Source organism: Megascapheus bottae, chromosome 2 (genome assembly GCF_031878675.1).
Source record: "Megascapheus bottae isolate mThoBot1 chromosome 2, mThoBot2.hap1, whole genome shotgun sequence".
NCBI classification, from domain to species: domain Eukaryota; kingdom Metazoa; phylum Chordata; class Mammalia; order Rodentia; family Geomyidae; genus Megascapheus; species Megascapheus bottae.
Window position 1 is genome coordinate 75,095,199 of NC_143510.1, and position 72,089 is coordinate 75,167,287.

The following is a 72,089-nucleotide window of genomic DNA, read 5'->3' on the forward strand; positions in this document are numbered from 1 at the left end:
TTTGTGAATGTGAACCTTGAAGAAAACAGAGTATCCTTTTACAATTTTAAACTCCTAAGAGAAAATTAAGAGTTGTTAAAAAAAAAAGAAAGAAAAATATAAAATCCTTTCTCAAGGGGTTGTTCATCCAAGCAAAGGAGTGTTTTGGAAATGCTGACAGGATCCTCACAAATGGCTCCAGAGAGAGGCATTTTCTGTGTTTATTTATCTTAGAAACCACAAGAACATTGCAAAAGGCCAGACTTGGCCCTATAAAATGTGTTGCTAACATGTACAGTATGATTGCTTAGTTTGGCAAAATTCAGGTCATTTCTGTGCTGATAAAGAAACACCACATAATTTCTCTTCGGGCATCTCCAGAATTCACATCTATAACCCACGCTTTTCCTCTGAACTCCAAGTCTAGGCCTAAGTTTTCTTTGATAGCTTCACATGGAAAACAGAACATGTATCTCAAAAATGAGCAATTCCCAAAACAAACTCTTGATTTCTACTCAACCTCAGCTTAACCTCCTCAATCTTTTCCATCTCACTACATTGTGATTTCATCTTTCCAGTGTTACAGGCCAAAATGCTTAAAGTCATCTGTGTGTTCTTTTATTCTCATGCCCCTCTGGTAGGCCAGCTAGCCGTATCATCTCTATGTTCCAAACTGACCTATTTCCTGACCCCTTCTTAACACTCCTCTAAGTGGAAGCCACTTGCTTATTTCAATAACGACCTAAATAATCTTCGTTGGCCCATTCCATACCTCTATTAGACTATGAAGCCAGTACATCTTTTCAAAGTTGCATCAAGTCATTCCTCTCTTTTGAAATCCTTTCACTAGCTTCCCATCTTCTTCTGAGTTAAAGTAAACGCTGAAAAGTATCTTAAAAGCCTTATAGGATTTTGTTCCAATTAGGTCTCTCCTCTCCTTCTTATCTTACTCGCTTTCCTGTACTCATATCTCCTCCTCCTCTCCCCTCACCCATTGTTACTGCGTGGAACTCTCCATACATGGTCCATCTTTCCTACATCTGCTCAAATGTTACTTCAGTAGATATGTCCTTCTCTAATTGTTTTGGATCAAGCACCTAGTCCCACCTTCTTCCAACCCTTATTTCTCAGTCCAACTTTACTTCCCTCTGTTTCCCTAGTCCTGCCTTTCACTGTCTCTTCCTGCTGTTCAATGTCTTGCACAAAGGAGAAACACAATCATTGCCATATCTCAGGCACTAGAACAGTTAAGAGGGTCAGTAATGCATTATTTGTTGGAAAATGACACTAATAATGATGTCAGACATATACAAGTAGAGTGAGTAAATTGGATGATTTCCTATTTTTGAGCATATTTTGAAATTGCTTTGGGATTTTATGCCTGAAAGCTTGGCAGTATTAATTCAGCATTCAGCATCTCTGTTGGAAAAAGTGGCCTAACAATAAAGTCTAATCACAAGTAGCTGTCATATACTAAAGATACACCTCATATATTCTGTTTATCTTATGTTTGGGACATTTATCCTTCGTGTTCTTCAAGAGTATTTAGCTTATTTTGCTGGTTATAGGATGTTTATGATTGTGTTTTAATAAGTTGGATGTGTTTTCCCTCTCATTATTTTGCTTTGTTTTCCACAAATAGGCTTTGTAGTTAAACATGGCTGTCCACTAAAGACCCATAAAGTATTTGTGACAAATAGTGTGACCTTATGACTTGTTTTATTGCTAAAGTAAATATTGTGTCAGTAAGGGAGAATTTAGAAATGAGCAACAAAGAGTAAAATGGCTGTTGGCTCAGTTCAGTAACCCACAACCCCTGGTGGTGGAAGATTGGCATCCAGAGGACACTGAGGTCTTATGAAAAGTTTAGTGTGTGAGTGGGAGTGGCCTGAAACCAGGCAGGCCTGGCTGAAACTTTGGGTGAATAAGAAACAGCTGGGAAAAACATTTTTAGTCTCTTTGAGGGATTAGGCGTTTCTTGGTTTACATGAAGATAAGATAATGATATCCTACATCTGCAACAGCAATAAAACTGTGGAATAGTAAGGAATTCCTTGGCACAGTATTATGGAGCACAAAGAAGAGGGAAAAATAAAGATAATGGTGATGACTCAGTGAAAATGAATGCATAAAAAAGACTGTGAAGAAGCAGGTTAGGCCTTATTTATGTGACTAGAAACACAGTCATGATTGATTGCTGCAATTGGTGAAAAATGTATTAAAAGAACATAAATATTTTGTTGGGAAAATGTGGCCATTTGAATCAGCTAGAAATCTGTACAGCATAGTCTAAGTGAACTTACCTAACCACCAAAGTCAGAGGCAAATTCTTAGTCTTCAAACTTTTATTTACACCACATGCAAATCAATAAAAGTAAAAAAAAAAACCTAGAAATTTTATAGAGACAAGGAAAAAAAACCTCATGTATTAATTATTGATTTAAGTTGCCCCTAGAAATTAATTTCACTCTGTACTGCAATAACTGAATATGACTGCCCTGGAAAATAGGGCCTTCAGAGAGGTGATTAAGATGAATTCATGCTGCATTAGAGTGAGGCCTAATTACAGGATCCTTGATAGGAAGCCATGGAGAGAAAAGCAGAGCTGGATTCATACTGTCCAGTAATAGCTGCAGCATCCCAGAAACTAAAAGAGAGGAAGCCAGGTTGGCATTCTACCCAGAGGATTTGGAAAGAAGGGGGACATGGTTGTCAGGCTTCTGTCACTAACAAGATACTCATGATCAGCGGGTATAAAGGGAAAGGGTTGTTCTTTGGGGTTCACAGTTTGGTAAGTCTCCATCTTAGATCAGGCAGATGAATTCCTCAAGGGAGAGGAGGAAAATACATCATCATATATGATGATGAGGCACATCAAACCATGTACCTTGTGGACAGAATGCGAAAGGACAGAAATGGAAGGGGCCAAGGAACCCAAATCTCCTGTGAGGATATACTCTCACAGCCCCATGGCTGACACCTCTCAGTGATCCCTGCCTTTTACCATGCTTATCACTCCCCATTAGTGCCAGGCTAGGAAAAACAAAGCTTTGAATGCATGTGACATTTTGGGACATCCTAGGCTCAAATTAGCTTAAAATGGCTCGGCCAACATTTTTAATATGTAGTCCCCACATTATGAAAGAATTAACATCTATTGTTTGAAACAACTCAATTTGTGTTACTATGTCATAGAAGAACAAGAAAATTAATACAGGTAGAATGACTAACCACCAGGAAACAAAAGAAAGACATGAACAGATCTAGCAAATGATCTTACATTTTGGAGCTGTGGGCTGGAAAAGGAATTTACCAATGCAAGAGAATAGAATACACAAAGACTTATCAGTACAAGGCTAAAGGAGAGACAAGGCAGGATTGAGTGCAGGATTGGATTGGGTTATTTAATTGGCTGTCTTCTTTATGCAGGATTGGTTGATTGGGATCATGATTTAATATTCTTAGAGGACAGGTCTTTGCAGGTAACAATGCAACAAGATCATCCTCTCCTTTATCTCCATTCACCTCAACTTAAAGGTTGGGCTAGTAGTAGGATACCTGCAGCTTTCCCTGCTACAGGAGGCAGGCTACAACACCATGGAGAATGTGTCATGCAGTTATAAGACAGGGGAACAAACTGGAAGTCCAGCTCTAAAATTACAACAGGAATGATAGAAATGGACCGTGAGCCCTGGAAGTTCTAGGCAAAGCTATCTTTTCACTGGTCAACACAGGAAAGCGATATGTCCAAAGATGGCAGAACTAGAAAGAAAATTGTTTACCCATTCCCCCTGGCCATACTCATTCAAAGGAATGAGAATTAATGTTATCATTATTACTCATTCTCTCTGTCAGCTATGGGTTAAAAAGAGGTCTTGTGAACTTTTCTGCCCAGTCTGGCCTTGAATCATAATCCTCCAATTTTCATCCAACCAAGTGTCTAGAATTGATGTGAGCCCCTGGCACTTAGCTTCTCAACTTTCCTCCCTTCCTTTCTTCCCTTTCCTTTCTTCCTTCCTTCCTTCCTTCCTTCCTTCCTTCCTTCCTTCCTTCCTTCCTTCCTTCCTTCCTTCCTTCCTTCCTTCCTTTTCTGTCCATTTTACAACTTGAACTCCAGACTCTTTTGCTCAAGTTTAGCTCTCTAGCACTTTAAGCCACAGCACCAAATCTGGTTTTCTGATGATTAATTGGAGATGCGAGTCTCGCAAACTTTTCTGCCTTGGCTAGTTTTGAACTGCAATACTCAGATCACAGCTTGCTGAGTAGATAGTATTGTAGGTATGAACCACCAGTGCCCAGCTCTTGGCTCTTTTGGTGAGTGTCTTCTCAGGAGGGAAGTGAAGGGACTAGCTGGTTATATAGGTGACAGGGAGTAGACCCTGCTTCAGTATTATACCTGTGGCTGAAGCTGAATCACATAGTGTCTCCTTTGCTTTCAGACATTCAAATTCCTCTGTTTCCATCTAGATATACGGGTATCTCCTCACCATAGTGCATCTCTGGACAATTCAGAGTCCCTGATTTGACTCTGTATATTCTAATCTCAATCTATAGTCATCCTTTTAAGGAATTATTTTCATTTCAATTCTCTAGATTAAGCTAATTTCTAACCTCAATCTACAGCTCTACAAAATGGCACAAATAATAGTTTCCTTATTTAGAGAGCATATATTAAGAGAGGAACGGCTACTGAACATTTTGAGATAATATGATTTTGTATTCAAAGTGGATTAAATTTTAGGTGGAGATCATATTTTGTTATCATTAGGGGAGCTTGCCTGGTAAATCACTGAAGGACTCAAAGCTGAGAAGAACTGCTGATAAATCCAGGTACAGCTCTGATGGAAAAGTACCAGGTGACTTAGAAGGATGCTTTGTGTTCACCTTCTATCTGGCAAATATCATGTAACCCTTTTATTAATTATAATAAAAAATATATTTAAAAAAGAAGGATGCTTTGTGAACATTGCTGGCATAAGGTTGGAAGCAGTGTCTCTTACCTGAAGACCAGCTAGTTAGGAGATGGATATGTGGTGATAAATGACTATAATCCTTACTATGTAGGAAGCACTAAAGGGAGAATTATGTTCTGTGGCTATCTTGAGCCAAAAGCAACTGGCAGTACAGGCCACATGATAGAGCCCTTGTCTAGCAATCATATATCCCTACCTTCATTTTTTTTTGTCAGTCCTGGGGCTTGAACTCAGGGCCTGAGCACTGCCTTTGGGCTTTTTTCCTCAAGGCTAACTCTTTGTCACTTGAGCCACAGCATCACTTCCGGCTTTTCTATGTATGTGGTACTGAACCTGGTCTCCGTACATACTAGGCAAGCATTCTACCACTAGGCCAAACTCCCAGCCCCTTCATCTTCAAATTTCTAAAACAATAAACCGTCAAGAACAAAGATCAAAGCCAAGAAGTTAGTAGCATAAACACATTAGCTCATGGTTAATTAGTCCACATACCAGACTTTTTTCATTAGTCTTTTCTTTTATGGTACTGGGGATTGAACCCAGAATGTTGTGCTAGTTAGGTAAATGCCTTTCCACTAGGCTACATCTCTGCCACCCCAGACTTGTTTAATCATTTGTTTTGATCATTTCTAAAATCCATGATTGCCTAAAGGCCTAAAGAGTTTCCAGTTCCTGTACTCATTGTGGAAATGTGGAGATAGCCTTCTGACTGTGAGTGTCAATGTTTAAAACTATATTATCAGTTAATAAAGAGAAACTTTAGTTCTATAGACCAATCACAACTCTTTACTTCCTGGTTTACAGTAGAATAGATCATTTATATCATAACACTCAAATGTCAAAAACAAGAGGGCAGAATGGCTGAGAACTTGAGAATAGAGAGTATTCACCACCAACTTTCTTCAGAAAATTGATTAGAAGACATATTTAATGATGGGACAGAGAGTGAACATATGTAGCTGTGATACTCACTCAACACTTGAAAATGAACTCTACAACTTGAAGGAGGGAAGAAAAAGCTGAAAGAAGCATGGAAAGAGGTGACACAGTTCACAAAACCAAAACTAAAAACATACTTAGGCCAGGAGTTTGGTAGAGCATGCATGAAGACCCAGGTTTGATTCCTTGGTATCACATACATAGAAAAGCCAGAAGTGGTGCTGTGGCTCAAGTGGTAGAACACTAGCCTTGAGGAAAGCCCCAGGACAGTGCTCAGGCCCTGAGTTCAGTCCCCAGGACTGGCAAAAAAATACTCATTACCTAACTTTAACTCCTCTGTAGATCACATACACAATAACAATAAAAATAAATAATAATAAAGTATATTTACCATTAAGCTTTTATACAATTATAACTATAATAACAGTAAAAAATCTGTCTGCACCATGATGTCACATTTTCAGTAATAATGAAAATGAATAGGATCTTAGCATGTGCCATTTTATTTCATGTTAAAGGAGCCATTTATCCTATGAATCACAGGGGATGTGGTATTCTGTTTTGGTTCCTTGTGAAAATTATAAGAAATGAAAAAAAGAACTTGATTAAATATGCAACATATTGCTTGCTCTCAATTTTTATAGTGTCTTGGTTCACAATCCAGAGAAAACTTCAAAGATGATGCTGAACATGGCAGGCAAAATAGTTTTTATTGTAGGCAATTATTGAAACTGCATATTTAGCTGTATGCATAGTAAAGTCATGTGGGAAAAGTATCCACAATATGGTTAAGTTTCCAGTATTTAGCTTTCATTCTTTTTTTGTAAATTTTATTAATTATATATTTTAGCAATGACATGAACAAGATTTTTGCCAAGTTATAAAAATGAGGGCTTTCTTGGAAGTTACTTGTAGTTTCCAAGCTGAATGGCCGAACGCACATACACACATCGGAAAGTAGATGGCCGGATCTCCCAGTATTTGACAGGGTTGCTGAAAAGGCTCACTCCTGAATAAGAAGCCTTCTTGGTGTTGTATCCGGGAGGACAGAAGTCATTTAGTCCCACGACAGAGATGTTGTTGTTATGCAGATACACAACCTACAACATGAAAGAACGAAGAATGCTTTCCCCCCCCCCCCCGGAATATGCTAAGGCTTTCCTAAAAATGTTTTTAAAAGACTTTCGGCCTCTAGTGTGTATATGTGTTGTGTGTGTGTGTTCCCCTGCCTTACTATTCCCCATCTCAGAAATTTGTATGTGGTTTATTCTAATGTCTCAGGATATCAACATTATCATTCACTTGACCTCTTGTTCTCATGAACACTCTCTACCAGATGGATCCTCAAATCCTTCAAAATGTACACATTCCCCAGTTTGTCTCCTCCTGTCTGCTCCTCAGTCTTGGCCCAAGACACCAATGATTGAAACTGTTCCTTTTTCTTAACTGGCCTCTCAAAGATCTATAGTTTTATTTGACATCGGAAAACAATTCTTTCTAAAGGTAAATCAAATGCAACTTTTGAACGAACAGTGATGTCATTTTACAAAGAAAGTGAACATCTCCTTTGCCCTGCACTCCAATGGGTTTCCTAATTCATGCTGAAAAATCTCAAGTTCTCACAATTGTCTTTTTTGTTGTTGTTGGGGTTTTTTGCCACTCCTAGGCTTGAGCTCAGGGCCTGAGCACTGTCCTTGGACTTTCTCAAGGCTAGCACTCTACCACTTGAGCCTCAGCACCACTTCCAGCTTTTTTGTTATGTATGTGGGGTACTGAGGAATCGAACCTGGGTCTTTGTGCATGTTAGGCAAGCACTCTACCACTAGGCCAAACTCCTGGCCCCCTCACAATTGTCTTTTATTGCCTACTTAGTTTGACATCCTTTTGTCCTAACCACATCTCCTTCTCAAACCAAGCATCTGAAAAACGTGCTGTTCTTTTCATGCCCAAAATGTGGTCCCCATTAGCTTGTCATTCGCAGGCTTCCTCCTGGTGAAACAATCTCTTCTGTCATCTGCAACGTTTACTGCCTCTTGTCCTGAATTTCTTCGCAGATCATCCTAATCTGCCACTCTCTGCCCAAATATATTCCTTTATTTTTATTCATAGAAATGATCACCAGGTGATATATTATACTTTAAGTTGTTTTTAATGTTTTTACTACCATGTTCATTACACAGTTAAGATTTTATTGTTACATTTCTGCATGTTTATAATGTGTTTCAATCCATTTTGTTTCTCTCTCTCTCTCTCTCTCTCTCTCTCTCTCTCTCTCTCTCTCTCTCTCTCTCCCTCCTCCCCCCTCCCTTCCTCCTCCCTCCCTTTCTCCCCCCTTCCCGCCTTACTCCTCCTCCTTGCTTTCCTAGAACAAGTTGTTGATATGGAGCACGGCCCTACTTTAATTTGTTCATACCTATATTTTCCCTGATTACTAAAATATAAACTACCCTGCTCTGAAAAAGATATTTTAGCTTCAAGGATTATAGTACATTCAAAAATACAATGCCAATTTTAAAAATTAAGAGACTAAACAAGACCAAAGTAAATACCTATATGGACATATTAAAAGTATGTCTTTGATGGGCTGGGAGTCTGGCCTAGTGGTACAGTGCTTGCCTAGCATGAACGAAGACCTGGGTTCGATTCCTCAGTACCCCACATATATAGCAAAAAGCTGGAAGTGGTGCTGAGGCTCAAGTGGTAGAGTGCTAGCCTTGAGAAAGTCCAAGGACAGTGCTCAAGCCCTGAGTCCAAGCCCAGGACTGGCAAAATAAATAAATAAATAAATAAATGCATGTATGTATGTATGTCTTTGAGCAATATATAAAGTATTGTATTATATCATATCCATTCTTGTATTGAAACTCCAATCCTAGTATGTTTGGGCTCTTTGGATGGTGACTGGGCTATGAGAGAAGGGGTTTATTATGTGTAGGGGATTATTTATTTCCTTTACAGGAAGCCAGAGAAATAGCTAGTTTTTTTTTTCCAATCTGAGAATAAAGCATGATGTTGACATTCAGGATTTTGGAATCGTGCTTTCACTAGCACCCAGTCATGGCTACCCTGGTCTCAGACTTCTCATCTCCAGAGAACTATGGGAGATAAACATTAGTACTTTTAGCCACCCAGTTTATAGTATTGTATTATGACAGCCTGGCTGGCTATGACACTGCACAAATAATCACTAGCATCCCAGAAAGGAGTGTAACTGGATATTTCTCTCAATGCACAGTGGGATTGTGTTACCTGAATGTACTTATGCTCTGCAAGGCCACCAGGGACTCTGATGAGCTTGTTGTTGTCCAAGTGGAGCTCCCTCAGGTGAGGAGTGTGGGCCAGAGAACCATTGTCCACAGTGGAGATGCTGTTAAAACTCAGCCCCAACCTGCAACCAAAAGCAGAAGGCTCAGGTGTGTGTGATTAAGCAAGTACATAGAAAAGACATTCTGCGGCATGGCACCCCTGGTTTCCTGTGCTTAAAATGCATTTACAACCTCCCTGAACTTAGGCACAGGCTGTTTTTCAATAATCTTAGGTTAGATGGGTGTATTTCCAATGCTCTGTTCTCTGACTTCTTGAAAAATCTCAGTCTTTCCATTAGAATAGTGACTGCCATTTAGTTTACTCACTTCTACCAGAGCTTCTCATGATGAGTGTCTAGCTGCATGTAATGAATATAATAACTCTTCTGAGAGGTGACTAAAGGAAATGATTGCTTTGGAAATGAATGAATTGTGCATTTATCATATAAGCAAATACATAGAAAACTAAAGATACAATGTTCCAGAAAGAAGGGTTAAACAGAATGAGCATGTTCTATCATTTTGAAAGTGTTCTGGGAGGGGTAACAATATCCAACAAGAAATGTACAGTTACATGTGTAACTGTAACCCCTCTGCACATCACCATGACAAAATTAAATAAAAAAGAAAGAAAAGTGTTCCTGGGTGCTATTCACAGTTATTCTCAAAATCTTTCTGGTGCCTACTGCTCTGGCCTCTAGCTTAGCGCTATGATTCAGATTCCTTTGACAAAGACTTGGGCTCATCCTTTTAAATAAAATAACATGAGGTTTCTGAGGCTGTGATATCCAGGAATGGAAATGGGCTTAGAAATGATTAACATGACTACATTTGTTCATCATCAAACCATAAGCAGTCAAGATGTCATGCCAAAAAGGCAGAAGAGACTGGAAATGGGAAATGCTACATTACATATCTTTTTGGTCTTCCCTTTTTCCTCACATATACAAGGATATACTTTATCTTCATTTCTCTATGATGACATTCACAGACAAACATGGATCAGTCAATTCAGCAGTAATACCTTAGCAGGAGGATTCTCTGTGAAATCGTTGAGAAATGTGCACATATTAAGAACAGAATATTCCTTGAATATTCTGTCTCTTCCCTTTATTACTTCACCAAATTGCAAATATAATGAGATCTAAATGAAGTGCTAAAGCAGATACTACTGACTGATCAGTTATAAAGTTAAGAAGGCCCACAAAGCCAGGTGCAGGAATCTGAAATCTTAGTGTTTCAGTTCAAAGCCAGCCAGGGCAGGAAAGTCCATGAGACTCTTATCTCCAATTAATCACTAGAAAACCAGTGCTGTGGCTCAAATTGGTAGAGCACTAGCTTTGAGCTGAAGAGCTCAGGGACAGCACCCAGAGTCCTATGATTGACAAAATAAAAGGGGGGGGCACAAAAGTAACTTTGCTCTACATTAAATTTCAGAGATTTATTTTAAATATTTCAAGAATAGGAGGTAGATAATTTCATTGTAATCACTGTAATAGTAGCCTGATAGAATAGCCGATATTTCTATACCCTAATATCCTCTGTTTTAATATGTATGCAAATTTAGGATACTATAGAATAATTTCTTAATTTTCTGTTTTGTGCTATTAACTTAGAATATGCTGAGAGAACATATTCAGTTAAAATTTGGTTTCACTAAACAGCTCCTTACATAAGATCTAAAAAATACAATTTTTGCAAACATGGAAGCTGATCTTGTACATACGGTGTATTATTTATTTGTTTATTAATTTTGCGAGTCCTGGGGCTTGAACTCAGGTCCCGGGCACTGTCCTTGATCTTTCTCAAGGCTAGAACTCTACTACTTGAGCAACAGCACCACTTCTGACTATTTTTGTGTATGTAATACCCAGGAGTCAAAAACAGGGCTTTGTGCATGCTAGGCAAGCACTCTACTACTAGGCCACATTCCAGGCCCCTAGTATGGACATTATTCACGATCTGTTTAAGAAATAATTAGATAATCTGAAATTTGTCCCAAGGAAATAGATGTTATAAAATTAAATCAAATCAATCATTGTGTTTCTAACTCCAAGCATGTACACACTAGTTATATGTAGTCATTGTCCTCACAAAAAGTACTAAAAGAATTCTATTACTTAGCCAGATTATTCAGTCCTTTCAAACTAGACGCATCAACTTTGTTGATTATGTTGCCATCCAGATGTAATTCAGTAAGGGAAGGAGGAAGACCTAAAATTTAGAAATACAAAATGCAAAATTATCCAAGAAACATCATAAGCAAAAGACATAGAGTTAGTTACTTGAGTCTTTGAATGAGTTTCAAAGACTTTCATTAACTTTTAAAATCACATAAATTTTTTAAAAAAATTTCAGTTTGTCATGTTCCTCATTCCTTTTTTAATTAAAGAATTTATTAACATTGATTTTTACATCATATTTCAAATGACGTATTTAACAAACAAGTATTCAAGAAGGGAATCTCTATATACAATCATTGGCACTTAGCTTTTAGAACTTAATTAAAATTAGGCTGAGGGTTTGTATGTCATAAAACATGTCTATAGAATCATAAATTTTTATGTCTATGTAGTCATGTTTATATTTCCAATATCATGTCCATAGCATTGGGTAACCAAATATTGAGTCCTCACTCTTCCACTGTTTAGATCTAATAGCCACATATTAAGTATACCATGCACATTTTGTTCTGTACTTATTTGAACGTATTCTTTCCTACTTATCTCCTTGATGGAATTAAGAAAAATCATGGACTGTTTATCATTTCAATAAGCTTTTGTCATGGCAATTATACAACTGAAGTAAAATCCTGAAGTTCATAATCTTTGGATAAAATATATAATATAAAACAAAGAGATGAGCATTGGAACTCATATTGAGTGAATTACATATAAATTAAACCTATGTAGAAAAAAATTATCCAGGTATTTCATTTATATCACTAATCACTGACACTGATATACTGTCCTGGTATTTAGACTTCATCACTTTTTCCACAAAAAAACATCAGCAATGTGGAAGAGCTAAAATTTACTTGAATCTATTCTGTCAGGACCATGTCTTAATCAAGAAGTGCATGTGATCTAGAGCTGCCATCTGCAGAGCACCTGGGAGAATCATTTCAAATCCAGAGTACCTACTAAACCTCTCAATAATACTGTCTGAATGTCTGAGATTTCCAGAGATTTAATAATATCAATCTAAAAGTTAAAACATTTTCATTTCCTTTGCACATCTGAGAATGTATTGTGTTTTTCTGGGGTTTTAAAGCAACATGCTGTTTCACTTAAAAAAAAATACCCAGAACTACAAAGAACATGTAAGAAATTGTTTCCACATAAAACGAACATCTGACTAGCAGAAAGTTTTGGTTCTTTGTAATAGTTGGTAAGAAATTTTCAGTCTGGTTCACTATATGATGTCAATATTTTTATTTAGTGAAATAATTTTGTATATATTGAGTGTGAAAACTATTATACATCTTCCTGGGAGAATGTTGTAAAATCAAGATTCTCTAGCAATAAACTTTTACTTTATGCTCCAAAAGCGTGGCCTAGTGGTAGAGTGTTGTCTAGCATGCACAAAACTTTGGGTTCGATTCTTTGTTACCACATACACACACAAAAAAGTAAAGCTGGAAGTGGTGCTATGGCTCGTGATAGAGTGCTAACCTTGAAAAAGTCCAAGGACAGTGTCCAGGCCCTGAATTCAAGCCCCAGAATTGGCAAAGCAAAACAAATCAAAGCTTGCATATTTAGTATGTCTCAAGCAATTAATTATCATTAATCAACCATTAATTAGGACAATTACTGATAGCTTAGACTCAAGCAAACAGATTCCAAAATCTATATTCTACAGAGATCAGAGATAAGAAAGTGTGATAGGGCCCTTATTCCAGATAATAACAGTTGGAAACAACTCACCAAGGCTTTGGATGTTCAAAGTAAGATTTGGTTCAAGTTCATACATATTTCATGTTCTTTCTTTTCCCCCCTAAATTACCAAGGAACTAATATTGTTATTTTAATCTAGCAATACTAAGAGCTGCTCCTATACATGCTAGCTAAGGGCCTGTTGTATAAATAGCTATGACTTTTTATGATATCATAATTAATAATTTAAACTCCTTTTTCCATTAGGCTACATCCTAGAAGAGGCTTTATAAAAAAAAAAAGTCCATCAATTTTTTGGCCAGGCACACTGTGGCTCAAATGGTAGAGTACTATCCTTGAGCAAAGGAAGCTCAGGGACAGTGCCTGGGCCCCAGAGTTCAAGCTACAGGATGAGCAAAAAAATAAATAATAGCTTATTGATCAATTTTTACCACATGTCTGGATGGCCCAGTAATCAGACAGTCTCTGAAGAACCAGTTCTAAAACTAGAGAATTCATTGGACATAACGTTGTCCACATTGATTTCAATTTAAATTTCCATAACAAACAAAAAACTTTCCATGACAAAACAAAACATTAAGCAAAACTTGTTTAGTGCTTAATATTTGGGTTTAGATTTTCTGCAAAATTTTGGATAAGTTTTTGTTACCTTGAGGGATGGTGGTTATGTTGGTATCGGCAATACGGATATAAGACAGCTTCTTCATTCCCTGGAATGCTCCATTTTCAATTCCTGAACTCTTCAGTGGGTTGGTGCCCAGTTCTACAAATGAAATGAATGCAAGGCATTTAGACAGATTCTAGGGCATTATAAGAAAGAGTAGTGTCTATGTCATCAGAGATTCTGGAATGCAATTCGATTAAACAACATCTAGACTGACACACTCATGAGAAGAAAAGTGCATACTCTTCAGAAGAATCACAAAATGGAATAAAAATTTGCTTCCTAAAATAAACAAAACCAGTTGTGGTGCTACATGCTTGGAAACCTAGCTTCTAATTCTAGCAGCAGCTGGAAGCAGATGGATCACACACATTCAGGTGGACCCTGTCTCCAAATGTAAATAATGAACAGATAAAATGATTTATGAAAAGATAGCCTCATCATGTCTTCATTTGCCTGGGAAATAAGTCAGGTTAAAATAAGTGCCATTACTTTTCTAACATACTTTAAACACGTGGTCAGAGAAAGCACAGCTAGCATTTTATTATCCAATTATAGAAGTATTTTAAACTACATGTTCAGCAACTATAAAGCATTACAACACATTATTTAAAGCAAATAATATATGGTTGCTAAGAACACAAATCTCCACTAAATAAAGTATCCCCCAAATACTTCTCATAAGACTACTGAAGTCCATTCTACCTTCTGCATTTAGCACAGAGTGACTTCAGTCATGGAGTTTTCTCTGTGTTCTCAGATCCTCAAGGTCAAGGAGATAATCAGCATTGTAAGGAATAGAATCCCATTTCTCCTGGTCTTAATCTCTATAGCCCTTAGGCACACTGGCTCCAGGTCATTCACCTTCTTGCAGCTAACGCTTACTTGAAATCTCTCAAGGTGAACCTTCAATCCTGGTCTTCAAGTTATAAGAATATCTGTACCTATGACAATCATCTGGTTCAATCCATTGAACACAGATTTTCGCACTTTGGTGATCTCGTTCTCATGGGCACGAAGCTCCTGAAGAGTTTTGGGCATTTTTTCTGGCAATTCCTTCAGACGATTCTTGGACAGATAAAGTCGCTCAAGTTTCACCAGAGGAGTAAAGGCTCCAGGACTGATTTTACTAATTTTGTTGTTGACAAGAATCAATGTCTGTAGGCAGCAAAAAGAAAAATGTTTCTGAGACTGAAAACATTCTACCTGTCTAGAAGTATTCTTATAAACATACATACATATATACATATATACTTATATGCAGTACATTCATTCTATTCATAGAACAAACAGTAACTTGGTAAATTACAGGAAATTATAGAAACCAACAGAAATGTGGTTTATTTTTGTGTATGTATATATAAAACTATGCATATGTATATTATAAATAGATAAATATAGAACACAATAAACAATCCTAAATGCTGGAATTAATATAAAATAACCCACGAAACCTATAACCAGAATCACAAAATTTCATCTCCCCTTTTGTTTTCAGGCACCAAGATTCCTCTTCATTGATGGTTATCACAATTTGTCATGAAAAAGTAGTGACAACTTATACTATGCCAGACAGGCAAGAAATTAAAATTTTACTACTATGGCCTAAAAGAAAAAAATAGTATCTTTTCCCAAAACTTTTATCCAGACTACTACTACTTACAATTTTAGTTGTTGTTTTCTTTGCATTTATGACTTTAAATATTAAATAATTTAAATTTTGTTATATTTATTACTTTTTTAATGAAAGACATTACATATTCCTAAATGCTTTATATTTGTTTAAATTTTTATAATTCTTAACACTTGGCTTAGATGTAGTCACGCTGACATGAAAATATTAATAGATTTTTATGTCTTGGAATTTTTCCCTTTGTATAACAAATATATTAATGGTTTTGATAATTTTCTGATTTGTATCTGAGTTCTCCTAATGTAAGAAATTTCTTCTAACCAGGTGTGGGTGGCTCATGCCTGTAACCCTAGCTACTCAGGAGGCTGGGGTCTGGGGATTGCAGTTCAAAGCCAGGCCAAGGAGAAAAGTCCCATGAGACTCTCTCTTATCTCTAACCACTAGAAAACTGGGAGTGGCACTGTGGCTCCAAGTGGTAGAGCACTAGCCTTGGCAAAAGAGGTCAGGTACAGCATCCATGCCCAGAGTTCAAGCTCTATGACCACCCAAAAATATTACTTCTAGTTTATTATTACTAGGACAACAGATATTGATAAGTGTATTTGTGGACTACTTTATTCCTTTATTCTGTCTCTACATATTTTTTTTTCCAGAATGGGGCCTTGAACTCTAGACCTGAGCACTGTTCATGGGCTTTCTCAAGGCTAGAGCTCTATCACTTGAGCAAAGCACCACTTCCAGCTTTTTCTACATATGTGATGCCAAGGAATCAAACCTGGGTCTTCGTGCATGCTAGGCATTCTACCACTAGGCCAAACTCCCGGCCTGTTTCTACATATTTTAACAGATTTATATCCAGTTTATTATTTTAGTTTAACTTTATCAACTTTTCTAAAGGGATTTACAATCATTTATTAAGGTTTAAGGATTTTGGTTTTTTGAGCCAGGCGCAGTGGCTCTCTCCTATAATCCTCGCTACTCAGGAGGCTGAGATTTGAGGATCAAGGTTCAAAGCCATCCTGGGCACAAAAAGTCTTGAGACTCTTATCTCCAATTAACCTCTAGAAAATGGGAAGTGGGGCTTGGCCTAAGGGTAGGGCAGTAGCCTTGAGTTGAAGAGCTCAGGGACAGCTCCCAGGCCTAGTTCAAGCCCCATGATCCACAAAAAAAAAAAAAAAAAAAAAAAAAAAAAAAGAATTTTGTTTTGATTTTTGGGGTTTTGTTTGTTTGTTTGTTTTTGGCCAATCATGAGGCTTGAGCTATAGGCCTGGATGCTGTCCCTGTCCTTTTGTTCAAGGCTAGTGCTCTACCACATGAGCCACAGCACCATTTCCAGCTTTTTATGTGATTAAATAGATATGAGCCTAACAGACTTTCCTGTGCAGACTGGGTACCACCCTCCTGAGTATCTAGGAGTAGAGGTGTCAGCCACCAGTACCTGGCAGAATTTTTTTTGTGTATGTGTGGGTCGTGGGGCTTGAACTGGGCCTGGAGCTTGGGTGCTGTCTCTGAGCTCTTCAGCTCAAAGCTACTGCCCTACCCCTGGGCCTGGGCATTGTCCCTGAGCTCTTCAGTTCAAGGCTACCACCCTACCCTTGAGCCTTCCCATTTTCTAGAGGTTAATTGTAGATAAGAGTCTCTGGGCCTTTGGTGCCCAGGCTGGCTTTGAAATTTGATCCTCAGATCTCAGCCTCCTGAGTAGCTAAGATTACAGGTGAAAGCCACTGTGCCCAGAAGAGGAAATTTGTATTTTAACTTAGACATATTTTTGTAGGTATGTCAATGAAGAAAGGCAAGGTAGGAATTAGGATAGTCAGCCTTTGATAATTTTCTATCTCAGAAATGAAATGTTTTCTGAATAACTAGTCCATGTAGATTCTCATGTAGTTCACATTATTTGATGTGATTATTTGATAGATTATTATCAAGTGTAGTATCTTGCATCTACTCATTGCTTCTTTAGTATAAATTTCAGAGTGATTCTAATGAATACTAACAGAAAATTTGAATGCTTCTGCTGGTGAAGATACTACATAGGAAATTAATAGTAGCAAAGAGGAAAATCAGTGAAAGCCAGGACCAGGAAGCAAAGAGTAAGCCAGTGCACGGCAGTTGCAGAAGTTTCATGATACATTCAAAAGAAATCTCCCTGGAGGAAAGTGCTGAACAACTGATATAGTTGCTTGGAATGTGGTTTGAAACTCCTGCTTGATTATCTGTTAAATGCTGGAATCTGACTTTTCACATCAGGTACATTTTCCCCAAAGTCTCTGTCAGGCCAGTTCTGAGGGACTTCTTAGTTACTCTTATATTTACAGGAACTTCTTATGGCACATGGTTCAAGCTGACTGCTCCCAACTAAGCATGTCTTCGTTGTGTGACTTTGAGAAAACAACTAAACCCTCTATTTCCTGTGTTTCCTCATCAGTGAAAAGGAGTTATGAACAAGAATAAGAATGGTTGTGAGGATTAAAAAACATAATGTATCTAAGGTATTAAGAGTCATTCTCAACTCATCATTCTTACTAATACTGGTTGTTCAACAAATATTTATTTCTGTTCAGTTATTGGGAATGTTTTAATTTTTAACTTAAAAATCATTTCTTTATTATGTCTACTTACTTGTAATTCAAAAGAAATGTGTTACACATTGGCATTTACCCCATTATATTTTCTTTCTTAGTTTTTAAAAATAGTTTTAATTTCTTTAAGCAGTTGTACAAAGAAGTTGCCATGAACGGAACAGGTTATGAATACTATACCTCTTGATCATTTTCTATTATTTTATAGATCAAGTTCATACGTTTTCTACTCCTTCTAAAAAACTACTGAGGCAGTAAGTTACAGATTTGTAAATAAATTGTTTTTGGAGAAGATTCTATGTTTTGTTTTAGTTTTTGTTTTCTGTGTATGTAGTACCAAGGGGTCAAACTCAGGGCTTCGTGCATGCTAAGTGAACCCTCTGCCGCTAGGACTCTCTCTCAGCCCCTTTGTTTTCTGTTTTATCTTTCCTCTTGTAATTCCTAGATGAAGTTATGATTCTTGTTTAATAAGAAGGATGAAAAGGATCACAAATGAAAGTCTAAGCTTAAGCAACCCCCATTGCTTCTTCCTATGTATGCTTGAAGTAGAGAGAAAAATAACCAAGATGGCAGCTGCTTAGAAACACACAAGGAGAAAGGAAATGAAAGAACACCTTATCACCAATATTAGATTTAGAGAGAATGCACTGAAAGACACGAAGAGCTTTATAAATTATTCAGATTATACTCAAATATCTGTAAAGTTGAGATAGGAGTGCAAAAAGTTCACTTATTACACAATAGCATTAAAGTACACTTATGCAACTGGAATGGAGCTTTTAACATGCATTATTTTTGTGAAATTGATGGCACTTGCGTCACTAGTGTCTTTTTACACTTATTTTAATGATAGTTTAAGAGTGCATGAAAATGCTTCTTGCCTTAAGCCCCAGCCCACTACCACACAAACCGTAAGCTGAAGGTGGATTAGGACAAATCAATATGCTAATTGTCGCATTTACTTATACTCATTTGTGTTTTAAACTACTTCATTTAGAATGTTTAATCTTTACTTGTGATGTGAACTTGATTTTTTTTTATGTCCAATGTAGAACAGACACTCCATTTAATTTTATAGAAGGTTGCCTTAGAAGTTTTAACTGTATTAGATTGGATGGGATCATTCTCTCTTTATTGTACGACCCTTTGCATTCTACCATTACAAGCACCCTTTGTCCTATCTGGATCTCCCATGTGTTTTGGGATGCCGATCTCCACAACCTACTCTCAAGAATGTTTCCCCTTAAGAGATATTCGTAGGAAATTTGGAGGAAGAATAACGTCTCCTCAGATCTCCAGTGACAATAACTCTTAACACCTTCAGGTTCTTGGGCCTTGTGAATCTGGATGCCTGGATGCTTTACAGTGATTTGTTGGTTCCCATAGTCCTTGACAAAAAAAAATGTCCTGCTCTAAAGTCTTTTTCTGGGTGTTCCATGTTTTTTTCTGATGTACTGCTGTCCAGTGGACTGGACATTATTGTCAGGCAGAGATGAGTGGAAACATTGCTAATGTATGCACCCATGTGTTTGTATGTATAGGTGTGCCTAGAATTATACTTACTAAACAGTATGTGGATGGTTAATCCTTTTTTTCTTGGTACCCAGAGAATTGGGGAAATAATTATTTGTGAATTTAGATCATTCATACCCTCCTTAGGGAATGAATGAAAGAAAACAAGTGAAATGAAATAATACTATGATTATTGTATTTTGTAATTCATGCCAGTATTAAAGTTCAATCTGATTGAGAATTACATCTATTCTTCAATGGGTAAAACCATGGAAGGGGATTAAAACTATGGAGATTTTTTTTGAAGTAGATAATGAAGACGTGCGGGAGAGGAGCAAGAATATTGGACAGATATTTCATGGCCAATTAAGATGACGTTCTGCTCACTCATCCTCACTAAGAAGAGAATTTAACACTTGGAGGCTCATTGACAAACAAGTACTTTTGGGTTTACATCAGCTATGAGTTGAAAAATGTTTGTTATAAATAAATGAATAAGCTAATCGTTCTTACGTGAAGGTTCTTGAGGTTCTTAAAGTCCCCATCTTTGATTTCAGTTATTTGGTTGTTTTGCAGATCCAGTAGTGTTGTATCTGGGGGAAGGTCTTTGGGCACTGAATTCAAACCTAGCATAAGCACAAATGAAATGGAGATTCAGTTAAAAAGAATACAGGACTTCAGAATCACAAAGGGCTTTTGTTGATGTTCTGGGGTCTGAAGTTTTAGAGATGAACTCTCTTCATCAATTAGTGGGCTACTGGGAATAAATAGATAATAAATGTGGGTACCCAGATTTGTCTCTTGTATATTAATATATTCTCCTCCAGCTATTTCCCCAAGAATGGTATACTAGGGTCACAAAATAAGACTGGTTTGGAGATCCTTCTTTTATTCCTTCCACTATCCCACTCCACCAACCCCCCATTCCTCCATACAGTGTTGTTTTTTTTTTTTTCTATAAAGCAACTAAGTAGTTTCTCCAAACATTATTCACTTCATTCCTAGATGATGGGAATATAATAGTAACAAGTATAGTTTTCTCCTGAATATAACTCATAGAAATTATAATTTAATCTGTAGTTTTCAATGAGAAGTAAAATTATGACAAAGCATAATAATTTCCCTGTTCAAAAAGTACTAGTCCACATTTTTTCCAGTAAGCATCTATCAATGAACTAAATGGTTATCATATTTCAACTATCTTTCACTAAAAGTAGAAAAAATGTAAAATTTCTTATTTCTGTTGTTTCTGTTCACAAATTATTACTCTAATGACAATGGAGAAAGTATTATTTCTTTAATGGTTACTATCTCAAAAAATTTCCGTATTAGAAAGCAGGTGATTCTGAATCCATAGCTATATGCTACAGAAATGTCAAGCTCATCACAGGAATGGCTTCCCTAGAAATAGCAAGAGTGAAGTGTTGTCAGCAATAAACAGCAAACCACCAGAACAGCTAGTTTGTAGGAGGATATTTAATGGCACTATGCAATCATAATTACTGCCATTTTCAGAAATGTCAATTTACTAATTGCATGCAATTAGAAGGAACAGACTTCTGCCAAATCTTTGAAAATTCATGTTATCCAACCAAGTAAAGATATAATTTCCTTTCATTTGGAATAGTTACCACCCACATCTCATTATTACATCTTTTTCTTTATATGTTAGTCTTAATTTCCATTTATGCTTACTTAAAAACTGAAATTCTAGGTATGTACATTCTTATTTTCAATGTCATGTGGCAATGAATATATCAGCTATGGAAGGAAAGAATGATGTGTCTGCATAGCTGACAATTTTGATCATATTGTCATCCTATAATTTTATAATAATAAAAATTACTTAAGGTGAATTATACGCTTTCATTCTGAAGACTTAACATAAAAAATACCATCTTCAGATTTGTGATTTTTGTAGTTGAATTCTTGGAGAACTCTTTCAATGATTAAAATAATAATCCTATCACATGTTCTGAATCAATGAGAAATACGCCTTTGAACAACTTCATCTCATTATTGATAGTATACATTATAGCTTTAAAGATTATCTGCAAAATTTAAAATGATATCATATATTTCTCAAAACCCTGATATGACAAGTAGTACAATAATTTATTGCAACCAATTAATTTTTAGAAAATGTTTCCTGATAAATCCTTCTGGCTATGAATATGATTTCCTTTGCTGCCTTACCTTTTGTATCCCCCAAAAGGATATTATGACAACATACCCCTAAAATGTTACATATTTTAATACTTAGACAGGGCATCTGGCTATTAATTAACATCTTAAAAGATAAAGATGGCCTGACACTGGTGATTCCCCAGGAGGCCACTTAGGAGGCTAAGATCTGAGGCTCATGGTTCAAAGCCAACCTGGATAGGAAAGTGAGATTCTTATCTACAAAAACTCAGAAGTGGAGCTGTGGCTCAAGTGACAGCCATAAGTGAAAAGTGTTCAGGGACAGCATCTAGGCCCTAAGTTCAAGCCCTAGGACTGGCAACAAAGAATAAATGAATGAACAGATATTTAAATGAATAAATAGATGCAAATTATAATGGCAAATTCCCTCATTAATGTCACAGTTAAAAGGATCCATAAATATCCTGTGGTTCCATGAAGACTCTATAATGAGATGTATCAGTTTCTATCAACAGGTAAACTGGTTAGATTTGATTTTAAAAAGTATACACCACACATACACACTTTTGTATGTTATTTATGACACCATTCCTCCCTGTTCCCACATCTTTTCCTGCTTTTAAATGCATCTTCTGTTAAAACTGATTTTGTAGCAGGTAGCAGATTGCTGTCAGTTTGGGGTTTGTTTTTTTTTTTAAGGTTTGGATTTTAGGCTTTTTAAGAAATGAACTTGTTCAACATTCTAATATAGTTACATGCCCCAGAAATCAGGGAATTCTTTAGCTAATTACAATCCCGTTTTGTATAAATAAACGTAAAAGTACACAGAAGTCACATGGCTTACCAAGTTGTCTTATGGCTAACAAAGTTATCCCTTGCATAATACTGAGTTTTGGTCCTAGCTATTTATTTTTGTTCACACAATGTATGTTTTATGGAAAACCCCACCCAGTGATTTCTTCCTACTTTTGTTCTAACAATACTTTGACGCTTACAAGTTATCCTTTGTCCTCTATAAATAACCATCCCTGCACCTTAGATAACAGTGATCTCCTACCTCCCAACCCTTTAGAGAATATACACTTGCGAGCTTGTGATAAACCACCCTATATTTTCAGTGGTTTGTTTGTTTGTTCCTGCAAGTCCAGGGTAAGCACAGACCCCTGCTTTCCATACAAGTATTTCTCTGCTTTGCACACTGATATCTTTCTGGTTGATTCATTGGGAAAAGAATCACACAGCCTTGTGGTCCTATGTTAAAAAGTTTAGGAGATTTGTGTTAAAATCTCTCCAGCTTCTGCTTTTATTGGAGATGCTTTCCTCAAAAATATTTTATTTGAGACCAAGAGTTTGGCCTAGGGGTAAAGTGCTTGCATAGCATGCACAAAGACCCTGGTTGGATTCCTTGGTACCACATACATAGAAAAAGTCAGAAGTAGTGTTGTGGCTCAAGTAGAAGAGCTCTATCCTTGAGGAAAGCCCAAGGACAGTGCTTAGGCCCTAAGTTCAAGCCCCAGGACTGGCAAATATATATATATATATATATATATATATATATATATATATGTTTGTATTGTATTTGAGCTCAGTGCCAGTGGATCACACCTTGAATCCTAGATAATCACTGTTAGAAGCCAACCTATAAGATTCTCATCTCCAATATGAGATAACCAAGGTACAGCAAAAGAGATGAGAGATAACATAGTACCTTAAGAACAACAATCATTCATTATATGGCTTATGTTTCTATAGTCTAGAGATCCTTTCATTTAGCGTCCTACTATATGGCCTTTTGTATCAAGGTTTTGCTCTATTGCAAATCTCTGCTAGGAGAGCCCAAGGTTTCTACTGATTATGACAAATGAGGGAAACCATTGAGCCTAAGTTCCTTTGAGTCTGGCTTACTTCACTTAATATGATCTTTTCTAAGTCTTTCCATTAATCTCATATTGTTACAGTATCTCACTTTGTCACCTGATATATCAGATATATTTGTATTTGGTTATTTGAAATTGGATAGGGAAGGGGGGAAAACAAGATGAGGGGTGGGGGGGGGAAGGGAAATGGGGACCAAGACATGTGAAAGGGTATCAATGTATGGGAATTAATGCACCATCTATCTGGCAAATATCATGTAACCCTTCTATTAATTACAATAAAAATATATGAAAAAAAAAGATTCTCATCTCCAGTAAACCACTAGAAAACTGGAAGTGGTACTGTGGTTCAAAGTGTATAGCACTAACTTTGAGAAAAATGCTCAGAAACAACACCCAGGCTCTGAGTTCAAGATACAAGATCGATGGGGCCAACAATTATATTTGCCAAATTGTGTTAAATGGGCTTACCTGATTGTCTTTAAAATCCAATTCTTAAAGTAAATAAATCTCTACTTAAGATGTTACTGTAGCATTGTGTCTGCTTTTCATCTGGGAAGAGTATTGCCTTCCCCTTTCTGATTGCCCTGGTGATAACTGGGATTGTTCTACTCCCTAATTTCATCAATCTAGTGAAATGCCTTATGGAAAAAAAGGCCATGGTGTCCTGATTCCTAAAACATCTTTTTTTTTCTTTTACTATGTGGCCAAGGTCCAAATTCAGAGATTTATTCTTGTTGGTTTCAAACAAATTATACTTTTGCAATTTGGACTTCAACTTAATAAATGAGACAAGAGTGATACGCTTACTTTGGGTTTTGGCATATCACCAAAATTACATTTAGGATTCTTACCTCCCACAAAATGTTCCTGCTTTAAGCAGGATGCTTTCCATTTTTTTCTTTTTCTTTTAAAAAATGGCAAATGGATTGTGATTTGAGTTAGACCAGGCTTTAGAAACAGACTTCCCTCCTACTTCTATTCTTTTTCCAAGTATCCTTAAGACCCTGCTAACTACAAGAGTAGTAAGTGTAAAAAGACATATTCCCTCTTTACTTCCCTTCTGGTAGAGAAAGTAGATCTATGAAGAAGTAACTAAAATACATACTTAGGATTCGTATGTAATTGATTATTATAGAGTCATCAATGCTGGTATAGCTTAAATACAAAGTACAGAAATTGTTTCCAGTGTCTGAAGACTGAAGGTTTAGATAAACTAAACCTTGGGTGTTGTAGTTCCTTTTGGGTTTCCTCCTTTTATTGATGAGATTGCACAATATCTTTCTTTCTTTCTTCTTTCCTTCCTTCCTTCCTTCCTTCCTTCCTTCCTTCCTTCCTTCCTTCCTTCCTTCCTTCCTTTCCTTCCTCCCTTCCTTTCTTCCTTCTTTCTTTCTTTCTTCCTTTCTTCTTTTCTTTCCTTTTTGTCCATGTATTATGATCTTGCAATTCTTGTGAAGAGCAAAGTTGAAAGATCTACAGCTCCACGTCTTCCCAGGGAATTGCGGTCTAGCTAACCAATTTCTCTCATATCCTCCAGAGACAGGATGTTCCAAAGGAGAATGGATCACAGCTGCAATATCAGGAAGTTCCTTGATCCCACACAGCTGCCTCACTCTCCCTGCTGGGGCCAGGGAGGAAGCCTGGGCTGTCAGCTTTCAGGCATCATTAACCCTTTCAAGTCCAGAGTCTTGGTTAGCTGATCATATGTGGTCAATAATCTTATTTCACCTGAGGGCTGCACATTCTAGGCTTCTCCTCAATGACAATACGAACTTAGTCTGTGCACAGTCTTTTATCCTTTAGCATGTTGTGCATAACTCTTTCCATGCATCTGCAACTCTCAATACAGGGCACTGCAGAGCCCAGACATTGGCTAAGTAGGCTTTGAGACCAGAGGTGTTCAATAGCCTCAATTAAGTTTTCTCCACAATTAAATGGCTTTTAAAAAGTATTTCAATTCTTTTCAAATTTGATCATAGATTAAGACATAGAAAAAAACATTGTAATAGGTATTTGACTTTTAGGGGATGATCTAAATTATAATCATTGCTTACAGAAATGACTCTATAGTATGATAGTCATTACTGATGCATACTACTGGTTGTGTGAGGATGACAACTGATCGAACCAGAGTACAGAAGCAGGAGATAGAAGATACCCTTCAATATATCCAGCACATACCACTTCTGGGCATCTATCCTGAACATCATGACCCAAGATATAAGGACACCTGCTCAACTGTATTCATCTTTGCACTATTCACAAAAGCCAGGCGGTGGAAACAATCCAGATGCCTACTGCAGATGAATGGATACAGAAAATGTGGTATATAAACACAATGGAATTCTACATAGTCAACAGACAAGATAAAACAATGGCATTCTCAGGGAAGTGGATGAATCTAGAGCGAATCATGTTGAGTGAGACAAGTGAAGACCTAAGGAAAAAAAGGCGCATGGTATCCTTAATATGTGGCTATTAAATCCAAAGTGTACAAGAGCGAGGACTTAATAACTGCATACCCAATGCTATGGACATGGTAATGGAAATATAAACATAACTATATAGACATAAAAACCTATGACTCTATAGACATAATGTTTTATTTCATAAATTAATATGTTTCTATGACATACAAACCCTTAGCCTAATTTGGATTAAGTTCTAAATACTAAGTCCCAGTGATTATAAATAGAAATTCCCTTCTTGAACACTTGTTTGTTAATCTTGTCATTTAAAATATGATGTAAAAATCAACGTTAATAAATTCTTTAATAAAAAATGTAAAACAAACAAACAAAAAAACACTATCAGAGAAACCTTGGGCTCTCCTAGCAGAGATTTGCAATAGAGCAAAACCTAGATATATAAGGCCATATAGTATGACGCTAAATGAAAGGATCTCTAGGATATAGAAACAAAAGCCATATAATGAGTGATTGTTGTCCTTAATGTACTATGTTATCTCTTATCTCTTTTGCTGTCCCTTGGTTATCACATATTGTTACAGTATCTCACTTTGTTATCTGATATATTGGATATATTTGTATTTGGTTATTTGAAATTGGATAGGGAAGGGGGGAAAACAAGATGAGGGGTGGGGTGGGGGAGAGGAAAACGGGGACCAAGGCATGAGAAAGTGTATCAATGTATGTGAATTAATGCACCTTCTATCTGGCGAATATAATGTAACCCTTCTATTAATTACAATAAAAAATATATGGAAAAAAAGATATCCAGCACAGAAAACAGAGCAGCCAATCAAGATCAACATGAGGACATTTTTAAGTAACTTGACAAGAGTGAGTTACATTTGTTCATGGATAGACACTTTCTGATTATTGTTTCCATTCTGTTTATTGTTACCATATGGTGCTACCATATGGTAGCTCTAGTTTTTGCTTTTAGGGGTGTTATTGTTTTTATTTTATTTTTTGTCAGGTCTAGGGCTTGAATTCCGGGCTTGGGCGCTGTCCTTGAGCTCTTTTGCTCAAGGACAGCGCCTACTTGAGGCACAGCTCTACTGCTGGCTTTTAATGATTAATTGGAGATAAAAGTAAACCGATTTTCCTGCCTGAGGTGGTTTTGAACCATGATTCTCAGATCTCAGCCTCCTGAAGAGCTAGAAATACAGGTGTAAGCTTCTGGCACCCAGTTGTGAGCTTTATTTGTAATTTTTTGAGGACTCTCCAGACTGTTCTGCTGAGTGCACTAGTTTATACCCCCCAGTGACAGGGTGCAAGCTTTCCCTTTTCCTCACATCTTCTCCAGCACTTACTGTTAGTACTCATTTTTGATGTGTCAGTACTGGAGTTTGAACTCTGATTCTTGCACTCTGGTATGCTTATTTTTTTTCTTTCCTCACAGCTGTAATCCTATTTGTCTAATATCCTTCAACTGAAGAATGGATACAGAAAATATGATACAAACACAGATTATGCAGAAAACAACAAAAAACTAAGTTTTTCAAAGTATTGAAATTCTGTTTCGTACAAGGAGAATGGAACTGGAGATCACAGCATTCAGAGAAAACATGCACAGAGAGACACATACTACATATTTTCACTCTTACATGTCTTCACAGAATTTGAATTCAGAGAAGTTGATTGAATGGAAGTTACTAGAGGATGCAGAGAGTGGGGATAGCAGGTAAAATTCAACTAATTACTAAATTACATTTTGATAGGGGTAAGAATTTATGCTCTTACACTTTAAGTTGTCTATAAATAAAAATGATATGATGTAGATTTATAAGACTAGAAGAAAGGAAGTTTGAAGAATTGGATTTGGTCAAACTGATTTTAGCATTACATAACATACTCTTTTCAGAACATTGTATGGTACCTTGTTAACCTTCATAACTTTGACAGATCTAATTAAGAATTAAAATAAATTTTAATAAGAATGAGCTACATGTTTTCTATATCCTGGAGGTCCTTACATTTAGCGTCACACTTTATGCCCTTTTGTATCTAGATTTTGTCTTATTGTGAATCTCTGCTAGGAGAGCCCAAGATTTCTACTGATTATGACAAATGAGGGAAACCATTGTTTGAGTCTGGCTTACTTCACTTAATATGATTTTTTCTAAGTCTTTGGTAACTCATAAATTTCTTAATAGTTCTTAAATTTCTTATAGTTGTTTTTATTTTTTAAATATTATGAATGAGTGAATCATTTTATGTCTGAAAAGTTACATAAAGAAGAAAAAATACTGATTACATAAAATCTAGATTCAAATTAAAGATTAAATTGTAACAAGTTCCGCAAATAATTTGGCCATTTTCTGTAGAGATTGCTGTGTAAGTCTCCTGTACTCTAGAAAGTATAATTCTAACCACAAGTTAGAACTATTGATGAAAAAGGTCAATACATTTTTCCAAGAAAGATTTTAGTTTTCCCAAAAACTAAATCCTCATTTTTACTTTCCCACTTTTTACTGCTTATCTTTGACAATGCTGTTTTAATGCTCATTGTTTAACTTTTACCAAAATGACTTCTGATAACAATAATGACAACAAAAAATGTACCCCAGGATTTTCCAGTCAAAGATCTTGGAGTTTCCTTTGACCACATTATCCTGTTCAGTTTCGAGCTATTGCTTGCACTTCTGATATGATTTTTTAAAATCATAAAACTAGTCCAATAACTTTACCAAAGTCAGCTTTTTGAATTGTCATGGAAGCAAAATGCAAACTTCATTTAAAATAAAAGAAAACTTCAGTGAAGTAAATGTAAAAACAACTGAATTTTAGGTGACATACGTATAGAGAAGATTCTTTTAGCCATGACATGAGACAAAATAAATTTTATTTTGTTTTTATTTGCTTATTGTTTTACTTACAGTATTGGGACTGAAACCCAGGATCTTGCTAGTCAAGTGCTATATATCAGTTGAGGCACGTCCCAACCATTTTTAACTACTTTTAAAATAGAGCTTTATATTTTTGTCCAGGAATGATATTTGACCAATATCCTCGTTTCTCCATTTCTTATATAGCTGGGAATATAGGTGTGTGACAGCATGTTAAACTTGAATTCTTTTTTTTTTTTTTTGGCCAGTCCTAGAGTCTGCAAACCTAGGCATTGTCCTTGAACTTTCTCAGAGCTAGCACTCTACCTTTGAGCTATAGCACCACTTCTGGCTTTTTTTGTGTATGTGGTACCAAGGAATCGAACCCAAGGCTTCATGTATGCTAGGTAAGCCCTTTACCACTAGGTCATACTCCCAGCCCTAAACTTGAATTCTTTAAGATAGGTTCTCAACTGTTTGTATGAGCTACCCCCTCAACCACAGTTATCTTATTCTCTACCTTTTAAGTATCTGATAGAGCAAAATTTTCCTTGTACAACATTCTGAGAATGTTGGTCATTTTAGCAAATTTAGAAGAATTCTGCCTGTGTTACATATGTCAAATAGTATTTCTTCAATTATTTTTCAACTCCCTTACTTTTTTTTCCAAGAAAAGAATCCAGATTATCTCTAAATGCTTTAAAAAGTTTCTGTAGAATTTGATAGTAATCCAGTTTTTGTACCACTGAATAGATGATTTAAGAAAAGATGATAAACACCACAAGAATAGCAGATTCACAAGACTTGGTACCATATTTGTTTTTCTCATTGACTTTCCAGCATGTAGAATGTAATTGTATGTTATGTGCTCTTATCAAATTTTTGGAGTGAGTGGATGAATTGTTGAAGGAATGCATTCAGTGGGAGTAGTCAATAGCCTTTTGAAAGCCATTATATCTAATGTTTGGAAGTTTTAATTCAATACAATATATAGTCACGTAGAAGAAACAGTCTCTACTCCCTGCTAATCAGGAGGCAGGGGTAGGAAAATCATTCTCCAAGGCTGGCCCAGATAAAAGTATGAGGAAAATAAATGAAGAGCCTGAATTCAGAGGTACAATTCTTGTCCAGCAAACAAGAGGACTTCACTTCAATCTTCAGGAATGCCAAACAACCTATTACAGTCTTTTGTGCTTATTACTATTGAACGTATTTTCTGTGCTTGTCCCAGTGGCTCTATGCATTTATTTACTTTTTAGAGATTACTAACAGTTTCTTTTCCTGAAAAATATTACTAAGAAACATGTCCTGAATAAATACAGAATCATGAAAAAAGTGTCATATATGTGTGAAATTTCTTCCATATAGAAATACACAAGGCACTGTCATCCTGCGAGAAGCTTAGTTTCCATTGCAGTCAGAAAATACACCAAAGGAAAGAAAGAATGTGAATTAGCAGTCCTGTAGACTCAGTACATTTCCAGACTAAGTTTGGCTCTTCAAAAGTTTCTGGGGAATTAATCTCTTAAGTATGTTTCTCTTAAAAATTCCAGGCCTACTTTTTTCTTTAAAACAGATAAATCAAACTATCTTTAGGGCATTAGACAAAAGATATATGCTCCAGATTATATCGAATATTTACACTGTCCTTTGGTTATAAATATTTCCTTTGAAACTTTATAAACAGCTAGACTATTTTACAATGTTAAAGATAAAGGCAAATTTAAGACCCAGAAATGAAATCTGTGTCTTCATTCCTGGAAAATAAATGTGCATTGTAAAATCTACCTTATTTTGTTTCTAATAGCTGGATTCTTTATGCATTAGTAATATTCAAATTCCACTATCTGGGACATGTCAAGAAGAGAGAGATTGTCCAGGTTTTTCTAAAGATCTAAGATTTCATGAAAATACATTATACAATTTAAATGAACAATTACTTTGGGAACAGAACATAAGACATTATTTTGTTCCAATTTTTTTTTTGGCAAAAGAGTCCATGAAACTCCGGGAGGAAAAAAAGAATTATAAAAATGATTTGTGAATAAATTCAAAGTGATGAAGCCTGGCCATAAAAAGATTGTGTGTGTGTGTGTGTGTGTGTGTGTGTGTGTGTGTGTGTGTGTATGTGTGTGTGTGTCCTAACCCTCCAAGCCTCTTCTCTTTCCATCCTACCCTGCTTCCTTTACTTCTCATTAGGTGGCACTGTCTCTCACCTTTGAAACTGAAATGCCAGACTCTCAGAGCAGCCAAGGTCAGAAATAAGGTGATCAAGTAAGCCATGGAAACCTGAATCCTACTTACCCAAATCAGAACACTGTACCACCCGAAGGTGACATTGACAGCGGAAGGGACAGACAGGTCCCAGGGGCTCCAGTTCTGGTAGATAAGGATCTTGCTCAGAAAATGTTGGTTCTAGCCCAGAAGCCTCGTCTTCCAGCATAAAGTCAAATAAGCCTTTCTGTTGAAATGGTCCAGCCCAGGAGACGTGGACAAGCAGGAGGAAGATGAGAGTTGCCTTCATGATTTTATCTCATAGAGTTTCACAACCTGAGACCCTAGGAAACAAGCCAAAGCTTTAGGAAATTACCTGTTATTTCTGATACAATGTCTCACAGAAAAGTGAACCATGACAACTGTGTACAAAATATCTTTGCTTCTGAAGAAATGGAATATTAAAAATAAATCTGATTGATAAGGCTATCAGGGTCACACTTGAACAATCACTTACTTACAAATACCAATCTGAATAGTATTAAACCCTTCTGGTTGAATTTGGGGTCTAACCAAAGATGATACATTCTGTCTTCGCATCACCTGCAAAACTGATTATAATAACTGTGCATATACTATTCAGATATATGAATATAATAGATCATATCTGTATAAATATGATAAACCATGCCGGACTTTTGATGTTCACTTAACACAAGTTATGCTGCTGTCAAAACATTGGCTGTACACATGACTTATTTCCAACTCCTTCCTCAGAAACATTGTGAAAAGCCACGCTCATCTCTCTATCCCATCTATCTCGGTCTCGCCCTGCTCAATAGCTCTGTGAGCTATTGCAAGAGACCTCAGTTCACTTCTGCCTGGAACATTTCATCTTCTCCAGCTCATCTTCCACTCCGCTGCACCAGTCACCATCTAAAAAATTAAACTTTTCCATATTACATTCTGCAGCCAACCATTTGCTCACATAACATCTCCTGGCTTTCCATGATGTCCATATTTACTTACGGTCCTTGAACAACCACTCATAATCTGTAGCCAACAGATATTTCTAGCAGCATTTCTCTCGGTTCTGTGTCTACTACGAGGCCTCACTTCAGCATTTTATCTCTCTTGCCTTGGTTATTTAGATATCTACCTCAGAAGAAAGTTGGAAAGGTTAAATGAGATACAGAAAATCCCTCTATATTCCTCGATTCATCCAGCAAGATGCTCCTTTCAGGCTCTTCTGTGCTCCCCAACCAGGATGCTCTTACCTCTCTTAAAGAACTCATCACATTATATTGTGATTTGTTTTGCTCTGTCCCTACATCACGATATACTCCTGCAGGGTGTGTCCTATTATTCCTTATTTTGTCCCCGGCCTTGCACAATATTTTGAACACAAATGACTCAGTTGACCATCAGCTTATTAATAATATAATTGATTCAATTGGTTCCAAGGAATACATTTGGCAGACTTTTTAAACCACAAAAAATGGATGGTTTTTCATTACCAATTTTCTAGTATAAAAAAATGAGTCAAATGAAACACCAACTTTGTATAAGAAAAAAAATTACCTTTACAAATAGGGCTGCTGGCTAGAATCCCAATTCATTATTTTTAATAAGTGAATAAATATGCACAGAATTCTTGATTGTTATGTTATTTGACTTATCAGTAAGATTAATTTTGTTAAAAGGTATATTCTGGCAATTCTATAAAACATTCATTCAATAAATGTATATGTACACGTTGTGTGTTTGCTCTTAACATGGCTGATGTGAACTAAAGAACTATAAGAAATAACTTTGAGTACCAATAAAGCAGTTGATTTTATAAAGAAGGAAGAGTCTGGGTATAATACGATATACCTTAAAATTCAATTGAAACTCTTTTATGTATACCATTGGGGATATTACCTTAGTTTCATAATCTTCATTTTAAATTCTACATTAATAAGAATCTGGATTTAAGCTATATATACATTTTTTTCTTGGGTTTGTTTTTGGTTTTGCCATTCCTGGAGCTTGAACTCAGGGCCTGGGCACTGTCCCTAGGCTTTCTCAAGGCTAGTGCTCTACTACTTGAGTCACAGCATCACTTATGGCTTTTTTGTGTATATGGTACCAAGGAATTGAACCCAGGGTTTCCTGCATGCTAGGCAAGCACTATAGCACCAGATCACACTTCCAGCTCAAGCTATACATTTGTTACTAAAATTTAATAAACTTGTTTGAGTCATGTGATTTAATGGTAGTATATGCAAACCAGAAAGTAAAGAAAAACCTTGCATGGATCACCCAAATTATTCTTCTAAAACATTCTTCCAGATCTACTAGAGGAAAAAATGTTTTTCAATTAGGAAAATATTCAATCAGAAAAATTTTGTTTTAATTTGTGTTTATGTCTTTAATACTGAAGCATGTCCAAGGCAGTATACACAGCGTAATTTATAGCTTTTCATTTTTAAAATAGGGGAAATAATTCACATTTCCTCTCAAAGTTTGAATTAAAAAATATTTTTTCTCTTGAGCAGCATTCTAACTTAGTAAGGGGGTTCCTCTTTAAGAGTGGAATATTGTTTTGGCAGTATTGTTTCTTGAAATTCTTAAGGAGAGATTTGCTGTCTGTTTCATATTAAAATACGATGTTTACCACAAGTTGCTAGCTTTGCATATTTAATATCCTACAACTTTAGAAGAAATACGAAGCAAAGTAATTGCAGATTTAATAAATAGCAATGAGAGTTAATGCAGATGTCTCTTTCACATCTTCTCTCCAGGGTAGAAAATGCCTGGTGGTTTCACTACTGAACATTAATTAGGTCAGAAAAACAGATCTGCATGTACATTTGTGTATTCCTGTTGAAATGGGAAAATTCTCTGCAGAACATCCTTTTACTTGAAGCTGGATACAGCCAGGCAGCTTATAGCTTCTATGACCTATTGTTATGATGTTCATTTAGGGCTGTGTGTGTGTGTGTGTGTGTGTGTGTGTGTGTGTGTGCATTGTAACTTCAAGGAAAAAGTGCTATAGCTAAAAACTCCATGCAAATTCTTCCCTGAAATACTTGTTTTAACTAAGTGTCATGAAACTTGGATGCTAAGCCTACTAAAGCAATGAATGTATGCTGTTGATATTCATTATTTCATTGGTCATTTCCTTTCTTCCTTAATAAATCATAAAAATAAACAGCAAAGCACTAAACCATACAACATACACTAAGATTGGCATTTTAGTGATGTACTTCTTTTCTTTTATTTCTTTTATTATTTTTTTATATTTTTATTGTAATTAATAGAAGGGTTACATTATATTCACCAGATAGAAGGTGCATTACTTCACAAACATTGATATCCTTTCTCATGTCTTGATCCCCATTTCCCTCCCCCACTCCCGAGTGATGCACTTCTTATATCTCACCTAAATTCTTTAAGTATCTTATAATACATATAAATTCACAATTACACAAGGCTGGCTAGTTGCTGTGCTTTAAAATTGTTTTTATCAAATTAATATTTGGTGAGTCTCAAGTTTATTTCATCCAATTTAATTAACTACATCACTCAGATGAACATTTGTTTAGTGGAATTCATACTTTTGAAAAAGCTTTCAGAATCGAGTTTTAACCCTTGTGAGATAAGTGGATCTGTACAAATAGAACAAAAGTAAAATCCCGCTGCTTTAGGGAAATCCATCTCTTGACTAGTAAGAGAAATAACTAGAAATTAATAATAAAAGCAGCATTTATCCATAAATAGGGGGAGAGTATAAAAAGGTTTGGCCTTTTTTTTTCTTACTACATCACTGGTAAACACAGCAAGGGGAAGAAAAAGCCACAGGTATTTCCATTTCTGGGAGTCATTTAACCAGTTATCACATTTTACTCTATCTTAAAGTTAGAAAAAATAGCTCACACTTCATTGTTAATATATCTTATAAAACTTCACATGCACAGAACATACTGACAGGATGTTCAGGAATTATACAAGTGCAAGAATATCTCAGGTCTTTAATGCAATATGTTTTCAGTGTTTCTTTTGTCCTCTTGTAATAACTTCCATTCATTTCTGGGACTGTACAAAAATAACTTAGATTGCCAGACAGCTACACAATTCACTTCCTTGAGGTTTTAAAGGCTTTTAAATTATGCAGGAATCAAGTAGGAGAATAAGCATTTAAATATTCAATCTAACTGCAAATATGCTAGAATAGTTTTCTCATGAACAGCCGACAGTCTCATCAGTACAAATACATGAACGTGAATCTACACAGTTACAACGTTAGGTGAAAGTTGTGTTTTTTTAAACTCACATCTTTGTAAGAGCAGAAAAGAAAGCATTAAAACAATTTATCCAGCCCTGTTCCCAACACTTCTGCTTTCAAGCACTGTTTGCTCAAAATCTTGCATAAAGATTAGCAAAAGTTTAATACAAATTATCTTTTTTTTCTCACCACTTGACCCAAGTTTTATTAGTCTGTAGCAGAGTTCAGGACAATTATTGAAAGCCATACCTTTTCAATCCGGGTATTTGCCACAGGAACTCTCAAAGAAGAGATGTAATTACACTAAGTATTCAGCCCAGCCAGAGTTTGCAGGTGTGGAAAGGAGAAGGAGGAGGAGGAAGAGAAGAAGGAGGGGTAGATGCTCCTCTGTGGCTGTCACTACGGTGAAAATCTCCTGCTTCTACTCCATAGCACAGTTAAAAACTGTTTCCCTCAATGAACACAATCCAGCTGACACCCACATTAGATCATATGGTAATGATATGTCTCTTGTAGTGTAGCCAGAAACTTTATCTGCCCTCTCTCTCTCTCTCTCTCTCTCTCTCTCTCTCTCTCTCTCTCTCTCTCTCTCTCTCTCTCTCTCTCTCTTTCCCTTTCTCCCTCTCTCCCTCTCTCTCTCCCACATCTACGCACATTTCCTTTATTCTTTTTGCGTCTGTTTAAGATTTGAAAACAATTCTTTGGAGAATTGTGGAGCACCTTAAATTGAAATTTGTCTTATTGTTGATTCTTTCTTTAAAAGACTGTAACTAAAGAGTTTGCTTCTCCCGCCAGTCCTGCCCCAAGCCTCAGTCCATTACCCACCCTTTCAAACTTTCTTTATAAGTAGCATTTATGATGCATCTGGAAGGATGTTTTTTCCCTTGTTTTCAAAGTCTGTATAGGTCTGAAAAATGGAATGAAATTTACCTTGAAGTTGTTTTAAAGGTGGCCCATAAAAATAACTGAGTAGCCTTATGTGAAACTTCTTCGGGATTTTAGTTGCCTGCTCTGAGATGTTTATGAAAATTCCAGAGTCACGCTATGGACTCTTTTCTCTCTGTTTTGAACTTATTTCTACAGTTTCCTGGAATGAAGCTACAGAGTTTTGTATAAAACAGGAAAAAAGCATGTATTATTTTCATTCTTCATAGCTTAGAATCTTTCTCATATAGCATTTGTCCATTTGTTGTTTAAGTAAAACACATTGGCATCAGGAGCTGGGTATATTATAATTTAGTTTGTACATATAATGTTCAGCTTTTACACTCTATACTTTTATGTAATCCAGAGCCTTGCAAAAGCAACAGACTCTACTGCTCTTTCCAAATTTCAGTAAATGGAAAAAAATAGAAGAAGAGAGGGCAAACAGAAGATGTTTATTTAGCTTCTGGAAAGTTTTTTTTTAAGTTTTTATAATTCCCTTGCTGGATGCCATGGTTGTTTGTGTGTAAGTCTCTGTGTTTTGACTTGTATGGGGTTGCCCTGACCCCTAGGCTATTACCAGGTGGAAACTTGCAGTCAGCATCTGTGAACCATAAGCTGTCCCCTCCCTAAGGCATCCTCCTGTAGTTATCCTAGGACATCAGTCTACAGTAAATGTTTTTTCCCAAAGGAATTAAAACTCTCCAGTTGGTCTCCACAGAGTGAGGAGAGGGATTCTATAAATGATATTTTGGCTGTTTCCCAAGACCAGACAAGCATCTCAGGATTTGATTCCCTTTTGTCCAAGCATTCATGTTGAAGAACCACAAAACAGTTACTCTGATAATTGTGCAAAACACAAGCTTAAGTTCTTGTAGACATTGGTTTGAAGGCTTCTATCCCCTTACCTGGCATTATTTTTCTTCTCTGAATTCCTTTGGCAAGATATTAATCTCTTTTAAATGATATATAATTGCTCCCTCCAAGTTTTACAGCTATTTATGTATAGCATTCCCTTCAAGAGAAAAAGTATGACACACTCATATTTCTAAAGTCTCTGTGCCTTATGTAGTCATGGTATATAACAAATTATCCAGGAAATATGCAATGAGTTATTATGAGCAGTGAGTTATTGGCTATACCATGATTATTGTCTTGTTCAAAGTCTGATTTTCCTCTTATGAAAAATCTAATACTACCTACTTAAATGTATAATGCCAAACTGTGGCAATAATTGTTGATAAAAAATAGATAAGAGAAAGATAGTGAGGTCAAGAAGAACACAGTGGAAGAAAATAAGGACAACAAGAAGATTAAGGAATTGAAATGTGACATAAATTTTTTTTTACTTTTAAATATGTAGACCTGCTATGGTTAAGGTATATACACCTCCTGGCTCTTCTCTAGAGTGCTACACTGTACAGCTCAGGCATCTTACTTAACCTCCCTGTTCCTCCATTTTTATGCCTCTAAAAGAGATAGAAACTGGTACTCCTGTCTCATGCCAGTAATCCTATTTAGGAAGCTGCTCAAAGTATGTTTGAGCAGAAAATTCCATTTAATCAGAAAAATGCTGAAAGCAGAAGTGTGGCTCAAGTGGTAGAGCATCAGAAAGGGTATGAGGTTCTTTGTTCAAATTCTAGTATCGGAAAGAAAAAAAAAAAGAAGAGAGAGAGTAGAGAAGAAAAAGGCAAAACAAAGAGAAAGGAAGGAAGTAGGAAGGAAGAAAGGAAAGACACAGAAAGAGAAAAAGAAAGAAAGAAAGAAAGAAAGAAAGAAAGAAAGAAAGAAAGAAAGAAAGAAAGAAAGAAGAAAGGAAGGGAGGGAGGGAGGGAAGAAAGATGGAAGGAATTGTGGGAACCTGTAAATGCCAAGCCATGAGGTATAATAAAGAAAATTGGAATGCATTTTTCTGACTCCTAGAGAGCTGGGAGTGGCCTGAGAAAGATCAATTGTTCTTAGCATTACAGAGACCCAAGATTCTGCCCTAAATGTGAGTTAATCAAAATCCAAACTTCCTTGGACGATGGAGTCAGGTGAAGGCCTAAACAAATTGTCTTGTTTGCTGTCTACCTCCGCTTCCTAAGACGAGGAAGGCATTCATCTTGAGGTTGTTTCACTTGTCTGTATCTATAATGTCAAAGAGGTGGCTAACTTGCTTGCTGGATGTACTCCCCTGTTTGATAATTAATAAACATCCGTTAATGGGACCTTGGGCAGTCTGTTGCCCGGAAAACCATTTTCCTTCACTCTGCTGCTCCTGTTCATGGTGGATAAGGAGCAACATCCGGTTTCCAAAGTGGGGCATGAAGAGAGGTGAGAGAAGGGGAATCAAAGAATTTGGGAGGTCAGCCTTGGAGTGCTAAGAGCTCTTGATCCAGAAACCATGACAGGACATGCTTCACGACTGCCAAGGCAAACAATGGGGTTATATCTTGAGCCAATGAGCATGTTACTGACAAAGTCAGATTGAAACGTAAAGGAAAAGGATATGGAGAAGTTGGCCCGTTATGTAGAAAAGTATGGTTATCTGCTGCCTCTGCAAGAGGGGCCATGTGTGCAGCAGTGGAGAAAGATTGTAAGGTCATTTTGTTTGGCCCAAAGCATGGGAAGAAAAAGTCCCATCAAAAGTTTGGTTTTTATGTGATTCTATTATAATGATGTTGGAGCATTTTCAGGTTCCTCAGCCCACAATGTATGGGCCTCTGTGGGAAGCACCCGTGCAACAACAACAAAAAAGGTGTGGCTACATGCCCTGAGTCTTGTAAGGAAGAGCAAAAAGATGTGGCCAAAAGTTCTGAGCCTTGGGATAAAGGGCAGGAAAAAGTGAAGCCAAGGAGAGTGATAAGGAGGAGTCTTCCTTCTACTCTTCTGAGGATGACTTATCTAACCATTCTCAAACCTCTGGGTGCACTTCTGTACAGCCACCTTCCCCACCTGTCGTGAGAGGATCTTTTCTCCCCAAGGATTGGAAGGCTCAAAAACAAGGGTAACTGGAAATTTCCATTGATGTGCCTTTGGTGGCTAAATACAATAACTAGCCCAGAGGTGGACAAAAATCCTCTCAAAGGTTGCTTGTGTGTTGAATATAAAGCACTGCCTTATAAAACCTTTCTAGAGGTTAACCAGGTCTTAATCACCTATGAGGCCTATGATCCTACTTATGCTGCCCCCTTACACGATGTGCATTCTCAGAGGACTGGCAGAGGGCAAATGTCTAATTTCCCATGACTGGGAAACCTTGGCCCAAATCTACCTAAAACCCTGATATATAAATGTGGTGGAGTGAGGAAGCTCACAGACAGACTTTGAAAAATCTACTGGCCCCACTTCCCATAAAAATTGAGACACATCAGCTTATGGGACTGGGGCTTGGCAGGGAGTGGCTTCACAGGTACTTTATGAAAATAAAGTAAATAAGTGAGCAGTGCAGGGAAAGAGGTAACAGCCAGGATAAACAGCTATCTCTTCTCTAAAAATCAGTCAGGCTGGCCTGGAACCTTATGTTGATGTTATAACCCAGTTAAAAGACAAGCTTCTTAAAATTGTACTTAAAAAATGTGCTTTTCCAAATGTTTCCCTGGACAATGCTCATTCAGCAACTAGAAGCTACAAAGGACAATCTTAAATATTGTAAAATGTCTTAGATGTACTCAAAAAATGTTCAAAAATTAAAAATAAACATGAGTTAAATAATCCTCTTGGTGTAGCATGGGGGTTGCTAGTCCCTTCTATAAACTTCTGCCACAACTATAAATTGATTTCTGGAGAGTGCCCTCTTTTTCCCCAATTTTCCTTACAGGTCCTGAAGACTAGAAGCCTAGGAGATGTTCAAAGGTCGATTTGTATACTAACATACTTTGTCTAAATATATATATATTTGCCATCTAGGTCTTAATTATCTGTGAAAGATGCTCCTTGTTATTTTTGTGTCTTTTCTCAATTTGTTTTATGTTGTCTGTTTGTCTAACACTGACCATGTAGTTTTTATCACATTGAGAAAAATATCATTTTGCCATTGGAATTCCAAAAGAATTTACGGCCAATTTTCATTTTTAAAACCTAAGCGCTCTTTAACTCTTGTGCACAAATATATGAACATGTGCAAAATAATCTGATATTTTAATGCATGAAATATGTCATTATGGTGTAGAAAATGGTTTATTTCAAATGAGAAAAGGATTTGAGAGGTAAGAATTGTCTTAAATGTTTGTTTCAAAATAAAGAAGACTAATGATTTAAGATTCAAGTAAATGTCTAATGGTGTACGTTTCCTTCATTGTGTTGCTCTAGGTTGCAGCAGGATAAGGAGCATGCACTGGTTTGCAACAAGGAATTATGTCTTAATGTATAGTGTTGGAAGGAAGATAAAAGGAGCAATATTTCTGAGTCAGATGATGTCCTTTTAAGATATTATATTCTAATATACTTTACAAAAATCTTTTAAGTTATTTAACAGAACTAAGGATTGCTTTTTCCATTTGACAGGTGAGACTTTTTAATGACCTGTTCAGTTTAGACCTAGTAAGAAACAAAAAAGAAACTAAAACACAGGAATTCCCATTCTTAATCTAGTTTGCATTCCCATGCCAAAGAATACACTTTTATTTTTCTTTTTGCTAGCCCTGGGGCTGGGCCTGTGATCTGCTCTTTACAATTTAATATGAAAGGGAACAATTTTGAGGCTAGAAACAGTTCTTATGTAGAGATAGCTTCAATTCCTCCTGGCTTGGAATACTGAAGGCTTAGGTTCCTGAAATGGTGGCAGAATGTAAAATATTCCAGTTCAAAGAATTTCCCATATCTGATGACAAAACTGTAAGACTGGCCAAAAGGAGATCGCTACATGGTTCAGGCAGGAAAGAGTTTATTGGAGGGGGAGAGCAAACCATGGACCCATGGGAGAGGAAGGCATGTAGGGACCAAGAACTAATGGCAGAGAGATTGTATAGTGAATGGCCAAGAAGAGGCATAACCACAGCAGATGCAGAAATGACACAGAGCCCAGGGAACCTCTCGTTATCTGAAGGCGGTATGAACAGGGCAGTTCAGGAAGTGACCTCAGAGGATGAGGAAGTGACCTCAAAGGATGAGCTCCTTTGCTGACTCACATTTAGGTGATTGACAGATACAGGTGATTACTGTAGTTTAAGGTAGGTAATTTCTGATAAGGCTATAAGCTGTCCCTCATAAAAAGGATGGGGGAAGGGAACTATTCATCTAGGCAGACCTAATGAAAACCACTTAAATTGTGACAGTTTCCTGTCAGTCCAGGAGCTAAGAGGGTAACTATATGATGCATGCTGTCAAAGTTAATTTTATTTCAAGGCTAGTCTTTCTTCCTCACTGACCACTATGCAAGTGATTGACATGCCTCAGGCACATGAAGGATGTGAAGAATGCCAGAGATTAGAAGTTCTCCTTTTGATGTGCTTTTATTTCCCAAAGAGCCTGGAAGCAAGTACTTATCTTCAGAACTGTGATTTAATTGGTATATTCTTAGACTGTCTCTTCAAAATTAAGTCAGAGCTGGAATAGATTATCTGGCAGTATACTTTACAACCCTAGATTGATTCTTCTCTAATCCAAGCAAAACAAGAAGATAGGCTTTAAGGCCTTCAGTATCTGAAAACAACAGTAACTGTGGGAAATTTATCTTGCTTCTCTTCTCCTGCAGCTATGCTTTTGAGCCATCATCATCAAGTTTACTATCCCTATCCCTTGCTCAAGGAACTTCTCTGTTTTGGTGGGGTATTTACCTGGTAAAATATGAATTGCACAGCATTATCTCCTTCGAGGTTTATGATGTTCTATACAATAGATAGAAAATTTTGAGCTATGCCTGTCATGGCTCAAATCAAACATTTATATTTGTCATTGCTTCAGGTTCTATTATTGAGATGGCTTTACATATCTCACTTCAGTTGGTCAAGTATCAAAATCAGACTGCATGCCTGTAATCCTAGCTACTCAGGAGGCTGAGATCTGAGGATCAAGGTTCAAAGCCAGTCTAAGCTCAAAAGGATCAGAAACTCTTATTTCCAATTAACCTCTAGAAGACAGGAAGTGGGGCTTGGCTCAAGGGTAGGGTGGTAGCCTTGAGCTGAAGAGCTCAGGGACAGCACCCAGGCCCAGATTTCAATCCCTATGAGCCCTCCCCCCACCCCCCCAAATTTCAGACTGCATTCTCTTTTAGCTCAATGGCTTTTCTACCTGACATCCCAGGAAATCACCAAGGACCTATGACATAGTTGGAAGAACAAACCTTTCAGTCTGATAGGCATGTCTTTAATTTCTCTCTCCCTCTCCCTCTTCTCCCTCTCCCTCTTCTCATCCATCCTCCCTCCCTCCCTCCCTCCCTCCCTCCCTCCCTCCCTCCCTCCCTCCCTCCCTCCCTCCCTCCCTCCCTCCCTCCCTCTCTCTCTCTCTCTCTCTCTCTCTCTCTCTCTCTCTCTCTCTCTCTCTCTCTCTCTCTCTCTCTCTCTCTCTCTCTCTCTCTCTCTCTCTCTCTCTCTCTCCTGCTGTGGTGCATGAACATGCAGCCTGGGTCCTGTCCCTCAATTTACTTGCTCAAGGTTAGCACTTTACCACTTTGAGCCACAGCTCCACTTTCAGGTTTTGGGTGATTACTTGGAGATAAGCATCTCAGGGACTTTCTTGATCCGACAGGTTTTAAAATGAGATTCTCAGATATCAGCTTCTTTAGTAGCTATGATTACAGGCATGAGCTACCAGCACCTGGCCTGGCTTACTTTTCTTTCCTTTTGTTTTTAATTTTATTTTTTTGTAAAGGTGATGGAAGGGTTACAATTACATCACTAAGGAAATGAGTTAAGTGAGGTAAGCCAAACCCAAAGAAACATATGTTCCATGGTTTTCCTCATTTGTAAAAATTAGTATATGCCTGGGGTAGTTCTAGCAGAGGTCCATAATAGCCCAATAGTTTGGTATATATGATCCACATAAAAAGATACTAATCAAAACGATCTCCACAATATGGAAACAAGAGGTTTTTAATGGTTGTTTTGTTTTTCTTTTTTACTGTACTGTTTTCTGTTATTTCAGTTATTTACTTTGTATTTTGTGTGTTTTTCCTCTGGTTTATTCCCTGTGGTCATTGTTTTTTGTCTTGCATATAAGTTCGCCTGATCTGGGGAAAGGAAGAGGAATCACAGAAACTGGGACAAAGGCTGAACCACTGCAATAGAGATACTCACTAGACACTATAGGAAATGAACTTTACAACTGAGGAGGAGGAGAGTCAGGGGGAGGGAAGGCCAGCAGGAGAAAATGAGGGAGGGACCCTGGCTTTCTTTATGTCTAAGATTTTATTGGGTCAACAGTCTGGTTAAATCCATTTGTGGACTTAATATGGCTCTAGAGGATTCAGTTTAAGAATCTGTTGCAGGAACAGGAATAAAGAATCTGATGCAGAAATAGGAATAAAGACCATGTCAAGATAAAGAATGAATAAAATTGAGGAAAGTTATGGAGATGATAAAACTTCTCTTTCTGTAATTCCTTAACTGTACAGCTCTTTTCATGAGTGGTAAACAACGTACCTTTTAAGTACTAAAATAAGAATATTCATAATTCTTCCTGTAATATTTATCAGTCAGTTTGTACATGTACAAAATAAGCTAATGCTTTACAGGGTAGCCTGTTCAGGGTACCCTTCTCTCTGGTAAGCACAGGGAAGTTTCTAGTAATCTGTTCATCCATCAGTTAGCAAATAGTGACTAAGGAACCACTATGGGAGAAAGTATTATTACCAAGTCCTGTGAGCCATTCCAAGAGACAAAGCACATGAAGGGCATGATTTCAAAGGGGTGACGCTGCACAAAGCGATAAAGAACTACATTTTAGTAGTGTCATAGCAGAAAATGGATAATGCACAATTTCTGGCCCAAGTATGATATAAACTTAACAATTGTTTTAACAAATCAAAGGAGGAATGGGAGTAAGCAAGATCACTTTACAGAGGATTGGTTAGATAAGTGTTACTAGAGAACAAGTCACAATTTGAGCTGACTCCTGAGGGATCAAAGAATGTATATGGAATGGAAGAAGAAAAATGGCTTTTCAAAGCTGGCAAAGTGTCAAAGGGTTGGAATGAACAAATGCAGGCCAGAAGGGTGAGAGAATTCAGTAATGAAATTCAATGTACACAACTGAAAATGAACCAGAGCCAGGGCCAGGTGCAAGTGACTCATGCCTATACTATCATTGACTCAGAATGCTGGGATCTGAGGATGGCAGTTCAAAGCCAGCCTAGGCAAGAAAGACCATGAGATTCTTAGCCCCAATTAATCACCCAAAACCTGCAAGTGAAGGTGTAGCTCTAGTGATAAAATGCTGTCCTTGAGCAAGAAAGCTCACTGAGAGCTCCCAGAGCCTGAGTTCAAGCCCCAGAACCAATACACACCCCCTCCCACAAAGGAACCAGGTAAACTGAGCTTATGAGTGGGGTGGAAGAGATGGGGAAAATGATGAAAGTGAATCAAGATGCATTGAACTCACAAACTAAGGATAACTTTTTTTTGCCAGTTCTGGGCTTGAGCTCAGGGCCTGAGCACTGTCCTTGGACTTTCTCAAGGCTAGAGTTCTACCACTTGAGCCTCAGCATCACTTCTCGCTTTTTTTCTATGTATGTGGTACCGAGGAATTGAACCTGGCTCTTTGTGCATACTAGGCGAGCACTTTATCCCTAGGCCAAACTCCTGGCCCCTAAGGATAATTTTTTTCATATATTTTTTTATTGTAATTTATAGAAGGGTTACATGATATTTGCCAGATAGATGGTGCATTAATTCCCATACATTGATACCCTTCCACATGTCTTGGTCCCCATTTCCCTCCCCCCACCCCCACCGCTCATCTTGTTTTCCCCCCTTCCCTATCCAATTTCAAATAACCAAATACAAATATATCCGATATATCAGGTAACAAAGTGAGATACTGTAACAATATGAGATAACCAAGGGACAGCAAAAGAGATGAGAGATAGCATAGTACCTTAAGGATAACAATCATTCATTATATGGCTTATGTTTCTATATCCTACAGATCCTTTCATTTAGCGTCATACTATATGGCCTTTTGTATCAAGGTTTTGCTCTATTGCAAATCTCTGCTAGGAGAGCCCAAGGTTTCTACTGATTATGACAAATGAGGGAAACCATTGAGCCTAAGTTCCTTTGAGTCTGGCTTACTTCACTTAATATGATTTTTTCTAAGTCTTTCCACGTTCTTACTTCACTTAATATGATTTTTTCTAAGTCTTTCCATTTCCTAACAAATGGGGCGATGTCATTTTTTCTGACAGCAGCATAGAATTCCATTGTGTACAAATACCACAACTTGTTGATCCACTCATCAACTGAGGGACATCTAGGTTGGTTCCATATCTTTGCTATGGTAAATAGTGCTGCAATGAACATCGTTATGCTACTGGATTTAGTATGTCCTTGTTCCTGGATAATTGGGTAAATGCCAAGTAGGGAATTGCTGGGTCATAGGGGAGCTCTATGTTTAGTCCTTTGAGGAACTGCTATACTGCTTTCCATAGTGGTTGAACGAGTTTGCACTCCCACCAACAGTGCAGTAGTGATCCCTCCTGGCCACATCCCCTCCAGCATCTGTTGTTATTAGTTTTCTTGATCCTGGCCATTCTAACTGGAGTGAGGTGGAATCTTAGAGTTGTTTTGATTTGCATTTCTTTTATGACCAGAGATGTGAGCATTTCTTCATGTGTCTATAGTCCATTTTTGTTTCTTCTTCAGAGAAGACTCTGTTTAAGTCTTTGGCCCATCTTTTAATGGGATGGTTGTTACTTTGGAGATTCGTTTTGGATTGATTCAATTTTTTGAGCTATTGATATATTTTAGATATGAGGCCTTTGTCCGTTGTATGGTTGGTGAAGATCTTCTCCCACTCTGTAGGCTTCCTGATTAGTTTACTAGCTATGTCCTTTGCCATACAAAAGCTCTGCAGTTTAATGCAGTCCCACTTGTCCAGGCTTTCTCTGATTTGTTGTGATTCTTGGTCCTTATTAAGAAAGTTTCGACCTATGCCCAGGAGGCCTAGTGTATCTCCTATTCCTTCTTGTAAAGTTTTCAGTGTGTCGGCTTTTACCTCCAGGTCTTTGATCCATTTGGAGTTAATTCTAGTGCAGGGTGACAAAGAAGGATCCAACTTTAGTTTTCTGCAGGTGCTTAACCAGTTCTGCCAGCACCACTTGTTGAAGAGGCTGTCTTTCTTCCATTCTATCTTTTTGGATCCCTTGTCAAAGATTAGGTGGCCATAGGTCTGTGGTTTAATATCTGGGTCTTCAGTTCCATTCCATTGGTCTTCAGGCCTGTTCTTGTGCCAGTACCAAGCTGTTTGTTTTCTGCATCTATTGAGACAATCATGTGATTTTTGTCCCTGCTCCTGTTGATGTGTTGAATTATACTAATTGATTTGTGCATGTTGAACCAGCTTTGCCTCCCTGTGATGAAACCTGTTTGATCATAGTGTATAATTTTTTGATGAGTTGTTGTAGACGTTTGGCCAGTATTTTGTTGAGAAGTTTTGCATCAGTGTTCATCAAAGAAATAGGTCTATAGTTCTCTTTCTTTGATGAATCTCTGTCTGGTTTAGGAATGAGGGTTATACTGGCTTCATAGAATGAGCCTAAGGATAATTTTTAATTGAAAAAAATTAAAATCTGTTAAAAAGCTTACAAAATGACTTCATCAAAACCTTGAAAATGGAAAGCAAAAATCAAGAACATTTCAGAAATTTTAATACATGTTTTCTTTGGAAGAAGGCATGGACAACTTTATCAATCTTAAATATTCAACAATTTCCTTGTTATTTGTCCTATCAAAGTTATAATATAATGAAATGTTCAATGCTTATAAAAAATTAAACATAGAGAGTAACTAGAAATTCTCAAAAATCTCCATTGAAGCACCTTTTTGTGTGCACTCATTTGTTCTGCAAACATTTATTTGGTGATTATATGAAAAAGTGACTTGTGAGATGTTGGATTTTATCAAAGGCCCTTAAAGTAACAATGTGATAAGACTTTAGTAAACCATACCTACCAAGTCTGTTTGGGATGGTGAACCAGAATCATCTATTGTAATTAAGACATGATTGCTTTAGTTATAGTGCATTGACATCTTTGCAACAAGAGCAGCTCCATGGCAGGAATGGAGCCACTGATATGATAGAGTGAAGGGAGATAACTGTGATCCTCACAGCATTGCCTCCTCAGTACCTAGAATTTTAGGCAAGAACAACCAGTACCCGGGAAGGTAGTATAAAATAGTTGACCACATAGACCCAGTATTCAGAATGCTTAGCTTTCCTTCTCAACTCTGCCCTCCAATTAATCTATGGGGCCATATGTAGTTTCTTCCTGACAAAAGGGTCCCCCCTCCATGAGGATGTGTAGAGTGTATAGAACAAGGGCAACCTCTGAGAGTTTCCACAAAAGCATTAAAAGATTACTTTCTTCTGTTTCTTCTTCTTCTTCTTCTTCTTCTTCTTCTTCTTCTTCTTCTTCTTCTTCTTCTTCTCCTTCTCCTTCTCCTTCTCCTTCTCCTCCTCCTCCTCCTCCGTCTCGTCCTTCTCCTTCTCCTTCTTCTTCATCTGGCTTTTCATCATAGGCTGTCCAGAGAGTCCTGTCCTGTTTAGTTTGGAGCATTCAGATTGTAGGTCATGTCTATAGTCTATTTATTGCAAGGCACCTATTTGGCTTGTAAATATTCTCTCTTCAATTTGCCCTGTATCCTAGGAAAAGTAAATGTTTAACCACAGAAAACAGCCTTCCAGAATTTAATGAAAAGTTTTATTCTAGTGTACAGACTGAAAAATCATGTCTTAGTTTAGAAACTTTTTCTGAGATAGTTTGCAACCCCTTGAGAACTATTTGATTTTTAAATCAAGTCATTCCTTTTACTGTAATAATTCAGCCCCTGTAATTTGGCTTATTGAGATGATTACTTCAGTAAGTCCTGAGATAATTTTTGGATGCAAAAAGGTATTAACATGACAAGAAAGTAAAGCATGCTTTCCATTTGAATCATGGAAATGCTGTTTTTTTTTTAATAATCCTGTGTCTTGAACAAAACTACTTCAAGCTAGTCATGGTAGCTCATAGATACTCAGGAGGCAGAGATCAGAGGATCAAGGTTTAAAGTCAGCCTGGTACAAAAGGACCTGAGACTCTTATCTCCAATTAACCCCTAGAAAATGGAAAGTGGGACTTGGCTTAAGGGTAGGGCGGTAGCCCTTGGGCAAAAGAGCTCAGGGACAACGCCAGCCCAGGTGCCCAAGTCGAGTTCAAGCCCTATGACCCAAAGGGGGAAAAAAACCAACTGCTTCAAATACCCAAGGATATATTATTTGGGAAAAATTTATGTGCCTATTTTGTATAGAATGATGGCTTAGATATTAAATGAGACATTAAATCACAAACCTGCAAGCTTACCTTATAATTATCAGCCTGCAGGGACAAGGAAAGAAAATTAGAGCATGATAGCATTTGATATTTCAGGTTTAAGTTTCCTTGGAGCTTTCTTCATCAAAAGGTTGGCTTCTTATTAAACATCTTCATTCCTGGAGGCCAGTTTCAATAATTGCTCTAGCATGACTCATGGTCAAAGATAATACAAAATCCATCAAGAAACTGTGTTTAATTCTTCCCACAGGCCACAAACCATAGAAGTTTCTGCAATCAAAACATTCTCTAAATAGGTGATTTGTTTACCCTCTGAAAGATAAGAACATTGTGCGCCTGTCTAAAGAGAGTAAAACCACACAGTGAGAGCTACAAAGAGATTATAGGAAATACCATAAAGGATCTTTTCTGTTTTTTTAATTCCTCGGAGTTTTAAATCTTGACTGTTGCCATCTGACAATTAACATCGGGTGGTAACTATAGGACACTAAGGAGTGTAGAAGGATGCTATTGTGAATTTAATGGTTTCAAGGGTTTCTCTTCTTTCTTTTTTTCTTTTATACTTTTATGCTGGTAAAAATACATGTAATATAAATATTACCATTTTACATTCTGGGGGTTTATTTGAGAGAGGATTAAGTACTTTATAATGGCATGCAATCATCACTACTATTTATTCCCAGAAAATTTTCATCAAATAGAAATCCTGCACAGATTATACAACTCTATATTTCCTTCCTTCTTCCACAGCCTGTAACGTTTCTGCTTACTGTCTCCATACATGTTCCCATTTAAGGCCTGCAGTGGAATCAAAACAATTTGTAATGAGATCACTGGGAAAGAGCTCTTTGAAAAAGAGACATGACACTAATCATACAATAAACAAAGGCCTCATATCTAAGATATATCTACAGCTCAAAAAACTGAATCTCTCCAAAACAAATCTTCAAAGAAACAACCATTCCATTAAAAGATGGGCCAAAGACTTCAAGAGAGTCTTCTATGAAGAAGAAATAAGAATGGCCTATGGATACATGATATGCTCGACATCTCTGGCCATAAAAGAAATGCAAGTCAAAACAACTCTGAGATTCCACCTCACTCCAGTAAGAATGGTCATTATCAAGAAATCTAAAAACAACAGATGCTGGAGGGGATGTGGCCAGGAGGGATCACTACTACACTGTTGGTTGGGAGTATAACTCAACCACTATGGAAAGCAGTATGGCAGTTCCTCAAAAGACTAAACATAGAGCTCCCCTATGACCCAGCAATTCCACTACTTGGCATTTACCCAATTATCCAGAAACAAGGACATACTAAACCCACTAGCACAATGATGTTCATTGCAGCACTATTTACCATAGCAAAGATATGGAACCAACCCAGATGCCCCTCAGTAGAGGACTGGATCAAGAAGATGTTGTATTTATACACAATAGAATTCTATGCTGCCATCAGAAAGAATGACATTGTTCCATTTGTAAGGAAATGCAAAGACTTGGGAAAAGTCATACTAAGTGAAGTAAAGCCAGACTCAAAGAAACATAGGCTCAATGGTTTCCTTCATTTGTAAATAATTAGTACAAACCTAGGACTCTCCTAGCATAGGATTACAATAGCTCAAAACCTAGATACATAAGGCCATATAGGATGAGACCAAATGAAAGGAACTCCAGGATATGGAAACAAGAGATTTATCTTGTGTGATTGTTGTTCTTAATGTTCCATGTCATTTCTCATCTCTTTTGTTGCCCCTTGGGTAATCTCATATTGTTACAGTATCTGCCCTTGTTATCTGGTATATTGTTTATGCATTTATTTGTTTATTGGACATAGGAAGGGGAAGAGGGCAAACAAGATGAGGGGCGGGGGTGGGGAAAGGGAAATGGGGACAAAAACATGAGAAGGGGTATCAATATGTGAGAAGTAATGTGCCTTCTATCTGATGAATATAAATGTAACCCTTCTATTAATTATAATAACAAATAAAAAAGAGACATGGGTCTTTAATGCTTTGTCTGCTAATACTCTCCAGAAAAATAATTTATAACAAGAGTTAATGACATCTCTACAATATTGTCCTTTGCATCTTCTGTCACTGTTTTCTTAGTTTCCTTTTTGATTAGTATCAGTTAGTTACATGAAGAGGTTTCATACTGACATGTCCATGTATGCATACCTATATGTATGTTCTCTGTTAGTTTTCAGTGATAGTTGCATACGTAGAGTTGGACTGTGTCAGTTCATAATCTTACAATTTATGACTTCTATAGAACTAGGATTACAAGCACACACCATGAATGCTCCTTTTTTGCTTTTGTTGTGGTGATGGTAGTAGGCATTCTCTCGTTTGCGCAAGCTAGCCTTGAATTACGATCCTTTCAATCCCTGCTTCTCAAGTATCTTGGATTACCAATATAAACCACCATGCCTGCTCTTCTTACACAATAATTTTTATTTTTGCAGCTTTAGCAAGGATTCAGTATAAAAAAATCACAATGTGTGTGTGTGTGTGTGTGTGTGTGTGTGTGTGTGTGCGCGCGCAAGTGCATGTGTGTGTATGCTGGTCATAGCGCTTCAACTCAAGACCTAGGTGCTGTTCCTAAATTTCTTTTGCAGGAGGCTGGTGCTCTACTACTTGAGCCACATTCACTTCTGGCTTTTGCTGTTGTTGTTGGTTTTCTGGAGAGAAGAGTCTCATGGACTTTCCTACCTGGGCTGGCTTCAAATTGTGATCCTTGTGTCTCAGCCTCCTGAGTAGCTAGGATTACAGGCACAAGCCACTGCGCCCAGCTCAAGAAGCGATGGTTTAAGACCTTAAAGCAACATGGTTTTGAACAACAGAAATATTCAAGGTTGCCAGATTTCTAAGCACTTGATTGCCTGTATTCACTTCAATGCTTTATTTAAATACTTGCTGCAGAACTAGTTTTTCTGTACAGGAAATTCATTTTTAATAACGTTTGCCTTGAGAATAAAGCTATGAATCTTGAATGACATGATTTATGTATTTGGAGTGATGTATTGCTGCATGTTTTCACTTGTACTAAATTATACCCTGAAGATAACTGTAAATATTACTCAAGCTGCTTTTATTTTTCCTTTGACATACAAACACAGAATTTTTTGATTTATGGTATGGATATAGATTAGAATTTAAAAGTTATTTTTTATCCTTCAGAAAACCAAAAGAATTTTAGATTACAGAAAGTAATATATGTTTCATGAATTTCTGTCTAGGAATAAATAAAGCTTCAATGACCATGATACCATAGCTCTTTTAGACAATTTAAGATGAGCTATTTAGAAACTAATTTCTTTTTTTAAAAAAACTAATTTCTTTTTTTTAGAAACTAATTTCTTTTTTTAAGAAACTAATTTTTTTACAGCCTAAATTATTCCACATTCACACATCTAAATCAGAATCTATTGACAACCATATTCTATGTGATATGATTAGCAATAATCAATGAGGGTAAAGACCTGCTCACTTCTTCCCCAACCACTTTAACCAACATTATTTAATCTGACTATATATTTCTTTCCTTAATCTCTTTAACGTCTACCTATAATGACTATCACTATGGCCAAATGGTTTTCTTTAGCCAATAAGGCTAAGTTTCCATAATTAAGCAGAAATTCTACAGATAATTTCTTCATTGAGAGGGAAAGCACTAAGAAGAATTCTACTGTAGCAAAGACAATTGGATTGGAGATGGATGAGTTTTTTTTGTTGTTTCTCTGAGATATGTCATGCAATGAACAGTCTGTCACAGGTAACAGTTATCATTATATCTTCAACATTGTTCATACATCATGGCTATGCACAGTTCAAAATCTAGGTGTGAAAGATGACGAAATGACTCTTTTGACAACTGTGATGAGGTAGGACAGTGAGAACTCAGGAAGGGGAAATTGTCCAAAGTCATTTAGTGCTATCTCTTGATTTTTATCTTATTCTAAATTTTACCAGGTCTACTAACACCTTCTAAATATTGACTGTGGTGTTCTTTTCCTTTAGTCTTTGCATAATCACTTCACATTTCCTTATCTGTTTCCTAGACCAAAGGCTGAGCAACTCTAACTGCTTTGCATGATAAAAGAATTTTTTGGTAAAGTGTTTTGTTTTCCCCATCCCCCAAAGTCCTAAAGAGAGAAAACTAAGAGATTAGTTGAAATGAGTTGTCCAGTGCAGTTTGTGACAAGTTCTGAGGTATTTGGGCAGTTTGGAAGCTGACTCAAGTGTGTTCACATGAGTAAGAGAAGCGGCTTGATTCAGCCTTTGATCTGACTTCATCTGCCCAGATTGTGGTTCTTTCTCTAATTTACTGCCCTTGAATGAACATGTTTTGATTCCCCACCAAAGCTCCTTTTACAAAGCTTGTACCAATACTGGAAATGACGCTTTCCATTGCATATAACGGCAACTTATGGCTCCACGAAGCGAAAAAATGGTTCAAGGATTCTCACATTACTCTTGATAAAATTGGGGGATATTACTTCATTGTTAAAATTAAATGAGATCTTATTCAGGTGGACAAAATGACTCAGCATTGTTTATTTGATTTATTTTTTAAAATCTAAAATAGATTTTTAAGAAAGAGTTTTCGTAATGGTACTAGAAGTTTCTGATTATTTGGTGATGTCAGAGGATTAGCTAAGAAAAAGTACATTTGCACAAAGATTTTATTTAGAAAGAAATGAAGGGGTCTTAAAACAGGAAAATCATGTTGAGAGATCCTGAAATCTTATGTCTTATCTGAGAGAGGCCCTTTGGAGTCTGGAAGACATATTCAAACTTTCAGCTCTTCAGAAATCATTGCCATTTTGTGAACACAATATCTTCTATTTATTGATACCACCTTTACACTTCATGTTTTGTTTTTTTTCTGGATGACTACTCCAAAATTTGCAAGTAAGTTGGTGAATATGTACATGGGGAAAATATTTATGACTGGCCCTATCCGCTTGCTTCAGGGAACTGGTATGTTAGCAAAGACTGTCCTATACGTATAATATAAAACTGCTTTTGTCTAGAATCATTGGCTGGGAATACAAATCCAATTCTTAAAGCTCCATTAGAGAATTCTATATTATGCCTGAAAGTGGTGGTAAGAATTTTCTGGGTCAAGAGCCCCTCTGAAAATTGTTACTGCTTTCATATTAAAAGAAGGGAGGGGCCAGGAGTTTGGCCTTGTGGTAGAGTACTTGCCTAGCATGCACGAAGACTGAGGTTCAATCCCTTGGTACCACATACATTAAAAAAGCTGGAAATGATGCTGTGGCTCAAGTGGTAGAGCTCTAGCCTTGAGAAAGTCCAAGGACAGCTCTTAGGACCTGGGTTCAAGCCCCAGGACTAGAAAAAAAAAAGAAGGGAAACAGTGGATAGCATAGATAAAATAAAAACCCAGGAGCTAGAATTGTGCATCAAAACATAGTCTGCCTCTTCTACAAACTGGCCCTTAAGGAGTAATAATGAAAACATTTGCAGCATGGATAGTTATATATTGCCACATAGCATAGGTATATATAATCACATGTTCTGTAGAAGAAATGAAAGGCAATTGATACTAGTTATTATTCCAAAGCCTACTTGACATCAAGATCATGGCACTTCACATCCTCCAATTAGCATACGTTTCCTTCCCGGGTTGGGTCTCAAACAAAACATCTGCTTTCTACTAAATGGAGTAGGCGAAAAGCTGCTCTATTTCAGGAAGAAAGCTTGTCTCAAATTATTGTCCATAATTAACCCAAACTACTAATAGCTTTTTCTTTTTGCTAGTTTCTAAAATAGGATGTTACTTTTAATGTCAGACCTTTTTTTCTTCACAAAATGTTCTGGTTGAGTGTTAGATTAAAAGGTAGAGTTAAAAAGACATGAAACATTGTTTTGGAGTTCTTTTGCTTTGGAGTAATCTGTACTTTTGTAACCCATTTTTACTGATTGAGCCACAGGATGACAGTGTGGTTTAAAACTGCCTACAAAGCAGAGCATGTGCATGAAAAACTGCTGTAGAAATGCCCTTTCTTTGCCACTTCATTCAATGGCTCCTGAAGTTGGAAATTCATGGAGATGAGAGAACTTATTCTTCATACTCCTTTTTCTAAAACATCTTCCATGGTTTTTCTCAAAGTATTATCAGTGACAAACAACATACTTTTCTGCCATGCCAACCAGATACCACCAGCTAGTCTCATTATCTTGCTTTCTAACTCAGTCTTTAGATTTCAGCTGTTGATTCAAAGCTTGCCTTTGAGTACTGGCAGATAATATGATATTAGGCAAGAATTTATGGTCATTGTAGTCTGTATCAGTATATTATTGCTAAAATTCCCTCAATTAGAAGTTTATTAAATTCCCTTTAAAGCTGGTCATTTGAAGCAACAGAAATTTATTATTAGACAGGTAAAGGTAAAACTTTGGAAACAGATCTTATATATTTTACAGAAAAATGAAGGTAAGACATTTTATTCTTAAAAACTATGGCTGAAGCTATTTTCTTGCTTCTACAAGCATCTTTAAGCTGTCCAAATTCTGTGGGTCATATCCCATTTCTATCTTCAAAGTCAGAAATAGCTCATGAGGTTCTAGACCTATCACTGTGCTCTTGGCTCTTCTGCCTCCCTCTTCTACACTGAAAGATCACTGTGATTACATTGACATATGTGTATAATACCAGACAAGCTCAATGTTTTGAGGTCAGCTAATTTCAACCTTAGATCTATGCACAACCTTAATTTCCCTTTGCTTGTAACATAAAATCTCCTCCAATTCAGGGAATGAGATACAGATCTGTTTTTTCTTTTGTCTGTTATAGACTCTGATTTCACACTTCTCTAATATTTAGACACAACAGTGTGTGTGGAAGATGTAGTTTCCTGAACAGAAAAATGAGAACATTTAGCCAGGCAGGAGTGGCTCACTCCTGTAATCCAAGGCTGAGATCCAAGGATTAATGATCAAAGACAGACCAGGAAGGAAGGTCTATGAAATTCCAGTTAAACACAAAAGATGGAATTGGAGCTGTGGGGCTCAAGTGGTAGAATGCTAGCCTTGAGCACAAAAGCTCAGGGACAGAGTCAAGCGCTAGGACCAACAACAATCAAAAGGAAGAAAGGAAGAAAAAAGGAAAGAAAAGAAAGGAAAGGAAAGAAAAGAAAAAAAGATTGAACAAATGTGCCTTGCAGTTCTGCTAGCTATTGTGTATTCAACACGCTGTGCCTGGCATTGTGCTCAGCCAAGTTAGTTCTAAGAAATTTTGGTGTGGCCATTCTAGTTTACTCCTTGCTCATCCTAGAACAGTTGGAGACAATAATCCCTGGTAAATTGATTTGTCCTAAAATGAGCACTCAAAAATTCCCTTGGGAGGATATGATAATGCATAAAATATGAATAGAACTGGACATACAGAGCAGAGCCTATGATATATATTTCCGTTTGATCAATTAAACAAGCCAGTATTTATTTTCACTAGTTCTCAGTATGTAGGGCAATATAATTAAGTCTAGCAGCTGATTTATTCATTTACTGAAACTCTCATTTGTATGTGAGCCTTTTCTACTTCTTAGATATATACAAGAGGGGTTAGATGGGATTAGTCATGCATTTTATTCCATTGTCCTCACCATCAAATAGTAACTTATTTTCACAGAATTCTAATGAACACTAATTAGTGTATGTCTTATAATAATTAGGCAAGGTTAAGATAATTTTTACTTTATTTAGTACAAATGCTGTTAGGATCCTCTTTGGTATTAGTAGGTTCTTTTTTTTGAAAGGTAAATAATAGAACTTGCTAAGTAAGGACATATTTTCTCTGTTACAGCTGGAGATAAGTTTTACAGATCCACAGATATTTCTTAGCACATGAAATGCAGTATGAGATTAGTCTGCTCTGGTAGGATTTAGTCTGCACAGCTATTGGTGTTTTTAATAAAAAAAAATAGTGACAGATGTTGTATCATTCACGCCTTTGTTGTTGGGCAGATTTATGTAGGTATTGCACGACCACGGAGATGATGTTAAAACCAGAATTTCCACATGTAAAAAATATACACTCTTAGTTTAAGGAGCAAGAAAACTTACTGCATCATCAGATTCTATAATCGTTCAGTGTGATGTGGAAATTTACCTTTGCAAAAATAGTTTGAAAGCTAGATTTTGATTTGATTTTCTCAACTATTTTTATATTGATGCCTTTGATTTTTATTAAGGTTGTTATGTGCTATTTTATGTAGGGCTCTATGAAAATAAAAAGATTGAGTTCTAGTAACATCCTTTATATAAGATTAATAATCTTAGGAAGTTACTGAATTTCTCACAAAGTTAAAATATTAACTTTATAATATAAACTTTTACATAAAGTATATCAGTCTCAAAAAGCTATGATAAGACTTCACATTTTTAAAATATAATTGACATATACTAATTCTCATGTTGAAAAATTAATTGGTTTTGATTAGGTTTTACACCAGAACATCTTCACAGTTAATGAAAACACTATATATAAAGATGTGTTTGGGCAATAAAGACACCAAGAGGAAATTTGCAGAAACCAGTAGCAATGGAAAACACTGACCATCCCAACAGCAAAGCCCCATTATCAGCATTGAAGAAAAGCTGTAGTTTTATATGAGGTTCTTTCAATAGCCCATGGCATGTATAGAAGGACTATGGTTTCTACATTTGTAGGTCCAAAAAACAATAGGCTGGAAAAACTTATTTACATATCGTATGTTGAATATGTGCACATCTTTTTTTAACCAAGCAACTACTTCCTTTGTTGTAGCCAAACTATGGCATGTGATCCATGTGAAATTCTTCATTGTAACCAAGGGCCACAAAGCTCACAAGTCCAAAGAGTTTCTATGAGAAGGTTCTGATCAGACCTTAGACAGATCAGGATGGCCTGGCAGTAGACAGTCATCGACCAAAACCTCTTGATGTGAATGAAGATGGGATGCTTGATTCTATCTGGCCATTTTCTATCCTTCTCTCTCCTCTCCTCCTCCTCTCTCCCCTCCCCTCCCCTCCTCCTCCCCTCCCCCCTCCCCTCTCTCTCTCTCTCTCTCTCTCTCTCTCTCTCTCTCTCTCTCTCTCTCTCTCTCTCTCTCTCTCTCTCTCTCTCTCTCTCTCTCTCTCCCCCTCCCTCCCTCCCTCCCTCCCTCCCTCCCTCCCTCTCTCTCTCTCTCTCCCTCCCTCCCTCCCTCCCTCCCTCCCTCCCTCCCAGTCCTGGGCTTGAGGTCAGGGCCTGAGCAGTGTCCTTGGACTTTCTCAAAGCTAGATCTCTACCATTTGAGACTCAGCACCACTCCTGCCTTGCTTTTTTCTATGTATGTGGTACACCAAGGAATCAAACCCAGGTCTTTGTGCATTCTAGGCAAGCACTTTACCACTAGGCCAAACTCCCAGTATCTGGCCATTTTCAATACTAAAACCTCGAAGACTACCAGCCACAAAACCATTACCAGATTTTCTTCCACCATCTCTTCCAAATACATGTTATACTGCCATATTTATTGGGTCCTTAACAGAAAACAAAGAACTACAGCGGGTCTGTTTTTTTTTTTTTTTCTGTTGGTTGAAAAGAAAAAAAAATTAAGTATTTGAGAGGGAATGAGTTATTGCACTGATATGTGATTAAACAAAAATCCTACAAAATTCTATAAAAATCCTTTATTAATATTGTTGCTTCTGGGTATGGTCGAAAGCAGAAGACTGAAGTAAGTTTTTGTCAGTTCTCAGCAGCTGACAGATCATACTCACTGAGAGATCATATTATCCTTTGTAATATTATGATAGCAATAATTGGCTTGTAGAGATAGAAAAAATAAGAAGTCATGAAAATTTTTATGAATTATAATTATTCTGAGAAACTAATTCATTTTTCTCATCCTTTACTATCCTCTTCATCCTCCTGTTTCTGTCTCCATCTCTGTCTCTCTCTCACTCTAGGTTTTCTGTCTGTTTCTGTATCTGCCTGTCTCTCTTCTCTTTTATCTTTCTCTGTCTTTCTCACTGCCTTTATCCTTTTCCAACAACATGATTAAGTTGTGCTTTAAACTAGGGAGGTAACTGAATTTGGTATATTAATTACCTCTGAGTATTTGGGAAAAAGTCACTTGACACTAAAAGGTAACAAACTTTTAATGACATATTACTTTAAATTAAATAATTAAAATAAATCAATGTGTTTGTATATACCTCTCATTTTAGATATTTGCCTTCACCTCTTTCCTTGGTATGCATGCAGTCCTTTTTTTAACTATGTGCTTTTAAAGTTCGTTAATAATTAGTACAGAAAAATAGTGTTTTAAATAATTGGATCAATAGCAGGAAATATGCTATATATTTTTTAAAAAAGTATTCGCCCTCATTATAGAAGAATGATATAACAGTCCAGGTGGAGATCCACTTACTCCTTAGGGTTCAGGAATGCTCATAAAATGACTATGAAATAATATAGTCCAGCTGTGCTTTAAGGGTTAGCAGAGGCCCAGCTTGTGATATGACATTTGAACAATTTTTTTGTAATATTTTTTTCCAGCTGAAATTTGTCATGAACAGATACAAATTTGGTCAAGTCTTAAAGTTTACAAAGTTAGATTTTTAAACAGATGTCAACTCAAAGCTGTGCTCCCTTGGGACTTCAAGATGGTTTGTGTTATCTGTAAGTGATTTTAAGACATCTCATTCACACAAGACAGAAAAACACAACAATTTTTGAAGAACTCACCTGGGATAATGAGGGCTTCTTTAAAAGTACTTGGAAGACATTTTTTTTCTATCATATTGACCTAAATTGAGACATGTTCGCATTCCTGAAGGCTAGGAACATGGGTCCTGCCTATTGAATGAGCTCAATTGGGACTTCCTAGAACTATGTTCATATGAGCTCTGCAGAGGAAAATCCTGCAATAAAACTAAGGAAAATGAGGAATGAATGTGCTAAATATAAGGGCAATATTCTTCCCTTTCAAAGGTGCAATCCTGACTATGAAAATACTTGTGACTTGGATACAATGGTATCTTCAAGAGTTGTTGTACTTATACATGATTTCTTCTGCTTCTATCCCACTGAAATGCAATTTAAATGATATGACTAAGAGCTCTCCTTCAAATGTGCACTGTATGGAACATATACCATCTAATTTCTGATGTGAATGTCATGTAGGCACGATGCTGGGTTATTTAGTATATTGCTAATTCACCAACTGTAGAATGGTACTTGACATATAGTCAGCTTGGCATTAATTAATAGTCAGTATAATTAAGTTAAAATAGTAATTAATAGTAAATACTAACATTGGTTAATTAATATGTCCAGAGTTTAGAATTTAATCATTGATAAAAGTATAGTTATAAATATATAGACTGTAGAGGCTTAAAAATTCACCATTTGGTTTATCTTAATTATTAACAGTCTACTTTTTATGACTAATTTACATGGCATTAGAAAATAGGGAGCAAATAAAGACCATGTGTTCCAAAGACATTACTCAAATCATGTGAGCAGCTGCATCATGGAATGAATAATACTAATGGAGAAATTAAAGGCAGCATGACAAAGACTTTAAACTTGGATGCTGGCAAAGAGCAGTATGAACTCATGGGAAGCTTTTCTTAGCAGAGTGATCTGAGAGGTAAAATAAAATTTACACCACATAGATCCTCTGCATAAAACCTATGATGATTTTCATTTCTATTTAAAAAGAAAAGAATTCTTCAAAGGATTGTGAAGACTTTAGGAGGAACCTCCACTCCCATCATCAATATTAACTTCACTGATTTATCATCAACTACTTTCACACAGATACTTCCTCTTTGCCATTGTTCAAAGTGGCCAGGTATATACCTGCCTTGTTATTTTTTACAACCATCTATTACTGTATTTATTTTCAATTTAATATAACTTTACTGTAAAGAGGATTAACAGAGGGGATACAGCTACATAAGGTAATGAGTATATTTCTTGGAGTATTACTCCCCTCCAAAATCAGAAGTAAGCCAGACCCAAAGAAGCATAGGCTCCATGGTTTCCCTCACTTGCAATAATTGGTATATATTTAGTATAATACTAACAGAATATTGCAGTAAGTCAATAGCTACGTACATATGACCATATAAAATGATGCTTCTTGAACTCTAAGATATGGAAACAAGATTGTGTGTGTGTTTGTGTGTGTGTGTGTTTAATGTACTATGTGAAGCTATTTCCTTTTCCTTTTTATCCCATTGGTTTATCTCCTGTTGTCACTGGGTTCATTTTTTTATACCCTGTGTCTTGTATATCCATGCCTGCCTCTTTACATCAGCAATCATCTTCCATTGAAACATTCTTCTCTTTCCCTGTGCAGCTCATTCTGTTACCTCTCTATGACACCTTACCGTATAACTTAATACCATAACCAATTTTTACATTCTGCCTTGATATTACTCTCCCCTCATTGATGTGCCTTGCCTTTATTTTCATGGCACTTGTTTTCTACTGACATGTTATCTATATCAGTAATTTAAATGTGGCCTCTTTTCTGTCCATCTGCTTTACTTAAACGTTACTGTCATTATAATACTGTATAACTATGGCTACATCTATTTCATTTGTAGTTGGTTATAATTTTGTCTTTGTGGCTTAAGTTGATTATATCCAAGTGTCCATTTGGGGAAGAAAAAAAAAAGAGGTCATTGAAGACAACAGGGTGTGTTCCCTGGACTACAGTGACCAAAAATACAGTAGTATAACTTAGTCTGACAGAGTGCACAGATGAACTTACAGGTGTTTGATCATGTCTACCTCATGTTATAGGTAAGGTAAGAGAGTTAAGGACAAGATAGGGCATTCCTCCAGAGTTTCAGAACCAGATTTTCTGCCATCAGTTCACTGATGTTTCTACCATTTCAAGTTTGTATGAACATGTAGCTATAAATCTACAAATTAACTAACTAAATACATCCATACATCACCACAAGAAGATATTCTAAGGAGAAGAAGACAAAGACACAATAGCTATGTGTCCTATAAGATAATGTTTATCTAAACAATCTCCAGGAACTGGAACAAGAGGCTTATTTCTTTGTTGCTGTTGTGTGTGTGTGTGTGTGTGTGTGTGTGTGTGTGTGTGTGTGTGTGTGTTGTTTGTTCATTTATCTGTCTTTGGGAGGATAAAGGGGGCACAGAAATGAAGGGACAAAAAGTGAACAAAATACAACAGTGGTACTTACCAGGCATTATGTTGAAAATGAACTGTCCACCTTGTGGGTGAGAATGGGAAGGAACACCTGGGAGAAGTGTCTATAAAGAAATGCGCTCTCTTTATCTGACATACAGAGCAGTATCCCCTCCACATATCACCTATGGAAGAGACATAAAAAATTTAAAAACAATAAAAACAACCTATTTTTCAATTATCTGGGCAGAAGTAGAATGAATGTAAATATTTGGTGGAAAAGATCTAGTGAATAAAAATAATTTGAAATATATTGTGCTTTGTATAGTTTTGGTGTTAGTCTTTAGATAAATTCAAAAGACCATCTAAAAAAATCTACATGTCTCGAGGAATGATAGACTTCGTAGTTGCACTAAATATATATGATTATAAAGTATAGTAATACATTTCAGAAGATTGCTAGCGTAAGGATTAAGAGAAAAAAGACATTTCTAATACACTTTGAGTAGAAAATTTACTAAGTATCCTCATTCGTTCATGAGTTACTTTTGTTAGTTCCAGAACATCACTGTAAGATAAAAGTACAGGACAAACAAATACAGTACTGATTCTAGTCTTGAGTTCTGACCGTGGAAGAGAGATTTCTCCATGTCTTTAGCCAATGTGAACACTCTGTGTCTAGAGTATAAAGAAATGGGAAAAAAAATTTTCCGGGAACTGTACAGACAGTACTTACTAGGCAATCTTTTCCCCAGAATCAAGACATTTCACATGTTTGTCACCAATAATTCATATTATTTTAATTACTCACTTTTTTTGGTGGGTCATGGGGCTTGGACACTGTTCCTGAGCTCTTCAGCTCAAGGCTGTTACCCCGCCCCTTGAGCCACATCCCTATTTCCCCTTTTCTAAGTGATGAATTGGAGATAAGAGACTCTTGGTCTTTAGTGCCTGGGCTGGCTTTGAGCCATGATCCTCAGTTCTCAGCCTCCTAAGTAGCTAGGATTACAGGCATGAGTCACTGCGCCCGACTTTAATTACTCACTTTTTAAGATTACGGTGTGTTACGCGCATTTCTTTAATATTTTAAACCACTTGCCAAGTGAGAAAAAACCTACTTAGCCAATGAACTTTATTGCTTTGGACTTTCTGGAATTTTTCTTCAGAACCACAGATCCTAATGCCATCAGAAATGATTCAAAAGTTGCTCCCTCATTATCCACACCATGAAATTCCTAACAGGAGCAAACACCAGCATTTAAAAGAGGAACCAAAATGTAGCCCAGCACTGCTGGAGCCTTGAGAACATGGAACTAACTAGAATTCCAACTAATTCATGGGGTGATCGCAGACCACAATTAACACCATGACTTCCAGATTCTGCAATGTACAGGAGAACCATAGTATTTATTCAACTACTTATTTGTTTGTCTATTTACTTAGTAAGTATTCATTTACTACCTCTTCTTTGTAGTCCCAGATTGAGGTACTATAACAAAAAATATTGAGGAACCAAAGTCCACTGTCTTCCTGTTATTTAAGTTCTCGTGGATGTGACAGATCATGGGTGTGTGAACAAACTTCAAATAACAATATCTCATTTTCTATTTATTATTTCTAGCCCATGTTTTGTGTATACTTTGCTGTTAGCCCTAATCTTCATCTGGGAGACAGAACTAAATTCTGGCTATTCTTGGTCTGGAATTAAAAAATATCAGCATATTCCAGATCATTCTTCCAAGATGATTGTCACAGTTTTTCCCTCTCTAACATATCACAAAGTCATAGGGGACTAACAGATTCTTAGTGGTGCTTTTATTGTGGGCTCTTTATATGACTAAATATACACATTTGTCCAGTATTGTCAGCCTAAATTCTTTCCAAATGATATTTCTTCACTTTCACTGAATACCAGCACATTGTTTCCATTTGCCATCTCACAAAAATACTTACTCAAGCATATGTGTGCTGGAATGGGTATCCCCAAACCAAAAGTATTTGGCAAAGATCGTTTTTCCCTCCACAGTTGGGGGACAGGCCAATGTCTTCAAACTCCATATTTACTGCATAAAAATATCTGAATATGTTTAAAAAGGAACTTACAATTGTGACCATCAATCCCTAATAGCTTTTTAAAAGTCTAATAAAATGGTGCAGAAAAATCGTAAATGTGTTGCAATCTGTTTTTATTCTTAGTTTTTCATGATGGTGATGAGTAAGTTTCTTTTTTTGCCAGTCCTGGTGCTTGAACTCAAGGCCTGAGCACTCTCCTTGGGCTTTCTCAAGGCTAGAGCTCTACCACTTGAGCTACAGCACCACTTCCAGCTTTTTCTATGTATGTAGTACTAAGGATTCGAATCCTGGGTCTTTGTGTATGCTAGGCATGTACTCTACTACTAGGCCAAACTTCTAGCCCTCCCTTCATTTTTGAATTAGTAAATTAGTTAATTTTACAATGAGTTTGCACCATGATTTTTCTGTATATGTATATAATATACTTTGATTTAATTCACTGCTGTATTTTTCTTACCATCCAATGAAATGCATGTCTTGGCTTCCTTTAGCATAATATTTTATGATTATGTGTATCTCACAAGAATTCAAATGAATTGGTGCTATAACCTGAGGAAGCTGAATTTTAGGCAAAATTCATTTGGAGTTTAAAAATTTTTAAGTTGGTCAGAGATTTGAAAATTGTGGTTAATTTGAATTGTCAGCTTTACCCTTGAATTAATAAAGATGAAAGATGGTAATTATTAGAAATCCAGGATTCAAATAACTCACTTGAAAAAAGGTAAAACTATAATGGCACAGCATAAAGACCAGACAAGTCAGAAAAGCCAAGATAAACTTACTAGTAAGTGATTCAGTATACTCCTGGTTTCGTGCCTAATAGTGGGAAAATGTGAATCATATAGGACAGTATTTTTCGATTGTCATCCAAGTTTCACTTAACCAGGCAATGGTAGAATATATGGGAAAGAGTTCAGGGTAGAGCACCTGGACACATGTTGTCTGAAAAGCCAAATGCATGCAGACAAAGGAAAAACTGCCTGAGATGACCTTAAATGGTACCTGGTAACATTTAACTGAAGTCAAGTAATTACTAACTTTTAGAAAATTTTTCAGTCATTCCAATTTAAAAAGGACTTAATTCCCACACTCAGTGGCTCATAGCTTCACAATGGGATAACCTGTTTGAGACTCCAGAAATGTCTAATTTACTTTTCCAAGAGTTGAATTACAATAAAACATTCAGAGGTAATTGAGAGTTATGAAATCTACATCCTGAAATCCCCACATCCTGTGAGTTACTGTGAAAATTTTGGCTTCTCAAACTCTGTGCTCCCTTGCTTATCCTAAAATCTTCCTTGTCTCCTTAGACTTTCTCAACTCATAAGTGTCTTTAAATAATATATTATAACCATCTAGTAAGACCAATTAAGTAATTCCAAGTACTTTCAACAGTTCTTTTGAGTTCTCACTATTTTGTCAACTTGACTCCACTTACTTCCCCACACATTTCGAGACTCCTAGCTCTTGTGTTTGCTTTCTGCACATTTTCTCTGTGCACTCTTTATCACTGAAAATCTTCCCGAATCATTCTCAATCTTGTACTTCCTTGGATAGCAAATCATTCTCTTTTTCTGCTTTCAGTCTTAGTGAACTTTTATCCTCTTAACTGGATGCTGTTTAAATTTTACATGATTGTGCAGAACTACCTACCACAACATTCTGCACGAATATATTCACCTTCCCCCAGTTAGGCTCAACCTTTTGGGCAATGAATCATATGACCTAATTTATGCACAGACACACACATCCTGCATACTTATATTTCACTGGCCTTATTTACATATTTCAATATTTGCAGTTTGAAGGAGACAGATTGAAACTAACTTATTTTTTGTATAATGTAGTAGTAATACAATTCCACAGTTCTTGTATCTATGAGTTATTTATAGAATAATAGTAATAACAGCTCTTTTACCAAGATGTTTCATGTTTCATTATTGAACTATGTAAGCATTTTGCCCCCTGATTCCTGCTCTAGCTGAGTGTCAATAGCTCACATCTGGAATTCTAACAATTCAGGAGGCTGAGATGGAGAAGATAAGAGTTCAAAGCCATCACTGCTAGATTCTACCTCCAAAATAGCCAGCCTGAAGTTGGTTCAAGTGGTAGAAGGCCAGCTGAGCAAGCTAACTAATGAAACATGAGACCCTGAATTCAAAGTCCAGTAATGGGAAAGGTATATTCTGCTGTAAACATGAATAGATGGTATTATATTAAGTATATATTCTAAAAATCAAATATATACACACAAGTTATATCATAGTTTTTTATTAATTATAGTACATGTTTAAGAACGAGGTTTGGTGATTCCATACAGGGCACTTTTCATACTAACATTGGGAAGCTAATCCTCTTGCTATCCTGAGCAACTTGAAATGCACTCTCTAACCAGTAAGCCCAACAAAATAAGTACCAGGAAATGGGTCCTTATGCAAGAGGGAGGGGGTGAGACCAAGGGGAAAAGGGGACAACAGTCAAGAATTCATTGTATATACCATAGAATCGAGAGCAATAAAGGAAAGGGCAGTTGGAAGGCAGGTGAAATGTTGAAGTGGTGACACAGATTAAGATACACTGTATACACACATTGCTTCATTAAATGGCAAAAACAATTCAATATATATCCTAAAAGTTAAGAGAAGTCAGGGCCGGGTTCCAGTGGCTCACACTTATAATCTTAGCTACTCAGGAGGCTGAGATTAAGGATTGTGGTTCGAGGCCATCCCCAGCAGTCAAGTCCATGAGATTCTTATCGCCAGTTAACCCCAAGAAAAGTGTAAGTTGAACTTTGGCGCAAAGTAATAGAGTGCTAACCTTGAATGAGAAAAGCTCACGTATTAAGTAAAGGAAGTCAGACCCTAAGCAAACATAGGCTCCATGATTTCCCTCATTTGTAATAATTAGTTTATGCCTAGGATTTTACTAACAGAGGATCACAATAGTTCAATATGTATGTACATATGACCATATAAGAAGATGCCCATTGAAATGAACAAGAGGACTTTGCTTTTGTTTTTATCTTACTGTGTGAAGTTATTTATTTTTTCTTTCTTCTCCACATCCCCTTCTGTTTATTCTTCTGTTGTCACTGTTTTTTTTTGGTACCCTGTGTCTACTTTACACATTTTTCTGATTTTTGGAAGAGAAAGAGGAATAAGGAAGACAAAGGACAATGAGTGACCCAATGCAACAGAGATATTCACAAGACACTATGTTGAAATGAATTTTATAACCTGGCAGTGTGTGTCTCAGGGAGGGAAAGTGAGAGGGGGAGCAATGTTTGACAAGAAATGCACCCACTAATTACTTAGGAAACTGTGACCCCTCTGTTTATCACCTTTAAAATTAAATTAAGGAAAAAGGCTGAGGACAGCACATATGCCCTGAGTTCAAGCCCATCACTGGCCAAAAAAACAAAAAACAAACAAACAAAATGAGAAAAAAATGAGGTAAAGGCTGAGTTGGGATGGGCGGGTGAGAATGTTAAAGAGGCCACATTCGTCAAGATGCACCCTATACATAAACTGCTTTCTTGAGTAGCAACTCCTTTGTACAAGTACCTAAAATAATAAGAATATGTTTTTAAACAATGAAAGAAGAGGGGCTGGAAGTTTGGCCTAGTTGTAGAGTGCTTGCCTAGCATGCACGAAGACCTGGGTTCAATTCCTCAGTACCACATACACAGGAAAACCAGAAATGGTGCTGTGACAAAAGTGGTAGAGCTCTAGCTCTGAGAAAGCCGAATGATAGGACTCAGGCCCTGAGTTCAAGCCCCAGGACTAGCAAAAAAATAAAAATAAAAGAATAGTCAGGGAATACATCATGAACAAAATTTAAACATCCAGTTTAGTCTTCCAGGGTAAATACTGTTATTTAAGAATTATATAAAGTTTCACTAACAATTGTGTGGGGGAAAAACACTCCAGTTTACTTCCTGGTTCCTTATTGATGTGGAGTAGTATGCATTCACGGAATGATGGAGACAATAAAACTTTGTACCAAAGATAGGATTTGCCCACTAACAATGGGTCAATGATACTTTTAACATACCTACACTTATCTTCAAATACAGACTTGATCCATTTATTTGTTTATCATCTTTGTTTGGAGTTGTTCTTGACCTTAGGGTAAGTATACATTATTGGGGTTTGGTTTACCCAAAACACCATAAGCTAAACTATGCTAAGTAGAGGTTTAAACTTGAAAATGATGCTGAAATGCTACTTTGGTTATAGACATGTGACAGTAAAAAAGGGATTCTACCATCTCAAGGCTGACATCTTCCACATTAAGAAGACTGACTCAGAGAGAATCCTCATCTGTATTTTATTTTATTCCTCAAACAAAAAGGGCTTTTTTTCTCTCTTTTTTCCCTTGGCCCCCTGAAAGGATTGAACGAACAACAAAAAAATAGAATATGTTGATGTGCAAAATGCTAGTAAATGATGAGGTGTCTAATGAGGTATTCTGCTTTGGCCTAATTTACTCATGAGAACAATGGTAGGGATATTACTGATATACTATTCTGTACTTTTTTGTTGTTTTGATTGTTTTTTTTGTCTTTTGTCGGTTGTGGGTCCTGATCTCTGGGCCTGGGTGCTGTCCCTGAGCTCTTCAGCTCTAGGCTACCGCCCTACCCCTTGAGCCACAGCCCCACTTCCAATGGAATGAGGCAATGCACTGCATGGGCTGGGAATGTACTTCCTTTTTTTGTAGTTGTTCCATACCCTCCTTCATTTGATTAATTTGGAAAATACTTGTTATTGCTCTGCTTCAAGGCAAGTGTGTAGTGTATGTAGTGTACACTGTCTTCAATTTCCCTATTTTACTTCCTTTTTAAAAAATTAAAACAACTTAATTAAAACTACTTAATGTGAAAATCAGAGAAGTGAGGGAGGAGCAGCAAAAGAAATGATTTTGCTGCACTCTAAAGCAGTCTAGGATTTCAGTGACTCACTGAAGCGATGCAGAACTCTGAAGTTTCCAGGGAAATGGCTAGGAACTACCTCACACAAGGCTGTCCACTGACCTGAGGTCGTTCAGTCTTATCAAATATCAAATATCCCTTCTCTGTACTGAAAGTGGAGAACGGCTGGAGCGGATTTTATTCTGTGATGGTGGATAAGAAATGTGTATCTACAAGGGTATATACAAAGGACTTTGGACCTTGACTAATCTGAATAGGAAGCAGGCAAAATTAAATGCCTGGAAGTAACTTTTTGTCAGTCCTAAAGAGATGATAATGATTTATTGTCAGATTTTTGTTTTGCATTAAAAGGAGTTTGTCACCTCCCTGGTGCTCTAGTGCTAGATTTTTATAAAGCATACCTTCTTTTAATATTGCAGAGTCAGATGGCATGTGCGGGCTTGGCTTTACTAGATAATGTCAAATTGATTCTAGCAACTCTCCACTCAGAAGGAATGCATAATAGCCAGCTTCACCCTAAAGATTTACCAAAACTTAGTATCATCTAACTTCTTATAATTCTTTCCTCATTAAACAAACACTTAAGTACATGGGAACATGTTTTTATAAAAACTCCTTCCATGTTCTGTGTGGTGAAAGAGTCACATCAGAGACAATAATATTCAGATGTTACTGTATACTGAACACAGTTATTGAAATCAAAGCACTTTACTGTTGGACAGTGAGTACCATAACTATTCCTACATATTCCAACAAGAAGTTGACATTTCAGTGTGTCCATCCTGAATCTTGGTGAGAAAATAAAACATACCATGTAGCTTGCCAACGTATCTCATGTGAATGTAAGTGATGCTCCTGAGCAGAGTGCAGTCCTCATGGCAGGTACAAGTCATGCTATATATTGGCAGAGGCAGTGATGGATCATTAAAAAAATAGAGAGCCAGGTGCTGTAGCTCAGGCCTGTAATATGAGCTAATCAGGAGGCTGGGATCTGAGGATCACGGTTCAAAGCCAGCCTAGGCACTAAAGACCATGGGACTCTTATCTCCAGTTATCCACTAGAAAGCCTGAAGTGGGGCTGTGGCTCCCGGGGTAGGGCAGTAACATTGAGCTGAAGAGCTCAGGGATAGCACCCAGGCCCAGGGGTAGGCTGGTAGCCTTGAGCTGAAGAACTCAGGGAAGCGCTCAGGCCCCGAGTTGAAGCCCCACCACCAATCAATCAATCAATCAATCAATCAATGAAATAAATACATAAAGACTCTACTGAATAACATTAACTATTCTCATAGGATACAATAGCATAATTCCTCAGTCATAAAGTAGATATGTACTTCTCCATTTGTATTAGCAATTACTGATGATTTCCTTCATATTCTGAATAGTAGGAATTTAATCTACTTAAATAAGCGTATGTAAAAAATTCAATGAAAAATATAAAAAACATACATGGCGGCCTCACAATAGATAATAGAATGGCCAAGTTATCATTTTTTTCCTAAAGTTTGGACTGAAGTACAAAAAGTTTTTTAGGGGCCAGGAGTTTGGCCTAGTGGTAGAGTGCTTGCCTAGCATGCATGAAGACCCGGGATTGGTTACTCAGTACCACATACATAGACAAAAGCCGGAAGTGGTGCTGAGGCTCAAGTGGTAGAGCTCTAGACTTGAGAAAGTCCAAGGACAGTGCTCAGACCCTGAGCTCAAGCCCAGGACTGGCAAAAACAAAAAACTTTTCTAATCTCTTAAAGGGCTATAACCTCAGTCCTCAATAGACATCTTTAGTATATTGGACATTTCCAATAAGACAGCTTTGAACTTCCACTGGATGATTACTAATTAGTCTTAAGATTTTTATCTATTGGGAGTATTTAGCAAAAATTTATCAAATTTTAAGTCTGCTAAGAGCAGAATTTCAAGGTAACTTACACTCCGATAAAATAAAGTTAAAAAAAATGAAAAGCAAATATAGACATATCTTGAAGCAAAACTTCAAGCCCCACACAGCAGACTGCATAGGTACAGACTGTAAAAATCAAATAGCATCATATAAATTGGCTCATGTGTTGATTAGTTATTATTATTTATTTGGTCATTACTTGGAAAATGATAAGTCCAAAGTGAAAAGTGAAGTATATTTGGTATGCGTTTCTGAACAATACAGGTATTTTTTGGATTGTGTGGAATTTCTGGTCTAAGACATGAATCCTAATCATGATAATGTGTTTTGGGCATGCACAGGAATATCGAAGCATTAGTTGTAAATTTAAAGACAAATAATAAATGTTCTGAACAGTGTTATTTGGATATAGTGCCTGTAAGCTAAATATGCATGCAAACACACAAAAAACCACTTATTCATTATAGAAATATTTACTGTACCCTGACAATGATATTAACTGTTGTAAACATAATAGGAAAATACAGCGTTCCTCTAGTACAGTTTATATTGTATTCGAGGATGTTATACTGTAAGGATGTTATAGAAAGGAATGAGAGGGGGAAAATTTAGAGGTTCCTATCTACAGATCTTGAGTCTGCTAATATGTTCAGTAATTTATAGACTATTGTAACTATACTTAATAACAACAAAAGTGTGTATAAGTGGAAAATGGCACTGTGGATCAAGGGGTAGGTGTTAGCCTTGAGCTGAATAGCTCAGGGACAGCGCCCAGGCTCAGAGTTCAAGTCCCACAACCAACCAAAAAAAAAAAAGGAAAAAGAAAAAGTGCATATAGATTTCTGGTTTGTAATATGAAAACGAAGGGTAAATTTCTAAAGAGCTGTCTATCAGCTAATTAAGGATAGAGCTCCAATTTGAAACACAGTCATGATTATTTTTCACTTTTCATAAAAGCCTGGCAATATTTCCATTTGTTTTGTATTTTTTTTTTTTTGGTTGGTGGTGGGGCTTGAACTCTGGGCCTGGGCATTGTCCCTGAACTCTTCAGATCAAGGCTAACGCCATACTCCTTGAGCCACAGGCCACTTCCTGTTTTCTAATGGTTAATTGGCGATAAGAGTCTCACAGTCTTTAGTGCCTGGGCTGGCTTTGAACCTCGATCCTCAGATCTCAGCCTCCTAAGTAGCTAGGATTATGCTTTGTATCTTGAACCTTTTAAATCTGTAATCTAAGAATGTAAATTCTACTGGAAAAAATATCAATAGATATTTAACCTGAAATAATATTTGCTTGTGAATTATAGGACATACAAATGAGCATATAAATGAATAAAAATTGAATGAACAAATGAATACATTA

The 72,089-nt window shown here is 36.8% G+C and overlaps 1 protein-coding gene across 2 annotated transcripts; it reads right to left on the minus strand.

The window, feature by feature from the left end:
* Positions 1–6,582: 6,582 nt before the first annotated feature.
* Dcn (decorin) lies at positions 6,583–35,804 on the minus strand. Of its 2 annotated transcripts, none has more exons than XM_090328377.1 (8): positions 35,532–35,804; positions 31,103–31,356; positions 19,997–20,109; positions 14,701–14,914; positions 13,742–13,855; positions 11,317–11,410; positions 9,141–9,279; positions 6,583–6,991 (listed from the first exon to the last, which is right to left on the minus strand). In XM_090328377.1, the coding sequence occupies exons 2-8, from the start codon at positions 31,320–31,322 to the stop codon at positions 6,797–6,799; spliced, it is 1,089 nt and encodes a 362-aa protein (XP_090184503.1). In that variant the 5' UTR covers positions 31,323–31,356; positions 35,532–35,804; the 3' UTR covers positions 6,583–6,796. The 2 variants fall into 2 exon arrangements, with proteins under 2 accessions (XP_090184503.1, XP_090184504.1); XM_090328378.1 differs by lacking the exon at positions 35,532–35,804 and adding an exon at positions 32,172–32,192.
* Positions 35,805–72,089: the final 36,285 nt, after the last annotated feature.

Excerpts from the sequence above, each read along its gene's own strand:
- Dcn (XM_090328377.1), bottom strand. The coding sequence starts at position 31,322 with ATGAAGGCAACTCTCATCTTCCTCCTGCTTGTCCACGTCTCCTGGGCT. Across the intron at positions 9,280-11,316 it reads GGACTGAATAATCTGGCTAA|GTTGGGGCTGAGTTTTAACA; the intron begins GTAATAGAATTC and ends TTTTGGTTGCAG. Across the intron at positions 6,992-9,140 it reads CAGAGCATAAGTACATTCAG|GTTGTGTATCTGCATAACAA; the intron begins GTAACACAATCC and ends TTCATGTTGTAG.